The sequence below is a fragment of the Panicum virgatum genome, chromosome 8K (assembly GCF_016808335.1).
Source record: "Panicum virgatum strain AP13 chromosome 8K, P.virgatum_v5, whole genome shotgun sequence".
Classification (NCBI taxonomy): Eukaryota; Viridiplantae; Streptophyta; class Magnoliopsida; order Poales; family Poaceae; genus Panicum; species Panicum virgatum.
The window spans coordinates 46,639,501-46,711,589 of NC_053143.1; the positions used below are offsets into that span (position 1 = coordinate 46,639,501).

The 72,089-nt window shown below is 45.3% G+C and overlaps 2 protein-coding genes across 2 annotated transcripts; both read right to left on the bottom strand.

Moving 5' to 3' along the window:
- Window positions 1–2,443: 2,443 nt before the first annotated feature.
- Window positions 2,444–15,719, bottom strand: LOC120645829 (mannose/glucose-specific lectin-like). The gene is made up of 11 exons (XM_039922561.1): window positions 15,578–15,719; window positions 15,090–15,245; window positions 14,777–14,898; window positions 6,304–6,528; window positions 6,004–6,201; window positions 5,653–5,901; window positions 5,361–5,558; window positions 4,746–5,003; window positions 4,465–4,668; window positions 4,217–4,369; window positions 2,444–3,019 (listed from the first exon to the last, which is right to left on the bottom strand). The coding sequence occupies exons 1-11, from the start codon at window positions 15,717–15,719 to the stop codon at window positions 2,930–2,932; spliced, it is 1,995 nt and encodes a 664-aa protein (XP_039778495.1). The 3' UTR covers window positions 2,444–2,929.
- Window positions 15,720–27,883: 12,164 nt separating this feature from the next.
- On the bottom strand, window positions 27,884–31,827 carry LOC120644906 (amino acid permease 3-like). Its single transcript, XM_039921649.1, has 4 exons — window positions 30,932–31,827; window positions 30,668–30,810; window positions 30,361–30,581; window positions 27,884–28,529 (listed from the first exon to the last, which is right to left on the bottom strand). The coding sequence occupies exons 1-4, from the start codon at window positions 31,734–31,736 to the stop codon at window positions 28,115–28,117; spliced, it is 1,584 nt and encodes a 527-aa protein (XP_039777583.1). The 5' UTR covers window positions 31,737–31,827; the 3' UTR covers window positions 27,884–28,114.
- Between the last annotated feature and the right edge of the window lie 40,262 nt (window positions 31,828–72,089).

The following is a 72,089-nucleotide window of genomic DNA, read 5'->3' on the forward strand; positions in this document are numbered from 1 at the left end:
AATGATTTTTACTCAAATGACTCTTTAAATAATGAATTAGAGAGTTGATTTTAGAAAGCCCCTTGGAGATGCTCTAAGAATGGAAACTCTGCAATGCATAGCCTGGGGAATCAATAACAATCGATTGCGATGTAATAATGGGATATGCCAGCACAGGCTGAATATCTGGCTTAAGCAGCGAAGACAAGCAAGCACATATTCAGGCCCGAATTGGGGGAAAGGTTTGAAAACTGCAACATATAGACAAAGCTGGATAGCAAAAATCATATAGCAATTAGGAGCACACCGACTGAACTGTCATCGACACCTAATCCCCATATCATAAATGAAACGAGTTCAACGATAAGAGATAGGGTTCATCACAGAAACTCAGAAGCAGAATGAGAAAACTGAAACACCAAAGATATCAGACAGACACATGCAACCACTGTTCAGTATTCAGAAAAAAATGGATACCAGCCAAGCCAATTGCCATCAACGAGAAGCAGCAATGAACAAGGTGTGGTAAACAGCGAGATGCAACACTGAACAAGGTGCGGTAAATGCTAAAATAGACGCCAATCGCATTGACGTGTTCCTCTGCTTGCGCAATGCTGCCATTGCTCTGCACTGGGACGTGGAAAGCTGTTCCTTATTCTCATCCAGATGGTGCATACCAAATGTAGGAGAAGTTACAGCATTTGGTAATAAGCTCCCAAGTGCACCAATTGTTCCAGAAAGTCACCACAGCTTTGGATTGTGAACCATGTGATGTTTATAAACTCATCTCAAACACAGATTATGAAGCTTCCGGTTGTTTATTTGTACAAGGAAATAAGTACTTATCAATAAAGATTTTCAGTACGGTTCACGCTCACGTTTGATCACACCAGCTGTAGCTGTTCTGTCCTGGAAACGCACAGGATTCGGCTGTGTCTAGCGGTATTATTTGCTCTGATGCAGACAAAATAAGGAACACAAAAGGAATTGGTGGAAATGATAGTGGACTGGGAACAGTGAGTGGCCTGTTGCTCACACACAACTTGCGGCAATTGAAGCCATTATGACTAAAAAAGCACAACGCTAAGCCAGAACGCAAGAAAAAGTGGCTTTAAGAGAGTTTTCAGAAGCAGTTCTGCAAAGTGTTATTGCACGAGAATGTTGTCGCATGAAAACAATAACCAATTGAAAAATTGTCACGTAGTTGAGGGACCTTTTAGTCAACAGCCCAGGCGACACAGTGCGTGTGTCGTCGTTGTCGCCGCTAGCTTTTTCATGGCCATGCATGAACAAGGACGGTATCTAACCCAAAAAAATGGCGGCATCGGACTACAAGAACAAAAGCTGGAAAGTTTTCAAAGCATGGTTCGGAGTCTAATGGCGACTTGATGCTCTTCTGACGTCCACACAAATTGTTGTAACTGCAACTGACTTGTTCTGAATGCTACTGGATTCCTTCCGTATGCTCCACTTCATTTCTCTTCCCCTTTTGAAAATTCTTATTCCTCCTCTGATAGGTCAGCATGCACACATCACCATACAACGTCATTCAGGGTTGCGAAACCCATCCAACTTTTTCTTTACAGAGGCTCTCGGAGATACTCTAATCGGCTATTTGCATATTTGCAGGGGCTAACCTTCTTCTCATGATGCTGCTCCAGGGCTTATGATGCTGCTGGCGGACGACACTGACCTGACCTGGCCCGCTCCGTCCAATTTTCCAATTGTAAAAAAAAACCAAGGCCCAAAGCCCAAGGCCCACGAGAAGATGGACCACAACGGGCCCAGAAAAGAGCTGGTGGCCTGCATCTTCTTATTCCTGGAGCCCACCGTGGCCCGCATCAAGGCCGCTGGGCCCCTACCTCCTCTCAAAAAAAAAAACAATCCGTCCACCTTCCAGAAAAATCACCGCTGGTCTGTACGAGTGAGACAGTTTGTAGGTCCTTAGCTTTTCCATGACATGAAGATTATTATTCTAATGGGTCCAAGCTGATGTCTGAAACAAGTATAAAAACTGGGAAATTTACAGAAGCATCTAAGCTTCATTTGACATGAGTTTGTAGACTTTCTATTGTTCTGATGTCCACGTATTCATATTTATCATGTCAACATAATCTGTTGGAACTTAGTTAGGTTCTGTCTTCAAACCCCCCATATTCTTTTCCTCTTTTGAAAAATTCTCCCTCTGGTGGGTACTGTGTCATTTTGCATGTGTAGCATCAATGTCAACAGTTGCAAGTTGCTCTGATACTGACTGCTGGATTTTGTCAATTTCATGCTCTCCACTCTGTTTTCCCGATTTTATTTCACTCTGATAGATACTGCAAAAACCACATCATGCACAAATCATTGTGCAACGTCACCTAGTTTGGAAGTATATATGGTACCCAGGAGATGAGTGTGTAAAATCTGCAAGGAGAAATCAACAACAGTTCTGAACATGATTGAGATGATACAGTGGACATGCCGAATTGAACTGAAAATCTGGATTAACTAGCGACACAAGCAAGCGCACTTTCAGACTTGAGTCAAGGCATAGTTGGAATACTACGGCATACAGACCAAGCTGGATAACAAAATTCATCGAGCAAGTGGGGGCTCACGACTGAACTTTCATCAACAAATGGTCCCATATTATCACTGACTGAAACATGTTCATTGATAAAAGACAGGGTTCATCCTCATTCTTAAGAGGCACAGTGCAATGGTACAACAGAATCTTCAGCAAATCAGAAGCATAACGAGAAAATTGAAACACCAGTGATGGGCTGACACCTATCCAAGATATCAAACATAACCCGGCCACCAGTGCTCAATATTCAGAGAAAAGGATACGACGAAGCAAGGGTGCTGATGGCATCTGGCGGCAGCCAATTTCCGCATTTTTACTCTGTTTCATTTGCAACCAAGACATCACTGTTCAGGAAGAAGCAACCAAAACAAGCTGTGGTTACATAGCTCGAACATAGACGCCAATCGCTTGCATGTACTCTTCAAATTTCGCAAAGAAGCCAACAACGCTGCCATTGCTCTGCACGGGTAGGGTTGAAAACGGTCGGGAACGGTCGGGAAAACACCCTAACCATTCCTGTTCCTGTTTTTTTTTTTGCCGGGAACGGGAACGGGAACGGGAACAGAAACGGGATAGACGGATGGGAAAACGAAAGCGGTATTACGGGATATTGAGAACATAATATATCGGTCGGGAACATATCGGTTACGATCGGGAAGCGGTAACTCAAATCGGTAACAATACATGTAACCACTCAAAACGTTTAACTCGACACAATAGTTACAACCATACATCATTCACATGCAAAATATACTGAATAGATGATTTGATAAACAAATATCATTGCGGCTGCACCATTCAAGTCTCCAACAGGCAACAGCCAACAGGCTATCTCCATCACCCATTGGCCATTGACCCACACGTCACATGCATGCAACATAGTCATATTGTCTCTGTCCACTACACGGCATCATCCAGACACCGACACGGCCACAGCCCCACAGGCCACACGACAGAAGAGATGAACTTAGTTCAAATTTCAAAGGTGCAAATAAAAAAAGCTACATGCCACATTGGGCGGAGTGCGGACGCACCTGGCCTGGCCGCCTGGGGACACGCTCACGCCTGACGGGCTGACGGTGGTGGACGGCGTCACGGCGGGAGGTCAGAGGGCTGCGCGCCTGCGCCGCTGCGACCTGCGGGCGGGTGGAAGAGGCGTCAGGCGAGCATTGCGGCGGCCGCCCGGCTCCGGCGCACCGCGACCGCGGCAGCAAGGGGCGACGTCTGGGGTGAGGCGGCGACGGCTAGGTCGGGGTCGCAGGGGCAGGGACGCAGGGTCGGGTCGGATGGAATGGGGATGGGCGGATGGGTGTGCGCACCGATAGCGATAGGCAGTTAGGGTTTCGGGGGTTGCGGGTTGCCTGGGCTGGTTATGGGCCTTTTGGCCTTTGACTCCTGCGGGCTGCGGAGGGTATTCTGGGCTGTGGGCTCAATTGATGATTGTGCTACATAAATCCGGGAATTTCCCGCGGGAATTTCCTGTATGAAAACGGGAACCGCGAATACGGTCGGGAAAACACCCCAACCGAATTCGTTCCCGTTCCCGCCTGTTTTCCTGTTTTTTTTCCTGTTTTTCCAACTGGAACGGTTCACGGTCGGTTTAGCCGGGAAACGGTGCCGGTCGGGACGGGATTTTCCCGTACCGTTTTCAACCCTATGCACGGGGACGTGGAAAGCAGTTCCCTCTTCCCGTCCATACGGCCCATATCTACCCGCATTAGTCACAAGTGTCAGAGAAGTTACAACATTTGGTTTGCTCCCGAATGCACCAATTGTTCCGGAAAGTTTCACCACAAACTCTGAAGGTTCAAGCAGAATCTACATGGTAGAAAAAAGGTATATGAACTGGTTGGATTTTTCTTGGTAGGAGACAAGTGACTGAAAAACTCTATAACATTACTGTTCAATCTCACCTTATGATCAAAGCCTCCGCTACCGCCCCATGGACCTGCATAGTGCTTCTGACCATTGTCGTCGCTGAATGAAAATGTGATTGAATCAATGACAAGGCAACTGGAAATTGTCACGCTTTCGAGACGGCGCGGTGTCGCGTTGATGTCATGACACGTTCCTCCATCTCCACCCCATGGCCCAATCCTGGCAAGTTCATCCTGGAGCTGGATACAAGTTAAACCAATCGAGAAACACATTAGAAGAAAGAGGAAAATAATGAGTAAAAGCAATCTATCTCTACCTGTTGCTTAATTTCGAGCTTATGGTTCGTATAGACACCAATTGCATTTAGAAATTTGTCAGCACGCCCAAAGAATCCAACAATGCAGCCATTGCTCTGCAGTGGAATGTGGAAAGGTGTTCCATGTGTTCGTCCAAATGGCCCATAACTATGAGCATTGGTGACTAACGTAAGAGACGTTATAACATTTGGATGTTCTTCATATTGACCAATGGTTCCGGATATTCCTGTCAGGAACTCTGAAGGCCCCAGGGAAACCTGCAACAGGTGAAAAACAACATTTTACATTGGGGTTTTTTTTTGGAAAAGGGAAACTTCATTGATTTCAAGAAGTTACATCAAGATGATACAACGACTTGAATCTTTCCCGACCTATGCCAAACGACACACGACCTAAAAGAGTCCGAAATACAAACGGACATACTAATGACTGTCAATCCTAAGACTAGACCGCCATCCATGTGATTTAGTCATTTCACCGACAGGAGTCAAGTTTAATTATACATCTTCCAAGGATTTTGAGTCATAATTTGTTAGGACAGTCACAAAAACACAACTTTTATTTTAGTTGCAAGCAGTTTTTAGATGGGAAGAAATACTTCTTAAGACACGCACCGTGTTAGAGGCCCCACCACGGCCACCCCATTTGTCCGAAGTGCGGTATTGGCCATTGCGGTCAATGTAGGAGAATGCAAGTGAATCGATGACAAAACAACTGCAAATCGTCACACTTATTAGACGGTGTGGTGCCACATCGATGTCGTGATTCCTCCCTTCATCTCCACCCCATGGCCCAAACTTGGCAAGACCAGCCTGAGACGCAAGCCAGCCAAAAACTAGAAAAATTAATACACTAACAATAAATTCAGGAATGGGAAACATAAATTAATTAACAATAAATCCGAACCTCTTCTTCTCTCGGCTTCACGTAGACCCCAATGGCATCAACATACCACCCTGCATGTGCAAAGAAGCCAACAATGCAACCATTCATCTCTACCGGAATGTCGAAAGGGTGCCCTTTTTTGTGTCCAAAAGGTCCATGGCTACAAATATTGGTGGTAAATGTAAGAGATGTAACAACACTGGGTAATGAACCAAATGGACCGATTGTTCCTGAAATTTTACATAGAAACTCTCCTGAAGCGAGATGAATCTGCAAAAGACAAATAAAACGGGAGACAATCAATGTGATGGGCAAATCAAATGGTTTCAGCAGTAGAAATAAAGCTTGTCTTCAAGTAAGGTTTACAATCACCGTATACTCGTTTCCACCACAACCGCCCCATGGGCCTGCGGTCTTCTCCCTCCCGTTCTTGTCACAGTAGGTAAATGCAAGTGAATCAATGACAACGCAACAGCGAATTGTCACACTTCTTAGATGGTGCGGTGCCACGTTGATGCCATGAACTCTCCCAGCGCTTCGGCCCCACGGTCCGATCTTGGCAACCCCAGCCTGAATGCAGACCAATCAAGTAAGGCAAAAACTAGAATACTGAACATAAGAAAATAAGAGAAAGAGAGGAAACCAAGAATGAATAGTTACTCAAATCAGTACCAGTTCTTGCATTATTATTTCAGGCTCAGGCATCCCCCTCGGTATGTCCCATGGATTCTCTCTTTCAAAATGTCTGCGCAGATCAAGGCTGGGACGGCTGGCGTTCAAGCTGATTGAATCCCTTATCGCCGACTCTGCCTGTAGCACCTCCTGAGGTGTGGCACAGCGGCAGTCGATTCCAATGTCCACAGCCTTCAGAGAGGTGAGTGAGAGTGATCGGGTGCTCTAGCCTAAGAGGGGAGGGGTGAATTAGACACTAATAAAAATTTAGACCTATGGTTCCAACTAGTTTGCACAAAACTTAAACTAAAACATGCTATCTAGATGTGCAACTAGGTTGTTCTAGTGTGAAACCCCTATCCCAAAAGAGTTTAGCAACCTATAGTATTTCCTATCAAGAAACTATTCTATGAAAGTAAATGCACACAAATTGCTAGTAAGAAATGCGGAAGCTTAATGAGCGGAATAGGAGATAGCAAACTCTTGACGCGGGTGTTTATCCCGTGGTTCGGTTAGCCACAAAGGCACACCTACATCCACGTTGTTGTAGCACTCACTAAGATTATTGCTACTCGGCCACCAAATCTCTTCCGTGAACACAATCACGGTCACCTTGGCCCCGGGTTCCACTAAGGAGCTTCTCCACAAAGGATGGAGGTCTCCACGTCCCCCGCACAAAGATGTCGTCGCCGCTCCACACCAAGTCGGAGGGTCGATGACGTTGCCGGCGAGCTTCACGCTCCAAGGTGCCAGCACACCAAGCTCTTGTTTTGGTTCCCTAATGAACCACAGCACAAAGGCTCGAAGCCTTGCAATCTCACTCACTAAGAGCTAATCCTTTACACAACACTCTCAAAGTGTGCTAAGGACTAAGGATATGATCTTAATGCTCTTGTATGGCTTGGAGATGTTCTTGAGTATGTGTGGGAAGTCTAGCAACTCCAGCAAACTTCAAATGGCCGGGGTGAGGCGTATATATAGGCCACCAAGTCTTGTAGCCGTTGCTCCAACGGTCAGCTGAAAATATGCGTATCATCGGATGAACCGATGCCTCTGCATGGGGTAGCATTGGTTTATCCTGTCACTCTAATACCCGAAGTAGCCGTTGAACTCCTGACAGCTGACACAGTGACCACCGGTTGAACCGATACTTTCCCGTCGGCTAAACCGGTCACTCACAGCATCCTCCTCTTCTGCTGACGTCATTACACCAATGGTATGCACCGATGCTTCACCGGTTCAACCGGTGCTGAAGACTTGGCTCTTGCGCGACTTGCATCGTCTTTGGAACACAGTACGCCCAATGCACCGATGCCCCTTTTTGAACCATCGGTTCATCCGGTGCCTATAAGCTGGCTTAGCTTTGATTTCCTTCTGCACCAAAATACAATGGCATCGGTTCTTCCGACAACCATCGGATGCACCGATGCCCTTGCGTCGGTTCTTCCAGTGCTACAGCGGAACCCCCGTAGGGGCGGCCCTTCGGGCCTTGCTACGCCTATCTTCTCTTTTTCTTTGTCATCACTTGAACCTAAAAGCCTGAGAATGATCATCTTAATAATCATATTAGTCCAAGTGTTGTGTTGTCATTTGATCACCAAAATCACTCGAAATGGCATAAATGGTGCCATGTTCGTTTCAGTGAGTTTCTCTAAGCCCAAGTCAAAATCGCCATGAACATATCTTGTCTCGGCAACACTGAAACTAAGCGAGAGCACTTGAAGCCTCTTCATGGCTTGGTCTCTGAACACCAGCCCTGATGCACGACTGACTAACTTGAAGTTTGAAAGGCACCTGAATTGTTCTGCATCGTCAGCAGTTTTGTTGAAGATCTCCATCCGTTGTTTTGCACAGGCTTTTATTATGTGCAGAAGAAGAGAAGAGAGTGCAGGCAAGGCCCCAAGAACCTCAAGGTCCTTTCGTGGTAGTGTGTTGACCACGATGGATAGCTCAGAGAGATTGTTGAGTGAGGGTTTAATCCAATTTGGCAGTCTAGAGAATGTGCTGAATTCTGACCACACAGATGACGGGTTGAGACTGAATATATTTTCAGTCTGGCGACTAGTACCTGCTGTAAGCCTATAAAGATTTCCTAGCCACTTTATATCCTTTATATATACTTTTGGGTTGCATTTTGGTTAGTTGTGCTAGGTGCCGCGCTATAACACATAATGGTCCTTTTTAATTAATTTGATTAATGGTATATACAATTTAATTCTGAGAGTGACCCTCTGTGTGGCTTGAGTGGTTCACGTCTCGTTAAAATTGGTTTTGTTAGAAACTTGGTTTAGGGGGCCAGCACGGTGCTTACTGTCTGGTTGGCCACTCTCCATAAGGACCGGTTCATAGAGCGACAACCTGGGACAACAGCGCTACCACAAGACTGGAATGGGACGGTCTTGGCTTACTAATTAGGCCATTTTGGTTCGGGAGTAACTTACCTGCGGGGCAAGAGGGGAGTCGAGCTTCAATGGTCCCTACGCTACGAGGCTGGTCTGTGTTGTCTTGTACCCCCTCGAGGTGGGCCCCATCGTTGCATTGACTGAATCCTTAGCGGTTACACCTTACCAACGTGTCCTTTGTAACGGCCTCGTAGTGAGTTTGCTAGTCATCTCACCTAAGGAAGTGTGATGAACAACTAGCATAGCTCACGACTTGTGGGTAAAGATGTGCAACCTCTGCAGAGTGTAAAACTGGTATACTAGCCGTGCTCACGGTTATGAGCGGCCCAGATCCTCCTTTTGATTAGTGAGGTTAGCTCCTTCTGACGAGGGGGTGCCTCTCGGGGTTTTGGTATGGTTGTGGTTTGGTTCTCAGTAGTAACATGATTAATTCTGATTAATTACTATGTAACTGGGTTAATGGTAATTCATCAACTTGTAGTAAATAGCTTTAATAAAATTTTGCCAAGATTAAAAGCTAATGCAGTTCAGTCAGCCAACATAGAGCATCATAGTTTGTGTTATACTTGTTGAGTACAAGTTGTGTACTCACTCTTGCCTCTTCTCTACTTTTTCTTCTTGGCTACGCTACTGCTGCTCAGTTCCTGCCGACACGAGGGAGTTCGCTCAGCGCTTCCAGGACTACGAGGACTTCTAGGCGTTCGTCTCCCAGTCGACGTCCCTGTGGCGCCCTGCTCAGTTTCGGAGAGCTTTTATCGTGTTTGTCCTTCGCTTCCGCTGTATCAGACATTTTGTCATTAATGTAATAAATAACATTTGTATTTTGATTTATTATGTCTTTTTCGTGATATGTGCTGTGATATACTGTTCATTCTGTTGTATATACGTGTGACTTGATCATGGCACGTATATGATTACTCGGTTTATGTTCTTTTATAAACCGGGTGTTACAGAGTGGAGTGTTTCAAGTTCCTTCAGATTGTATAGACACTTGAGCAAAGATTCCCTTTGTCTCCTGTCCCATGAATCAAGTGACATCACGAGCACCCTCAGTTTATACAGTTTGCCAAGCTCTTCCACGAGGTTTGTTAGATAATTACCCATGCTCTAACTTGTCTAGGTTCTACGCTGGTAGGGGCTCTAGCTCCTCCTCAGTCAAGCCTGCCATTCAATATTGGGCGGCAGATGACTGTTGTCTATAGTAGTAGCTGCAAATTGCAGCAAGGTAACAGTAAAAGTAGTGGTAGTAGAGGCTGCACTACACTGTGGGAGCCATACCTTGTAAATGCATTCTTTGACTGATTGTCTATAAAAAGAAAGAGCAGCTGCAGCTCACTGATTAAGCAGCTCTACTCAGGGTTCACCTAACTGGTGGGAACCGGTTCGGTTTGACCGGTTACCGGTCAAACCGGTCCGGTCCGGTTCCGGTTTGGGCCGGTACCAAACCGGCCCAAATTCAAAATTCAAATTTGAATTCGAAAAAATGAAAAATTCCCAAAAAATTCCTTAAAATACTTCAAGGTACGACGAATTTAATGGTGTCAAATTTTCTCAAAAATTCATTCGTTTAACATACTTCTAGGGCATTTAAAGTTAAAACAAAAAAGAAAAGGAAAAAAAATGAGACGACCCATTAAGGCCCACTTGGTAAACTGGTCAAACCGGCCGGTAAACCGGTCTAACCGGCCGGTATACCGGTCCAAACCGGTTACACATGCGATTTTAAATTTGGATTTGAATTCAAACCGGCCGGTAAACCGGCCAAACCGACCGATAAACCGGTCTAACCGGTCGGTATACCGGTACGAACCGGTTGAACTGAGTTTTTTGAATTTAAATTTGAATTTGACCGGTTTCTACCGGTAACTGGTCAAACCGGTCCGGTAAACCGGAACTGGAGTGCTCCGGTTTGGGGTGCCCGGTTGGGAAAAAAAACTCTGGCTCTACTTCGTGTGCTCTTCCTGAGTCTTTCTTCTTCCTCTCATCTTCTTCCTCCACCTGCAAGCAAGAGGGTGTTGTGTGTGTGCGAGGGAGTGACAACAAGGTTTGGATACTTGCTGGTGTCGATTTCTGAAAGCTCTTCAAGAGACAGCATACTCCCAATACCTTCTGGCAGCTGCGTCTGCCTGTCAACACAGAGACGCACCAGTCGTCTTAGGTGAACCAAAGTTGATGGCAGTGCTTTTGTTTTTGCCCTCTTTAAGTCCAGTGTTTGCAAAAACTGCAGATTTCCTATTTGTTTTGGAACCTCAACACAGTATGTGCCACTTAGCCTCAAATACCTCAAGTGAACCAGATTACATATATCCCTTATGTTTTGACCACTGAAATCTTCCAAATCCAAGACACGTAGAACCTGAAAGATGTGAAAAGGCAGCTTCAAGTCAGCAGCATGGCAGAATATAGTAAGTGACCTCACAGCATGGAGCAAGCTCTTGGTTTCTTGAGATATGGAGTCCTCATTGCTGTTTCGGAGGGATAGCCGCCGGACCTTGTGTTGGGTAGTATGCTGAACATTTGTTGCAACAAAATTTTCTTCAAGTGACAAGGCAGTGATATACCCAAGCACTATATCATGTACGCGGCAAGCTTGTACCCTGCCATGAGCATCAACATCTACTGGTTGGACCAAACTTCTATTGATGAGTTCGTTGAAATAATCCTCTCCCACTTTATACAAGCTCCTGTCTTGTTCTGCTTGGACAAAACCTTCACCAATCCATCTCCATATCAAGTCATCTTTCTCAACCTTATGATCCTCCGGAAATAAACTCAAATATAACAAGCAAGGCTTTAGCTTCGAAGGTAGATCGTGGTAGCTAAGAGATAAAATCCACCACATGTCCTCCAAATGAGAATTGTCTTGAGCATTAATAGAATTGTACACACTGGACCATTCATCCAAAGAATGTTTATTTGTGAGTAGACTAGCTATGGTAATGATAGCTAATGGTAACCCAGCACATCTTCTTAAAAAATTGACCAGATATGTGCATAAACTTATATGGGCATCTTTCTTCACCAAATACTTTGTTATAAAAAAGATTTTGGGCATCAGTATCTGAAAGAGGGTGCAGTTCATGTATGATAGCATCAACACAGCCAGGAGAGCGACATAGATTAGCAATACCAAGATTCCGAGTTGTTGTTACTACTTTACTGCCATGGGTGTTCTGAACTAGGGCACAATTTATGCATCTCCATACTGATTCATCCCATATGTCATCGAGAACAATGAAGTACCTGTCGGCGAGGAAAAACATTACAGATGGGATAAATTATAATTTCACGAATAAGTAGTGGGCAAAGTGTTGGGAAAACGGAGTGGTCAAAAGACCAAAAATTAAAGGAAAACAGGAAAAAGAGATAACCCTTCTCCGTGCCTTGATCGGAGGCGCAACCAACTCGTGGTTGCAGCCCCAGATCGCCTAGCGCCACATTAAAAGGGATTGCCTCGGTTTTGTGTTTGTATCTAAAGTGAACTAGCCAAAATACCTCGCAACCCACACCGGCACCCGGTCTCTGGAAGCGCTAAAGCCATCTGAAGGCCATCGCCGTCTCGACCTCGCGATCCCTAGGCAAACTAGGTGGATGACAGAGGGACGTCATGTATATATATCTAAGGATGGCAGCGGATCAGATTCGGTGTGGATATCCACGGTTTTCGGATTTGCGGGGTTCGAGTTCTAATTTTCGCCCGCGGATTTGTGGGTTCGGATACCCGAAAAATTTTGGGTTTCGGGAGGATTCTAAATTTAACCCGCGGAGCTCCATCGGCCCCCCCCGAAACAATCAGCCCACTAGAAGCCCACTAAAAACCCTAGGTATATAATCTGAAAATCCCCTTCACCCACCCTCATTCCCTTTCGCCTCTCCCTCAGCCCCATTGAGTACTCAGCCGCTATCCCCTCCATGGCTCCTGGCTTCCTCATTCTCTCATCAATCACGCAATCCCGGCGGCTCCTAGGCAGGTCGCACCCGTGCAGGCGCCGCGCAGCCCACCCGGCGCCCGCTCCGCCCTGCCGCCGGCTCGCCTGGGCGCCGCCCGCCCCGCCGTGCTGCCAGCTTGCCTGGGCGCCGCCCGCCCCGCCCCGCCGCTGGTTCGCGCTGGCGCCGCCCGCCCCGCCCCACCGCCGGCTCGCACTGGCGCCGCCCGCCCTTTCTCGCTGGCTGCTCGCACGGGCTCCACCTGCCCTGCCCCCGCGTGCAGGCCGGCAGGCGCCGGGCGCGGCTTGCCCCGCATGGCAGAGGGCCAGAGGTCGCCCACACCCTGCCCTGTTATCCTTGTTGCTGGAACTTGTTTGTAAAAAAAATCAAGTTTTGGATTATCCGTCGGGTTTTGGGTATCCGCGGGTTTCAGTCTTGGGGATGAATTCTGACCCGAATTGGAGTTCGGGGCTGGTTCGGGTTTCAAGTTCGGTTTCGGTTTTGAGTGCCCAGGCACTCCACCCGAAACAAACCCGACCCGTTGCCATCCTTATGTATATCTATGACCTACACCGACGATGAGAACACCTTCACCAACCCGTGCTCCAACCAAGATGGCCGGATCGAGACCTGCAATCTCCATTGGTTGTTATCCTAATCCATTTTTAAATTGTCCTCATGTTAGTAGGTGTTAAGATCCTATTTTAAATTAAGTCTAAGTAATGTAGTTCCCTACATTTAGTATTAGTCACCTAAGAACCTAATCGTGAGCCCTAAGTACCTCTAGATCTGGTTTTAGTTCTTGGTTGGTAGGGATTAGCAAAACACTGACGCAAAAATTCAAGCCGTCGATGTTCTCCCCCTTGGTTTGAATCTTTTAGAAAGAAGAATGAGAATAGACATTAGATCCATGAGACCAAGAAATCCCCACCGGAAAAAAACTAACCCTAGATCTACTTACCTCGCCACTGGAATTGTATTCCCTTTGGGACAGAGATAGTAGTAGATAGTTCATTACTATAAAATTAACAACATATAAAGGTATTTTAAATATAAATCTAGCGGTACTCAAATTTTAATTAAATCCTATAAATCACAAATAATCTTACTATTACTAATTGGAGGTTCTTTTTGAAGCCTCACGTGAAGCCACCTTGCATATATCTCGCTCGTGCAAGGCTATGACTGCGAATGAAGCATAAATTCTACTGTGGTTGTTTGCCGAGTAGTATGTGCTATTCTAAGGTCCCAATCAATTTCGATTCATCCTCACCAACAAGGAAAAATATTCCCTCCGGTTGAATAAAATAAATGCACTTCATTTTAGAATTTAGAGGCCTCCATAAGGGTTAAGAAATAAAAAATCAAAATATTTTGTTGTCCTTCATTTATACTTTTGCATTGGAAAAATACATGTTATTTATATGTGAGGGTGATAGTACATATTTAGTAAGGGCAAGGAAATAAGAAAAAAAAGGAAAAAGGCTTGAGAGTGCCAAAATGATATGTATTCCGATCGGTGCCTTATACCACATTGAAGGCAGTGGTATAGAGAAAGGGTATTTTGTTGAGAACATTTAAACATTTTATTTTGTTTCCGAAACAAGACAAAATTTTGGCAAATGTTTCAGAAATTTGTCATGAAACTTGTCCTATTAAAAAGACAAGAAAAAAAAGAATACAACGCCACTTTGAGCTCCGCCTGCTGGTCGCGCGTGGCGGCGGAGTAAGACAGTGGGGAGACTAGAGGGAGGAGTAAGAGGCGGCGCACGGTTGGAAGAGGGACATAAAATCCCCTAAATTTGTCTGATCCAACATAGAAATGCAAAATTGGAGCCTCTCCTTCTTGTTGCTCTCAAAAGTGTTTTTAATGTATTAGAATGGCGTCTTAACATTCCTAATATGAATTTCCGATGAAATGTCGAAATACTGACATCCAAAGACTTAACAAGTGACCTTAAGGTGGATCTTCGGTTTAGTGGAACTGCAGTGATTCGGGAGAGATCAAGCTCAGCTGCCTTCCGACGGCATCGACCTGTTTTTCTATTGGAGACATCAACCTCTTGCCCCAGTGCGATCTGTTCCTTTGCACGCTTCCAAATCTTTTGAATAACTCGAACATGTGACTGAAAAAAAGCAGCAACCTCTTTTGTTGCATTCTTGGGTAGTTTTTCATTTTTGCTTTTTGCATGAAGTGCTGTGTAAGCATCATATCGCTGAGCATCTGTTACCCATTTGTTCAACCTCATTTCTGGTTGTTGCACACCTACAAAGGTAATGTGAGACAGGAAAATTAGAGTCAAATTAACTACTTGGAGTATTATCCACAGCAAATAGACTTTGCAAAGATTGTATGGAATTCTAAGTAGACTTGAATGATTGATCCATGATTTAAAATTTTATTACCCAGTGACACGTGGGAACATACTTTGTCTCTGTCTAAATTAAGAGTTGTACCTGCAGCTTGAGCAGGAGGGCTGCCTTCTTCATCTTGAGCCATAACATTGCTTTCCATGTCGAATACAGACTCACTTCCTCCAGGTATCATTTCATCGACTGATTCTGCTAGTGTAGTGTTGAGGTCCAGGAAAACACTCATTTCCATATCAACATCTACAAAGGGAAAATAATTTGTGGTGAATATGGCCATGTGAAAACAAATAATTTTGTGGGTAAAACAAATAATTTTGTTGGCAAAGTGTTAGCCAAATTTTGCCCAAGGCAAACTACTCCATAATCTACTGAACCCAGACAAACCGATACTAACAATGACAGGAAGCCCTGAACATCAATGTCTTATTTGAACATACCCTGATCAACAACATCAAACAAGTTTAATTTGTAGGTGCAGACAATTTGGAGAAGTGATTATGTATAGTGCGGCACACATTTACATGTTCATTTGAATGCAGAAAAGAAGAGGTAGGTAAATGCACAAGTTGTACCTGCAGATTCCTGAGCATCGCCTTCATTCTGAGCGAGAGCATCGGCTTCATCATCAGCTGCAGCCATGCCTCCAGGTATTATGCCACCATCCAGTTCTTCTGGAGGAGCAGCATTGAGGTCCAGTAGTAGAGTTGCTGCCATAGATGCGTCTCTGATTTGTCAAACTTTGTTGCAGATGTGTTGAGGACCAATGCAGAAAGCTGGCCACGAGGACTTGCTTGCCGGAGAGTACGCATGTGAGAGTTGCTGCTTGTGGGAGTGTACGGCCGGCCGGCGGCAGCAACGATCGGGCCAGCACTTGCTTGCTGGACGGGCCAGCACGAGCGTGAGTTGCTGCACGTCGGAGTTACTGCTTGATAGAGAGAATGGTTGGCCGGTCGGCGACAAGGTTGTCTGCTTGATCACACTTGCAAGCGGCGATCGCACGTCGGCAGCAGCGGATCGCACTTGCTTGCTTGCTGGACGCAAGCACGAGGGTGAGGGCGGTGGATCGCGGCGGCTGGAGGTCCGAACAGCAGAGCGTGGGAGTAATTTGAATTTCAAATTGCCTATACAGCTGGAGTGGAGAGACGTGCTCGGGTGGAACACGTGCTTCCACTTTTCAGATTAGAGGGGTTAGAAATGACATTTTGTTGGTTTTGTTAATCTGGTCTAAAATGGACAGAACGACGAATAAAATGGAACAGACGGAGTAACAAATTAGGCGATTCGCTCAGGCCCAACCAAACTGAACCAATCCATTTCTACTAGGAATTCCTTTCTACCCAGACAAAAAGCAGCCTACCTAGTAGCCTTATCAGCCCATTTTCTTCTACTAAATCAGGCCCATTCGGCTTTTCTTCTACTAAATCAGGCCCATTCGGCCCAAAAGCAACAACAAAACAGGTCTGTTTGATTGATCATAGATGCCGTGCGCAGCCGCAACCGCGACAGACGAACACATCTCAATGCATATGCATGGAAGTGGGTCGTGTCGCACTGAAGTAGTCGCAGGTCTTTGAGTACTTCTGAAGCCGTCGTCGAGTAGTCTCCATCTTCCCATAGATTGTGCTTCCCGAGTACTTCTTGAGCTGCACTGAAGCTGCGTGGTGCTCCTTCTCGAGTAGTCTTGGCGCCCTCGGATAGAAATCTTCATGCATGGTGTGCGATGGTCAATCGTACTCCATATGGAGTAGCCCTCGAGCCTTAGTTTGAATCAAAAAATTCAGGCTGAGGTTCCATTTTGAATTTTGAATTTAATCAGTTGTTTTTTAAATGTTTTTTGAAAAACAAAGTCCTTTTGCCACGTATCCAGTAGCCCCCGAGCCTTGTTCTCAAATCCCCTAATTTGGAGATAAGGGTCTAAAACATCGTGGCAAGATATTAAGTAGTGGTTTGGGAAGGTGATTTTGTGATTTAATCACTCATTTGATCTGAAATTAATATTATCACATGTTTGTGATTTGAGTAAAAATGCTTGTCTGCTTATTGTAAGCATACTTTAAGATCTATTCCTATGTCTTTTGCTCGAAAAACTGATCACCACCAGCCCCCGAGCGTGACAATAAGAAAAAGATCCATGTTGTATGTTTACCAAATTGCCATCGGCAAACTATATATCTAGATAGTAAAACTGAAGGGTTTTCTACCTTTCTGCTGCTGCCGTCTCTTCGCCTCCTTGCCTTCTCCTGTTCATATTCCCTGCGAGTCTCCCTGAAACCCTAGCCCCCAAGTGGAAACCATCGGATTTCGCAATGGAGAAGGCTGCAGATTCCGGATGCGGGGAAAAGCGAAAGCGCGAGGACAAAGCAATGGTGGAGGAGGAATCGCCTTTTCCTCAGAGTAAGTTTTCTGAGGAGGATTTAAAGATTTTAGTTGAAAAATCTCTTCTCCAACCAAGGAGTTGGTTCATTGGCGGAGTTCTATAGGGGAATCTTCTCCGTCCCCTAAAGATTCAGAGGTCGTTTTATTTTCCTCTTTTTTGAAGCATGGATTGGCTCTTCCCGCTTGCGACTTTCTCCGCGAGTTATTGTATTATTATGGGATTCAGATCCATCATCTGACCCTGGAGTTAATCCTGCATTTGAGCATCTTTGTCCATCTCTGTGAGGCATTTCTAGGGATAGAACCGCATTTCAAGTTGTTCCAGACACTGTACTCGTTGGTTCCTCATCCGTCTAAGAATGAGATGGGCAGTTTCGGATGTGCCCGTTTAGAGCTGCGCTCGGAAATCGCTGAGAAGTACCTTGAGTGGCCTAGGATTCATATTGATCCATTATGGAGTTCGCAATGGTTTTATATGGGGTAAAGTCTGTTTTTCAACCTTGAACTATCACGATAGTCCGATTTTGGCCCTTGAACTATGAAACCGGACATCCTACACCTCCCACTAATGAAACCGTTTGAAAAACAACCCTGGCTCAGCCAAAGACGTTTTGCTACATTAAAATGTCCGAATTTCTGGAATTTCACACCTCTCTCAATTAAATAATAAAGAAAGCATAGTTAATATTGTCTAAAAATCATGATATTTTTTTGGGAGGTAGATCAAAAGACAAGAAATTTATTTTGGCTAGATGTGATACATTAAACATAATGAAATTTGAATTATAAAATTTTAAAAATGGGTAGAATTCAAAATTTCTTGAATTTTTGGGTTAGCTAAACCTTTGATAAAAATGAAATAAAAATATGATAATTCATAATTTTTTATTTAGTTTAATAAAGTATTTTTTATTGGCCCAAGTTTTTATGAAAGTTTTTGAATTCCTTCGCAATGCTCAAATTTGAATCAAATTTGATTCCTCAAATTTTAATTTATGAATTTTCTATAGAACTTGGGCCAATAAAAAGTACCTAACTAAAATAAATAAAAAATTATGAATTATCATATTTTAAATGCATTTTTATCATAGGTTTAGCTGACCTAAAAATTCAAGGAATTTTAAATTATACCTATTTTTAAAATTTTATAATTCAAATTCCTTTATGTCTATTGTAGCACATCTAGCCAAAATAGATTCCTTGTCTTTTTATATACCTCCCAAAAAAATATCATGAGTTTTAGACAATATTAACTATGCTTTCTTTATTATTTAATTGAGAGAGGTGTGAAATTCTAGAAATTCAGAAATTTTACTGTAGCAAAACCGCCTTTGGCTGATCCAGGGTTGTTTTTCAAACGGTTTCGTTAGTTGGAGGTGTATGATGTCCGGTTTCGTAGTTCAAGGGCCAAAATCGGACTATCGTGATAGTTCAGGGTTGAAAAACAGACTTTTCCCTTTTATATGCACAACCAAGCTCCAAGTTTGGCCAAGTTTTCTGCTGAACCTCCAGTATATGTCTGGGAGTGGTTGTTGAAGAGTGCTGTTGGAAGTGAGTACAGACGAATTGATTGAATTAATTGCGTCATTGCGAGAAAAGCGAGTGACAGCAGCATCGGTTTTTAAGAATTGGATGCAGCGTGGAATTCAGCCTCTGCAGAAGAGGAAACATTTTGGTTTTCAATATGAGGGTACTCAGGATGAATCCCGCTTGTCTGCAGAAGCGACGGATTCTGCGACTACTTTGAGGGTCATTCAGAGCATATTTCCTGACCAATTGTCAGTGCCATATGTTCCGACAGTGTTTCGTGCAAGCAACCCTCCTTCTCAGGTATGATGCCCTAGTAATGTTTTACTGTTGGCATGTCCTGTTTTCTGGAGGTTCCAAGTGTTTAACACTAGGGGATTTTTGTTTTCTTTATTGAAGGTTAACGTGGCAGTATTCAAGAGTGATCCTCCCATTCCGAATTCTGCCACAGCAAAAAACCAGAAGAATTTCCACAAGCCTGTACGAGCAGTGCTTGCAAAGCCCAGAGTTGAAGATGATCCGTATTACTCATCATCATCAGATAGTGATGAAGCTTCTCCAAAAAGAAGGTATGATCTTCAGCTCATCATGCTCCAGCGAGTGGTTTTGATAATATTTTCCCCTCCCTTCTTTTAGAAATTTGGGGGAAGAATGTGACAATTCTGCAGCTGGTGAGGATGTGGAAATGAGTAGTGTTCCTACTCCTCCCCCATCTCAACCAGATCCTGCTTCAAGCTCAGGCCCAGAGCGTAGAGTGCTGCGAGTACCACGCCAGCGAGTAGATTCTGGATCTACCCCAGGTCCGGTTACACCCTCGACTGGTCTTAGGCCAGTCCTTGGGATTTTGCGGGCTTCTCAGAAACTTGTCGTCAAGCGCTCTAATATGTAAGTATTGCTTGTCTATAATATAGCAATGTCTGAGTGGCAATATCGAGTACTTATCTTATTGCTTGTATGTAGATCCGCGGCTGGGTTGAGGCGTCCATCTGCTGGTCCTACGACTACTCGGGAAGAGGTTGTGGCCCCCCGAGTCGTCGGAAAGACCTGAGGATACGCCCTCTTCTTCGGCGGATGTAGAGGTCCCGAAGACAACGGGTACTGCTGACCCGCTGGAACCATCGTCATGGCCTGCGGCTGCTCCTCCTGCCTCAGGGTCGGCAGGTCTATCTGGTCCGAGGGTTTCACCTTCTATTGACCCTAATGAGGTTCCAATCGGGTTGATAGAAGATGACCTTCTGTCAGCTGAGCTGTGCAATGAATCGATTGATTCGCTGCGTCGTGTCTATAAGCATTTTAAGGTAATGCTTTTATTTATGGTCCACATTATGCGTTGTGTGTATGTTGTACACTTTTCATCTTTGTGTTGTTTTTTGCAGAGGGTAGTCAAGCGATCTCAACTGAAGTCCTCTGTACTTGCCGTGAAGGCAGAAAATCTCCAAGATGTTCATTCTCTAAAGCAAGAGCTTTTGGAGAAAGATGCTGTGATTGCCGAGCTCAAGCGACAACTGGCAAATTCGCAAGTTGGAGGCTCTAGCGGAGGGCAAAATGAAGAATTGACAAGATGCCAACGTGAGTATCCCGAGTACTTTTGTGTTTAGTCTCGGTTGCCAATCGTATTCTGAGTCTTACAGAATACTATTGTTTACAGGTGAAAGGGATCGAGCTCTTCAAGAATGCGAGAAGCTGAAGCAAGCAAAAGCAGATCTTGAAGAGTATAAGGAAGGTATGGAGCAGGATTTGCAAAGAGCCGATAAAAAGCTTGCAGAAAATTTGGATACTATCCATAAGCTTAATAGCGCGGCTCGAGCGGTGACTGATATGGTTCAGCCCCCTCATCCAGGTTTTGTTGAAACACGCTCCATTGTAGAGCGGTTAAGGCTGGTGCCAGGATGGTTACGGGGGGCGTCGAAGAAACCATCTCCCAAGAAGTAGTGGGATAACATATATTGTAGTCTGTGATCCTTTTGTAGTGTAAATCACCAGTGTGATTCATAACTAAATATTAGATATGCTGTAATATATCCTTTAATTGAGATATGTTTTCTTGTTCCGAAAACAAAGTGGGCGTTCCTGTAGTTTCGATTGCTCGAGGTGAAACGATTGCCCTGATTGGATCATTGTCCAGGAGAGTTGTAGTGCAGCTCGAATACTTCCTTGGCAGGAAGTGTGTGATATGATGATGAGTGTTACTGCCAGTAACTATGACTCAATGGTGATATGATCCTTCCGTGATTTGTTTTGTGAGGTTAAGGTCTCAAAGTCATTAACCTCGTTCACGTGAAATCCGAAGAAAGGGGGAGAGCGCGGCTCAAGTATTCTTCTTATCAGGGAGCTTTTAGCCGGATGGCATGTACTAGCCTTTAAGAGAGTAACTGAGGATGCTTCCCGCTGAGTTCCATGACTTGAGGGTTCCATTAACTTCCCATGAACGTTGTAGAAACGGAATCATGGAGATGTTACCCGAGTGGGAGCGAGGTCCCAAGGGAGAGCAGTACAGCCCGAGTACTTTCTTGAGCAGGGAGCACTTAACCGAATAGGCGGGTACTAGCCTTCAAGAAAGCAGTCGAGGATGCTTCCCTTCGAGTTCAAAGGCTCGAGGATTCCATTAACTTCCCGTGAATGTTGTAGAAACAGAATCACGGAGATGTTACCCGAGTGGGAGCGAGGTCCCAAGGGAGAGCAGTACAACCCAAGTACTTTCTTGAGCAGGGAGCACTTAACTGAGTAGGCGAGTACTAGCCTTCAACCTCTGCAACAATCACTTGTTCTATCAAGGGAAAAATCATAGAAGCTCTTCATGACCCTGCTGCTGAGGTTTGCATCTTACCCGAGTGTCTTTTGGACACTCTCGTGGGTAACAAGCCTCTAACCCCAACCGACAAGTACTTTAAAAGTCCATCCGGACTATACTTTGAATGTCGGGGGATTGCAAGGGACGTGCCTATCACAATAGACAAAATCGAGGTGCATTTAGATTTTTACATCTACGATATCCTCGATTTTGATCTTCTCCTAGGCCTCCCCCTAGAAAAAACTTCTCATGGGAGCCTAGATGAAAAGCTTAGGGAAACTGGCTCGGCCACTGCTACTCCTCATCTAGAAAATCTTCTGGCAAAGCCCCTTCCCGAGAAAAACCCATTCAAGGAGATGATGCATACATCTTCGTTCGTATCATCCGAGCCCATTCTCTTAGGAGTTCTAGAATCCTTTGAAGAATACGACTCGGAAGATAGCCTTCACTCTCATGAAGATGAACGATCATCATCATCCTTGACCGAGTTTGAGCCTCTTCCCGATGGCCTAGAATCTGATGTTCTCGACCTTGATCGAGATACAACTATGATCTTTCACGATAAAACTCTTGAGATGGAGAAATCATGGGCCAAGGAATTTTGTGAGGCGCCGACTCTGGAGTCCAATGAAAAGGATTCCACAAATGAGCATGGGAGTTTCAATTTTGACATACCACGAAAGCCATGCTCATTCAATGCAACTTCAGAGTCATGCATGCTTAGTGCACCATGCACACACAAGGACTACAACCATCCTATAGTCCTCTTCTGCAAAATCTTCAGAAGGTTGGTTGTAGATGTATATGTTTATCGTAAACATTGTAGATTTCGTGAGTGCACCGTGGCACTAACCTTGTAGCTAGTTTCAACAATTGGTGGTGAAACAATGACCCATCACCAATGATGGCTACAAGAGTTATCATGGTCGAGCTTACGACCAGAAACAAAGCACTGCCGGGAGATAGCCCGGACTACTATCTTTTATTTACTTCTATATTTTCCTTTCAATAAAAAGCAAGAGCATGTTCTAGGATATAGTTTTCATTCGGGTATTTTTGGTCGCTAACCATTCCAGGGGAAGATCAAAGAGAACGATTGATAGACAACGCCTATGAACATGTGAGCTACACCGACTACAACACCTCGATATGCCTTGATGAAGGAACAACTACAGAAGGAGACTTGAACTCCATACACTTAAAGTTTTGCAAACTCCAAGTGTGGGGGAGGTATGTGAGTACCCCAAAGTAAGTTCTTTTTCTCAATTCATATCTTGTCTTGGAATTGGTGTATGTCCTCACATCTTGCTCAAAAAAAAAATGAAAAAAATGAGAGGAGTTGCCATGGTGACAACATTGTCTTCATCAACAAAATACCATGGTAAGTGCTCTCAATGTCCTCCTTTTGACATTAAACAAAGCTCTGCCGGTAGGTCGCCCGAGGATCACCAGGTTCGTACCCATGCCTATATCTTTTTGAATAATGCTCAATCATGTTTCACGCTTCCTTTATCTGTTCTCGTATGCTCTAGTTTGAATGTATGATTGCAACATACATTCATAGGCTTTTAAATCAAGCATGGTGTTTGGGTTAAAATGTCCTCTTCAGTCAACTAGACCTTGTGTCTAGATTGATTGACGTTCTTGGAGTTAATAGTTGTATAGATGTTGGTTGCATATATGGACTAACCCCTGCAGAAAAATCAAATCCAATTGGGTGAGTCAGTGAGCTGAATTCAAACGGGAAGGTAAGTAGAGGTTTTGGATTAATGTTGCACAACATACTCATGTTAATATAATCTTAGTTCAGCCTTGCTTGAGTAAGTATCTTGGTGATATTAAAATTTAGTTTCAAATAAATTTTAGAAGCTCCCTGGTTCTTAAAACTGGTAGAGCTATTAGTTTATCTCCATGTTTTTATTTTTGAATAAGCACCAGGTACAAGAACAAGTGTGGGGAAGATCTCTCAGAACTCTCATGCATATACACTTGAGATCTCCCACAACATGTGCACAACACCGAACGAACCAAAATGCAAAAAGCCAAGACGAATCAGAGCTAGTATTGGGCAGTGGAATCTCAGGTTTGGCTGACTAGCACTAGCTCCGATCATCTTCATTGCGACGGTTTGTGCACTCTAACCCTTACTCTCCCCAACCTATGAGTTTAAATGGAAGTCATTGCTTAATCATTAAAATTAAACTCAAAAGGCATCCTCTGGTTCTGTGCTTTTTTATGATTGGCTTGCATACCTTTTTATTCTTTGCTAAACCTGAGCTTGTGAGTCATATCATTAGGGAACCCATAATTATTAAGTTGTTGACTAGTGAGATATGGTTTGATGGAAGAATCCTTGCTTTATCTGCTTATGTGTCTGGGAATTTTTTATCAAAAGAAAACCTCCATAGCCTTACAACTCCACGTGTTTGTCCTACCAAAGCCATATGCTGACCTTCATGATACAAATCTTACACATATGTGCCTTGTTGTTGCATTGAGTTTTTTCAAATTTTGTGACCCTAGTGAGATGTCTTTCATACTTACTTGATCAAGATCATGTGCACTCCACAAGCTAAACTTCTACACTGGAAGTTAGCTACCATATTCCATCCATCCACAAAATAAAACTCCATGTTTAATGATCTCTCTCTCGTATCTTTCAATTGAGGCATGAGCTATAGAAAAAAAGAGAGAAAAGATGGCATGCCCAAGAAGCATGACCCAAAAAAAAGAAAAAAATGGACACATCAATGTCCATGAAAAAAAGAAAGAGAGAAAAAAAAGAGATATATATATAGCCATGCCCTCATGTTATCCAAATAAAGGAGAGAGAGAGAGATTCATAAAAGGAGTATTCCATTACCATCCACCTTCCACATTTGTGCACAATCTTGATCAACTTGTTTGATTTGTTATCTCCATGGACCTGTTGTTTCATTTTGCAATATATGTGACCCAAGTGCATGATTCCATTTTTCCTACCATGAGCTCCACATAAGCCATCTTTAGAAGTAGGGTGAAAAAAAGCAAAGCCTTGGTGAGGATATATACATAGTGAGCGACATGAGAGATCCTATGGAGAAGTAAATCTATGGGTGGTCTTTGCAAAAATATTTCCAAAACCCCAGTCATATAGCAGAAAAGTGGAGGAGACTGAAGTCAACACTGTTCCGCTCTTCAACTTCCCAAACAATTCATGGTAGACACATCAAAATTCAAAGGCAAAGGTAAGGCCTATAATAATTTGTATGCAGGTACCATATCATATGAAGTCGGGTCCGCCTTAGTTCTTGCCTTTACTCGAGAACGAGCAAAGAACTAAGTGTAGGGGATCTTGTTGACGGTCACTAACGACCTATTTTGACCATCAATTATCATGCAAAAGTCGAGCATCAGAAGGAATAAATGTTAGCATAGGATGATTATTTGACAAATTCCTTAATGCTGGTCTGAGAATGTGTGCAGGTGAATTTGGGCCAAAACTGCATGTAACAAGCATATTATCCAAGGCATAAATTCCTGGGCCAAGCACAAGCAAGCCCAAATGCCAAAAGGGCCCACTTGGTAGCTGCACATGAGAGAGAGACGCAGCCCATAAGCAAGGTGATACGTCATCAATCCGAGGCAACACCTTCTCGACAAATCAGATGCGTTCACAAGGATCCACGGGCCCACCAGAGCTACCAAACCGACTCAAGACAGGCCCTTACCCATATACATGACATGGGGGCCCACCTAGAAGTCTTCTGACCAAAGACCTGGGCGAACAGAGCCAGCCCATGGTCGGCCGACCAGCCTGGTCGGCCGGCCCAGTGGTGACGGCCCACGGGCCCCACCGCCTCTCAGATGACACGTGGCGAGGTGTGGTTGATCCCCAATGGCGGTTTGGCTCATTTCTCGGGCGAATGGCTGGTGGTTCCCTCCTATAAATACAAGGGGAGGGGGTCCAAATGAAGATACTCACACACACCACACACCACAACACACACAACACATCACTCACCTCCAAGTGTAGAGCCTCTCTACTTGTGTTTAGTAGGAGTTTATGAGTTGAGGTACTCAGGACCTTGGCACTATTTCGTGCAAACCACATGCCAAGAATTGGATGGTAAGCCGAGTACCATAAGACGCCCGGATTATTGGATGAGTTAGGGCTAGTTGGCTAGCGGGTGTAGGTGGGATGCCTTTGTGGGACCCCTGCACTCACCAACCTGGCCTCTCAGTCAATTCTCGGCCGGACGATTATGTGAATGGTCGAGCCATGAATCAATGCTTCCACTTGTCATGGAGAGTATGGTCGTTGCCCTTGGTCTCGTGTGGGAAAAGTTGCACACCCTTGCAAGGATTTGATCTATCATGATAGCCGCGCTATCAGTCATGAAGCACGCCTTGGTGCCTCTCAGCCATCGTAGAGTTACCATTGGTGCTCCTTTCGAGTTGAGCTCATTACATGTTACTCTTCACACTACTCATGATTGATGTGATGCTTATTATTATACATGCTTAGTCTTTTGCTTACTACAATTTGAGTTCATGCAAATGCTTAATTGTACCCTTCTACCATTTCCTTGCTACTGCCCTAGCATACTCCTTGTTTAATCAACGGGGTAAGCCCAGCGAGTACCTTGGTACTCATCGGCGCTGCCATTAAGTTGATAAAGGTGACTATCAGGTGCAGCACTACCCTCCGCCGGGTGGAGCCTCCTATTTTCCTTCCCACTACTACTACAGGCAACGATGGGGGACAATCGAGCTGGAACACATGGGCATAGGGGTGGTAATGGGCCATGGCTCTAATGATCTCTTCACGGCCCAACATGATCCTTAAATTTCACTACTACAAAACTAGATTAACTGAGGCATTTGGAAATGCCTCGGAAGCGAACATGAAAAAAATAACCACCTCAGTTAATGCCAGGCATTAACCGAGGCGGTCATTTTCTATTAACCGAGGCGGTTGCCAAAAACGCCTCGCAAAATATATTATCCAAGGCAGACATTTTATTTACCGAGCCGATTAAAATACCCGCCTCGGTTAATCATTTACGGAGATGGACATGTATAAAAACATCCGCCTCAAAAAATCAGGCCAAACCCAGATCCAGTCTGCAGCCCACTACCACGTTCAACTATAAAAGAAAAACCTAACCCTAACCCACTCTCTCTCTCCCCCATCCCGCACCGCCCCCTCCCTCACTCCCCCGTGCGCCCCCGCGCCCCTCCCTCAACTCTCTCTCTCTCTCTCTCTCTCTCTCTCTCTCTCTCTCTCTCTCTCTCTCTCTCTCTCTCTCTCTCTCTCCGGCAGCAGCGCCCTCCCCGGCGAGTGCAAGGAGGGCGGCGGCCCCCGGCAGCGGCGCAGCACGGCGTGGAGGGCGCGCGGCTCCCGGTGGCTGAGCCGCACGGCGGCCAGCGGCGGCGTAGCACGACGTGGAGGCCAGTGTCCATCGAGCGGCGGCGCGAGACGGCGTGGTGGCGGCTGATCCGGGTCCGGCGAGGCCGGATCCGGCGGCGGGGAAGCCGGATCCGGGGCTAGCAAGGCCGGATCCGGTGGCGGTGCGGCTTTGGAGCCTAGATCTGGCAGTGAGCGGATCGAGCGGACGTCCCCAAGCTGCGGCGGGCGGTGGCGGATCGGCTCGTGATGGGCTCACCGGGCTTTTTTTAGTTTTTTTATTAACCGAGGCGGGCAGCTTGTCTGCCTCGATAAATCATTGATTTACTGCGGTCTTGAGGGCGAGGCGGACGGGCTTGCCCGCCTCGAAAAACTGTTTTTGCCCGCCTCGTAAAAAAAAAATCTGTAGTAGTGTTTTTTAACTCAAAATTATATATGATTAGAGCCCGGTCCTTTTAAGGCCTAGCCTTTAAATTCTCTAGACCAAATTCTAAAGTCCTTTACCACCCTTAGGTGAGCAGCCTTTGGGATGCTTTTATCTACCTAGTTATGTGACTCACGCCGGAGAGCTAGTCTCATGTTGTGTGATGAACTAAGTTTACTTTCATGCAAGAATAACCTTTGTATCGCACTATGTTTATTGTGAAACCGTGTTAAGTTGTAATAACTTGAACTATGTGAACTTGTAAAACTTGTGGTGAATCGTGTTTATTATGCTCTTGTGAGTTGTTCCTGGATTGTGCTAGTGGAGTATGAAGTGGATGCATACTCCAAGGGCTACAGGATTTGAATCAATTTAATTTGAAATTGCCGGAAGGTCGTCGGTGTTTCACTTTAAGTTGGTTCAAATTGCGCGGCTCCCCTCCAACATTGATGGGGCTTTTGCAGATGTTGCCAGGAAGTACTCCTATAGAGGAGATAGATTAGGAATCATATCATAGCTGGGAAGTAAAAGCATGGATAGGCATTAATTAATTAGTTCACTAATGACGAGCTCGGCACTGCTCTTTTTTCCCCCAGTGATGATTAACCACTGAACGGCCGGTAGACCTTGAGTGCGTCGACCACGTCGGCGATGGAACCGGCAGCGGCGGCGATGGATACGAAGAGGCAGGTGACGCTGAGCATCTGGAGGCAGACCCACATGGTGCTGCCGCGGGGCACGCGACGCTGCTTGATGTACATCTCGACGGGGAAGTAGACAGTGAGCGGCCAGAAGGAGACGGCGCCGAGGAGGCCCGCCACGTCGCCGAAGAAGGGCAGCAGCATGGCGACGACGGTGGTGAAGCACACGAACGCCGACCGCCACGTGAGGCGGAAGAGGCTGAGCGCCAAGGGCCCCACGCGGAGCTCCCTGCCGATGAAGGCGCTGTCCGGCCAGGCCCCCGCGGCGCGGCGCTCCACGAAGGCGAAGATGGGCTGGCAGAACACCTGGTAGCAAGGTTTTCATTATCAGAAATAAAAATTTGTTGGAGGTCATGGATAAATAGGATAAACAAGATATATCGAAAATATCAGACCAAGTTCGAAAATGTAACTTGTTTCAAAAATTTCGTAGAATTTGACTTGAAACTATTTCTAAGCTATTAAAAATCACTTGTTCGCAGATAAAAAATAAGAATAAAATATTATTAGTGCGGGACCTTCGCGTGGGTGAATTTAGACCGTAAGCAAGATAAACAGAAAAAATTTGGCCGGTATTCAATTTTATCGGACCCTAGGGATAGAAGGAAAACGTTGGAAATTTCGGTGAATATCAGCGGGTAAAGGAAACCCTGCCTGGTAGGCGCCGACGAGGTTGTAACGAACATGGCACCATTTATGCCATTTCGAGTGATTTTGGTGATCGAATGACAACACAACACTTGGACTAATATGATTGTTAAGATGATCATTCTCAGGCTTTTAGGTTCAAGTGATGACAAAGAGAAAGAGAAAATAGGCGTAGCAAGGCCCGAAGGGCAGCCCCTACGGGGGTTCCGCTACCCGGTAGCGCCCTGAAAGCTCTTCGGTCAGTAGCACCGGAAGAACCGACGCCATGGGCATCGGAGCATCCGATGGTAGTCGGAAGAACCGACGCCATGGTACTTTGGTGCAGAAGGGAGTCGAAGCCAAGTCAGCCTATAGGCACCGGTTGAACCGACGGGTCAAAAAGGGGCATCGGTGCATTGGCCGTCCTTTGTACCAGAGACGATGTCAGGTGCCCAGGAGAAGTGTCTTCAGCACCGGTTCAACCGATGGGGCATCGGTGCATACCACCGGTGTAATGACGTCAGCGTCCAGGAGAAGATTCCTTCAGCACCGGTTGAACCGGTGAGGCATCGGTGCATTGCATCGGTTCAACCGGTGGTCTCTGCGTCAGCCATCAGGAGTCCAACGGCTACTTCGTGTTATGAGTGACCGGATGAACCGACGCTACCCTGCCAAGAGGCATCGGTTCTTCCGGTGGTACGCAGATTTTCAGCTAACCGTTGGAGCAACGGCTACAAGACTTGGTGGCCTATATATACGCCTCACCCCGGCCATTTGAAGATTGCTGGAGTTGCTGGACATCCCACACACACCCAAGAACATCTCCAAGCCATACAAAAGCATCAAGATCATATCCTTAGCCCTTAGCACACTTTGAGAGTGTTGTGTAAAGGATTAGCTCTTAGTGAGTGAGTTTGCAAGGCTTAGAGCCTTTGTGCTGTGGTTCATTAGTGAACCAAAACAAGAGCTTGGTGCGCCGGCACCTTGGAGCGTGGAGCTCGCCGGCAACGTCATCGACCCTCCGACTTGGTGTGGAGCGGCGACGACACCTTTGTGCGGGGGACGTGGAGACCCCCATCCTTTGTGGAGAAGCTCCTTAGTGGAACCCGGGGCCAAGGTGACCGTGATTGTGTTCACGGAAGAGACTTGGTGGCCGAGTAGCAATACTCTTAGTGAGTGCTACAACAACGTGGATGTAGGTGTGCCTTTGTGGCTAACCGAACCACGGGATAAACACCCGCGTCAAGAGTTTGCTATCTCCTATCCCGCTCTTTAAGCTTCCGCATTTCATTCTAGTAATTTGTATGCCTTTACTTTCATAGAATAGTTTCTTGATAGGAAAGGCTATAGGTTGCTAAACTCTTTTGGGATAGGGGTTTTACACTAGAACAACCTAGTTGCACATATTGATAGCATGTTTTAGTTTAAGTTTTGTGCAAACTAGTTGGAGCCATAGGTCTAAGTTTTTATTAGTGCCTAATTCACCCCCTCCCCCTCTTAGGCTAGAGCACCCGATCACTTTCAATTGGTGCACGATGATGGCGACGTTGGCGACGTCGAGCAGCCAGAAGGGCTCGTAGAAGCCGAAGCCCGTGAGGAGATTGTCGGGGGCGTCGTCGCCGAACGCCGCGTAGCCCATGCACCCGCACAGCATATAGAAGACGGTGGTGGTCGCCACGCTCAGCCGCGTCGCCCTCGCCATCACATTCGCCTCCGATGGCGGCGGCGCCTTGATCGTATCCTGCAGCAGAGCAACCGGCCGGCTTGATTAATTATATTCAGAAACAGAGCAGTGAATAAGCTGAAGAAAGAAAACGGATTGCTTACTTGGATTTCGATGAGGATGTTGGAGAAGGAGTAGGCGAAGGCGATGTCGCCCAAGGCCTGCAGGCTGTGCCAGATCTTCTGTGTCGAGGTGACGTCGGCGCCGATGCTGATGCCGGTGAGGCTGCCCTTGAATCCACCATTAGCTGCAATTGCATTAATTGTTGATCAGGAACTAAATCTTATGCTGATGCCGGTGTGCCAGATCAATTACTTGAACAATAATATCTTGTGCAAAAACCAAATCTTATTGAATCAAGAACTTACAAATGGACTGGGCGATGCCGAGGGAGAGTCCGATTGAAGAGTAGGTGAAGGACATGACGGCGGCGACGATGGAGAGCCACCAAATCTGATCAAAGTCGGGTATCTGCGAGAAGAGGATCTGCACGATGCCGAAGAGGATCATGTAAGGGTTGCTGGAGCTCCTGCAGGGGTTGCCATGTCCGTTCTTGTGGAAGCACCCGGCCCTCCGGATGGCCTTCATGCTGATGGAGGACGCGATGGTGTAGCCGATGGCGACGCCGACGAGGTTGGCGTACTGGATGACGCCGCAGAAGGCGACCTTGGCGCCGCCGAGGTTGGAGCGCACGGCGTCCATGTAGGTGTAGTTGCGCTTGCCGGTGTCCGGGTCGCCGGTGCGGTAGCACTCGGCGAGCAGCGTGGCGGTGTAGTAGGTGACCAGGGCGAAGAGCAGCATGGCGGCGGGGCCGGCGACCCAGCCGAGCTGCGCGATGGCCCAGGCCAGCGACAGCACGCCGGAGCCGATGACGGCGGTGACGATGTGGGCGCTGGCCGTCCAGAGCGTGCCCCTGCGGCGCGGGCGGCCGTCGTCGTCGAGCCAGGCGGCGGCGGCGGCGTTCCCGGCCTCCGCCGAGACGTCCATCGGCACCACGTGCTTCATGGACAGGGAGCTGGAGAGCTGCCGCTGGGTCAGCTTCTTCTGCCCGCCTCGGACCACGTAGCCGAGCTCGGCGGCTGCACCTGCACCGGGGGAGCTGGGCTTGGGGCTGTTCGGTTGTGAGTGTGCGGAGGCCATGGATGAGGAGATCGAGAGCTGCCTCTGCGTCATCTTGCTTCGCCCTCGTCGGAGCAAGTAACTGAGCGATCGAGTGAGGTGGGATGAGCGCGCGGTGGTGTGCCCAGAGCAGGAGGTAGGGGAAGGGCTATATATATACAGGAGAGGCCGGGGAGCTTTTTCGTTGGAGCAGAGGAGGCAGCAAATTAAATATCCTGCCCAGGGTGGCTCACCACGCACCGATGTTGGAAGATGACGACTGTGACCTGTAACCTTGCATTATATTGGTGTGAGACAGTGCTCTTGCATATTTCGCCTACGATTCAGCATATGAAGATTTTTATAGCATATTTATCTCACTTTTCAAAATATCATTTCAATGGATTTCGATTATTTTCGATATGTTCTCGACTGTATATTTTCGTTTCTGAAATTACCGCATTACCGATGCCGTTTTCATTCACTACCGGAAAACCGACATATGCCGAGTGCCCGGATATTTGCCGAGTGCATAATCTCGAGCACTCGGCAAAGATACTATTTGCCGAGTGCCAAAAACATGCACTCGGCGAACAAATAACACTCGGCGGACTATCTCTTTGCCGAGTGCCAGCCATATGGCACTCGGCAAAGACACACTTTGCCGAGTGCTAGTAAGTTGACACTCGGCAAAGAGCGTCACGTGCACCAACAGACGACCCGCAGACGACCGTTACGGTGGCGATGCTTTTGTTTGCCGAGTGCCTACATGGGGACACTCGGCAACAAGATCTTTGCCGAGTGCCTACATGGGGACACTCGGCAACAAGATCTTTGCCGAGTGCCCTACAGTCGACACTCGGCAAACGCTGTCACGTGCACCGCACCCGCCAGCTCCCCAAGGCCGTTACGCTGTTGCCACGAACGTTCCCATTTTTCCACGGCCGTTACCGTTATGCTTCGCCGAGTGCCAAATTGGGGCACTCGGCAAACATATTGTAATGCCGAGTGTAATGGAACAGGCACTCGGCATTTAATAAACTTTGCCGAGTGTCGTCTTTGGCACTCGGCAAACAAATACAAAAACTTTCTCCAACGACCTCCAAACTTTTTCCTCCGTTCTCATACTATGTGAAAGACATCATATTTAAATTTGGCAAATTATCCTTTATGTTTACTATATTTAGATTATTTATTTGATTACAAGAATATTTTGTGTATAATTCAAATTTGAACTGCCAAATGTTGTCAAAAGTGTTGATAATTAATGGAAAAATTATATTCATGTTATTGAGTCAAATTTGAGGGTTTGTACAAGAATTTAAAGAAAAAAAAATCAAATATCTTATTCAGGAAACATAGCAATGAATTTGTGGCCGAATAGATTTTAAATTCTATAAAACACAAATGAAGTCCGAAAATTATGAAATTTGTAGTGAAAGCATGATATCATAAGTAGAGGCTGTGGAAAAAATTTGAGAAGATTTCAAAAAAGTTATCACATACGTTGGTTACAGGATGAGGAATCCTGAAGAGGATCCAAAGACATTTGAATGAGTCAGTTAAGTTTTTGAGTCCAACGGACCATCCAATTGAGTTTTGACTTCAAAATTTTTTGTGTAGGCAATGGACATGATGGATAGGTTTATGGTAAATATTCATTATTTTTTGAGCCCATTTGGTAATATTAAAGTTTTTTTAGTACTATGTAAATTGAATTTGAACTTATACTGCATGAAATAATGGAATTTTTTGGCTAAAGTATGTTAAATTTTTTATATACGCAATAGACCTCATAAATTGGTTTATGTTAAAGTTTGGTTATTTTTCGAAATGTTTTCGTATTTTTTAATTTTTTTGAAAAATGTAGTGAATTAGTTCATACAAATTGAAATATAGCTAAAAGTGATTGAAATAATATAATTTTTATCATTGAAGCATGATATATTTGTCTGAAATATAAGTTTAGTAATGAAATGTTAAATTATAATCAAAGAAATATGTTTAAATAAATTTTGAATTGAAGGATTTTGAAATGAAATCCTGGCTTTGCCGAGTGTTGCCAGCGTGGCACTCGGCAAAGCGGTAGCGGCTTTGCCGAGTGCCAAATCAGGGCACTCGGCAAAGCGGTCGTGTCTTTGCCGAGTGCCGTGATCTGGCACTCGGCAAAGTTTCTGCCCCCGCCCCCAGCTAAGTGACCGACCCGCACACACGCGCACTCACTCACGCCGCACACACCCGTACTCACGCCGCCGCCTCCACTCCGCCGAGCCGCCGCCTCCACGCCCCGCCCCGGCGCGCCGCGCCCTGCCCCGCCGCCTCCACGCCCCGGCTCGCCGTCTCCGGAGCCTGGTCCGGATTGAAAACTGGCCCATCCGGACCTTTCCTCCCCCTTTCCGGCCCGGAACGAAACCCCACCTCATTAGGTCCGGAACGAATCCTTGTTCTCTCCTTCTCCTTCCAGAGTCTCGAGGGGAGGCGCCGGCGCGGCACACGCGAAGGCGGCGCGGCCGTCCAGCGGCGGCGGCGGCGGAGGCGGCCTGGCGGATTCGGCTCCCCGGCAGCGGCTGTCCACTCCGGTCATAGTGACAGATACTTGCTCTTGGTAAATACAGGTCCATGTCCAAGCTTTAGAATACTAATCTGGTAGAGTTTTAGTAGTTTGTATTGCATATTTGTTGGTGTCACATCAGTGTGGAGCCTGCAAATTCCTCGAATATATGGATTATTTTATACTTATTACTACTTTTCTGGAGTTCAGTTTAATTTGGTATACTTACTACTACTTACTACTTAGGGTCGTTGTCCTTGAATGTATTCAACACTAAGGTTAGGTGATGCTAACCTGCGATTCATCATACTCCAGTAGTCTAGTGTAGTTAGGAGACGAGGCCGGGCCTCAAGACGGTCTTCTGTCATGCATCACTAGGAACCATGTATCCTGAAAATTGTTGATTTACTATAAATTTGATGCACCTTTGTCATTTTCATGTTAATTTTGAAGAATAACTTGCCTTTCTTTTTTCAAGATGTAGATGACTGAAGTAACACCAATGGCATGTCCTAGCATGTGTTTGCTTATTAGCGCTGATGCACATGATTACACAAAGTCACAAAACACATTAGGAAGAGTAGACCATAGGTGCATGTATTATATGTTCTATGCTAAATAGCAGCCTTATACCTTGTAAGGAAACTTTTAAGTAACAGCCTGAGCCTATGGAAATTTGAATGTGTAGTCGAAAGTTGGGACTTTTGAACTTTGATGTCACCTCCTTCCTGGGACTTTCTTTAAACTCTAGCTCAATCAGTAGCATTTATCAGATTCTAACAACATCAGGTCTCAGGACATCATGTCTTAGTGACTAATACTGACCGAGCAATTAATGCAAAGGTACTGTTTTGTATGTATAAGCGCTGATTTGTATCATTGCTGTTTCATATGCATACGATAGTCGTGTTCAATTAATGCAAAGGTGGATATTATGTCAACAGAGAAAATCGTGTTCAATGTGCCCTCAATGCTTTAGTAGTTTCCGCTGATGATTTTGCTTTCTTGCTAGTCATGATGCTTAACCTTTTATTTGTTCTGACTGCACAAAATATAGGCTGGTAGCGGCGTCCGCCTGCGACGTGCTCGACGAGAAGCTTGAACTGCGAGTCCACACCAAGCCGGCCACGCCTACACCGCCGACCCGTTGTAAGCACCGCCACCGTCTTTGCATATCTAGCACCTCGTAGTTCATGTAACCTAGTTAGGCGTCTCCCATTCGGAAGAGATACAATTGAGATATGCGGATCTTTGCATATCTATAATTATATCTCTTTCGAATTGTCCACGTTATTTGGACAGCCCGAGGATGCGTAGATACGGATAGTTACCATGATCAACTCCCATCCGAGACAGAGTCTCGGCATCACCTCCCCGTTGTTCTCCGGATACACAATCTCCCTTTCGGGACGTGTATTTGGAGAACAGCGGGGAGGTGCTGCCGAAATTTTGTCTCGGATGGTAGTGGACCATGAAAACTGACTATATGTACGCATCCTCGGGTGGGATTAGGACCTACCTTCACCTATTAGAATGTAGGGACAACACGTAGATGCATTTGATTTTTATTCTCACTCCGGTTTAGAGGATGGATGACCGTCATTGGATGTACACGGGCCGTCCAAGTCAGGCTACCATGACCGATGAATGGATTCGAAAGACCAATGATTTTTTGGAAGCCGCGTGGAGTCAGGCTGAAGGATCGAGTTTCTTGTGGTGTCCGTGCAACATATGTGGAAATAAGAAACGGAAAACGAAGAAGGTTATGGGCCAACATCTTTGCAAGTATGGATTTACGCCGGACTATACCCGGTGGATCTTTCATGGTGAAGGCCACCGTATGAGGGACGAGGTCGTGAGGCAACGCATCGATGATTGTGATGCTGATGGTGGGGTTGGAGACATGTTACATGACTATCATGAAGCACATTTCGGTGAACGACTGCAGGAGGAGGAGCCAGAGGCATCCGCAAAGGCGTATTTCGAGATGTTGGAGGCTGCACAGAAACCACTTCACGGTCATACAAAGGTTTCTCAGCTGGATGGCATCGGACGACTAATGGCCTTGAAGTCTCAGTTTAGCCTGAGCCGAGACGCCTTCGACAGTCTGTTGACCGTGTTTGGAAGCATGCTTCCAGAAAATCACATTATGCCAAAGTCAATGTATCAGGCACAGAAAATTCTCGGTGCACTTAAGATGCCATATGAGCAGATACATTCTTGTCCAAATGGGTGTATCTTATTTAGGAAGGAGCATGAGAAAGCTGCTTACTGTCCGAAATGTAAAACCTCTAGGTTCCTCGAAGTGGACTCTAGTGATGGTCAGCCTAAGAAGCAGCTCACGATTCCCGTGAAAATCCTACGCTACCTTCCTTTCATTCCGAGGATCCAACGACTATTCATGACCGAGGAATCCGTGCAACAGATGACCTGGCACAAGAAAGGTGTTCGATACAACCCTGACAAGATGGTGCATCTATCCGATGGTGAGTCATGGAAGAATTTTGATAGGATTCATCGTGACAAGGCTAATGAAGCTCGTAATGTACGTATTGCGCTTGCAATAGATGGGTTCAATCCTTATGGGATGGTGGCCGCCTCGTACTCATGCTGGCCTGTGTTTGTTATCCCTCTGAATCTCCCTCCAGGGGTCCTATTTCAACGACAGTCCATATTCGTGTCGTTGATTATTCCAGAGCACCCAGGGAATAAAATGAGTGTTTACATGGAGCCTCTGATTGATGATTTGGTCAAGGCATGGGACGAAGGGGTGTGGACCTATGATCGAGCAACAAAGACAAATTTTAGAATGTATGTTTGGTACCAATTCTCCCTGCATGACTTACCCGCGTATGGCATATTCTGCGGCTGGTGTACTCACGGGAAGTTCCCATGTCCAACATGCAAGGCAGCTCTGCAGTTCATCTGGTTGAGGAAGGGGGGTAAGTATTCGTCGTTTGACAAACATCGACAATTCCTCCCCGCTGACCATCCTTTTAGACAAGACGTTAAGAACTTCACGAAAGGTGTAAAAATTACAGAATTTGCACCGCCGATCATGACGGGTGCTGCGATTCATGCTCAGATAGACGCTCTCCGAGTCAACGATGGCGGTGGTTTTGTTGGGTACGGTGAGGAACATGCTTGGACTCAGAAGTCTGGGCTGTGGAGGCTCCCTTATATTGATGATATTCTGCTTCCACACAACATTGATGTGATGCATACTGAAAAGAATTGGGGGGAGGCACTTTTTGGAACAGTCATGGATATTTCTGATAAGACAAAGGACAACGTAAAGGCAAGAGTGGATCTGGCAATGTTGTGCGATAGACCAAGATACGAAATGAGGACTCCTGGACCCGGGAGGAAATGGAAGAAGACACAGGCCGACTTCGTCCTCACGAGGGCCCAGAAGAAAGAAGCACTAGAGTGGATCCAAAAGTTACAATTTCCCGATGGATATGCAACGAATCTTAGGAGGGGTGTGAACTTGACTACTATGCGAATCAACGGGCTAAAGAGTCATGACTACCATATATGGATTGAGCGGCTTCTTCCGGTAATGGTTCGAGGCTACTTACCTGATAATGTATGGCTCGTGCTAGCAGAGTTGAGCAATTTTTTCCGTTAGCTTTGTGCTAAGGAGTTATCTCGGGCTGTTATTGCGGACATGGAAAAAATGGCTCCCGTGTTGCTCTGTAAGTTGGAGAAGATCTTTCCACCAGCCTTCTTCAATCCAATGCAACATTTGCTTCTGCATCTGCCTTATGTGGCAAGAATGGGAGGGCCTGTGCAGTTCCGTTGGTGCTATCCAGTTGAAAGATGCCATAAGGTTCTTCGAACGAAATGTAAGAATAAATGCAAAATTGAGGCTTCGATTGCTGAGGCATACATTTTGGAGGATGTGTCAAACTTCACGACTAAATACTATGGTGAGAAGCTTCCCAGCGTGCATAATCCACCTCCTCGTTACAATGCTGGCGATAATGAATCGAGTCTCAGTATTTTCCGAGGGCAACTTGGAAGTGCAAGTGATGCGAGGTACAAGACCCTGAACCATGAAGAGTGGCGTCGTATCATGCTTTATTTGTTGACCAACCTTTCTGAGGTGGAGCCGTACATAGGGTAAGTTCTCATTTAACGTGTTCATGATGTTCCACGATTTAGCATCTCATTTAACATCTTCTTGCGTTTGCACTAAGCAGCATCCAACCCCTTGATCATATTTCACACAGGCAATTTGTTCGTCTATTCTGGCGTCGCTCAAGGTCTCCGACCCAGAACGAATCGGAGTCTCTTCTAAAAAATGGCGCCGGAAATTCTCAGCCCGATTTCATTTATTGGTTGCAACAAAAGGTAAACTCCGGTTCACATGATCTTTGCTATAACTATAGGTTCAAGTGCATATGATGAACTTTGTCCCTTTCGCTTTCAGGGGCAAACCGATTCGTCCATGAGTGCCGAGTTGAGACAAGTGGCTGATGGATTTAGCTATAGGGTTAGGTCATTTAACGTTTATGACATGAATGGATATCGCTTTCACACAACAGGATACGAGCAAAGTCGGCCCAATCGAAAAACCACTAATACTGGAGTATTTACGCTAGGCCAAGATGGGGTCGAGTATTATGAAAGACTTGAAGAAATATACGAACTCAAGTTTCGAGGTTCCGTACCACTGACTCCCGTTATTTTCAAATGCCATTGGTTTGATCCTACATTAACCAGGCGGACCCCAAATGTTGGCCTAGTCGAAATTCGTCAGGATTCAAAGTTACCAGGCGACGATGTCTACATTGTGGCTCAACAGGCCACACAAGTTTATTATCTCTCATATCCGTGCCAAACTGACAAACGTCTTCAGGGTTGGGATGTTGTGTATAAGGTATCGCCACACGGCAAACTTCCTGTCCCAAACAATGAAGACTACAACAATGGCAGAGAGTTCTTTCAAGAAGAAGGACTAGAAGGGAGTTTCGAGATAGACTTAAGTGACGTGATGGGAATGGAAGTGGACAATCAAAGGATTGCTGACAAGGAAGCTGGAGACGAGGTTGAAAATGCTCATGATTTAGAATTACTCGAGCGGCTGCGTTTGGGCAGAGACAGTGAAGATGACATTCCTCCTTCGAATTATGCTGATTACGTCGAGGAGCCAAATAGTGATGATGAGGATTATGATCCAGCTAATCCCGATTATGATGACTATTTCTAGTACATGTATGAACTGAATTATTTAATTCTATGTATATATATTATTTTATTTTGCTTAATTTGCTATGAATCGAATTGTTTAATTCTATGAACTGATTTTGCATATTTGTAGATATATTTATTGTTTATTTTGCATAATTTGTTAAGTACATATTGTTCATTTTTGCTGATTCATTTACAATTATTGATTGCAGGTTATTGATTCGAAATGCCAGGCGGGGGCAAGATTGGTTTCCTGAGCGCCTTGTACAGGAGTAGTGGTGGAGAGCAAGAGGCTCCTGAGGGGTCTAGTGCAGCAGGGGGGTCCAATGTCTCAGAGGGGTCCAAGAGGCGTTGGGGACGAGGGCCAGGGAGAACGAGAGGAGGTAAGACAAGTGGTGGATACCAGGGGAGGACGAGAAGAAGCAGGAGGGAGAGGACACCTCCAGATTTGACGGCGGCGGCGGCGGCGGAGGAGGAGGAGGAGGAGGAGGAGGAGGTGCGGGAGCAGGAGGAGCCGAGACAGGAGGAGGAGGACCAGGAGGAGGAGGAGGAGGCAGCAGGAGATACGAGGGCGGTGTGGTTGCGAGGACTGTCGCAACTGCCGCAGCGGCCGATACCTCTTGCGAGACGCCCGATCATTCGACCGGTACCAGACAGGTAATACTTTATGTTATACACAATGGCATTTATTTTTCAATTCATATGTTCAAAATGACAAGATACTAATACTTTATGTTATACACTTTTACAGGTATTGGATGCTCGTGCAGGCGGGTGCCCACAAAAGGAAGCCCAACGGCATCCTGGGAACCCTATGCAGGGAGCTCTTCCCTGGGCTGGTGATGCATGCCGGGAACCTGGAGCCGGCATACACGTGGGACCACTACATCGCCGTCCCAGATGCAGAAGATCGGGAAGGGAGGTCCTTCGGCAACAAGGCGAGACGGGTGGTGGGAGAATTTTGGGTAAGTCGTCGCACTATATTGGTGAATAGTTACCATATATTTGAAACTCTTTGAATATTGACTGCAATTATCGAGTCTATGCAGGATTTCTTCAGGTGCGAGCCAGGATATGAGGCCATAGCGGCTCAGGTGGCTGACACAGCATGTCGCAAACTAGTGAAGGACTTGCACTACGAGGCGCGTGTTCAGGCCGTAATTACCTACTGCGCCGATGTGGAAAAAAGGAAGGTCGGCAAGGACGTAGCAAGAAATATGTTTCTCACGCGGGAACAATACTTGAGGGTAAATGACGAAATCACTACTCATTTCTTTTGAATTTCATTTTCGGAAATGTCATCCACTTTGCTTCCATTACATGTAAGTGCCTCCGAACTGGTGTGCTGGCAAGGGCGCGTGCTGGGAAATGATGGTGGACATGTGGCTTAGCGAGGAGTGGATTCAGCGGCACAACTTATGCCGGGAGCGCCGCTTGTTGATGCAAGGTGCGCCACACCATCAAGGCAGCCGAGGCCTTCCCGAGTACAGGGATGTTTGGGTAAGTCATTACACTTTTTGGTACTTTCAAACTCTAAATTCTACATTCTCACTAATCATTGTATTCTTTCGCTTTGCTTGCAGTCGGGGTCACATGAAGACCAGGAATGCAATGACTTCCAGGCATACTGTATGGCGCACAAGGGCAGGGCGACGTCCGACGTCTCCTACAACCCGGCGGATCCACCCGAGGCGTACAGCAACCCAAGCGTCGACACGCGCATCACTGAGTACACGGAGATGGGAAAGGCACTCCATGGGGACACATGGGATTCGGCCACCCAGCCCCTTTCTGGAGAAGCCATCATGAGGGCAGGAGGAGGGAAGAAGCACGTCCGTTACTGGATCGCCAACAGCCTTGTCGACACAGCCAGTACGCCGACTCTCTCTCAGCTTCGGGCAAGGACCACCGACTCGACTCCGCCAATACGCCCACGGCCTAAGACTTCAGTGGCCAGCGTGCGTGCAATCCAGGTTATTTCTGCTCCATTTGTCGTTCGTTGCTGTTAGTTATATTTTGTTCGCATTGTAACATTTGGGTGAAATCTTATAGGCCCGGATGGACGAAGAGACGAAGAGGCGGGAGGAGATCGAGGCGAGGCTAGAGGAGGAGCGGACGCTAAGGCAGGAGCAAGAGCGCAGGTGGCAGGAAGAGCGGATGCAGGAGCGGCAGAGGATGGAGCAGGCGCTTCTTGCTGAGCGACAGGCCGCGCAACAATAGATGCAGACCATGTTCTCATATCTCCAAGGCCTTGGCGCGACAATCAACTATCAACCGCCGCCAACGATGGCCTGGCCTCCACCACCGCTGCCACCGCTAGGCATTCCGTCTATCTTTCCTCCATCTGGCGCTACAGGCACTCCTGTGAGTATGATATATAGATTTACTTTGCTTGCACATATATATTCAAATTTTGAGATACTTTATGTCAATATATCATGTGCTATATCTGAAAGAACATCTAGACTCACTTAGTGGAGTGTTGAGATACTTAGTGGTTGGCTGATCGAACACGTGTGCTACATGATCCTTCCCAAGATCTCTCGTGCTATATACTAGAGATTAGCTAGGCTGCCAATGTAATTTCCCACAAATTAGACAGTAAATTCGTGACTATATATTGCTGTTTAATTACGTATGATTAGGAGGCACCAGGACTGATCTTTCAGCCACACTTGGAAAATTAGTGGAAGTTTAGAACGATCGTACATGATGGACAAGTAGTATAATCTCAGTACTCCTTTTATTTTTTCCTTCTTTTATCAAGCTAATACTGGTTCAGATGCATTGCAAATAATACTTGTGTTTGATGCAATATATACGGCCTGCATTTTTATTGTATTTTACCTTGTTCAGATAGTGGCTATATGCATCACCATGCCAAAAGTTAAAATATTTTTTTTTTGCAGAATCAATCGATTAGGGGGTCAAATGAGCCTCCGGACGAGCATTCACCGGCACGTGCAGCGTCGTAGTGGCCACCTAGCTAATTTAGAGTTGTTTATGATATTTGTTCTACGGGCTTGTTGTTGTTGGACTAGACTTGTTTAATTAGTTGGACTAGTGCTTGTTGAACGTTACACTTATACCATCGATGTTGGACTTATGCTATTTGTGATATTCATGCGACACAGCGTGAGATATTTGCGTTATTATGTGATGGATGTGCCATATATATACTGTAACGCTTGTCTGGAATGTATATATGTTTTTTTTTGTGATAATGAATGTGGTTAATACATAAAAACAGAAAAAATATAAAAAAATAGCAAGCTTTTGCCGAGTGTTTTTACCCTGACACTCGGCAAAGCAACCATTTTTCTATTTCCTGGAAAACGTATTTGCCAAGTGTAATTACCTTGGCACTCGGCGAAGTTTGAAACTTCGCCGAGTGCCAGACGACTGGCACTCGGCAAAGACCCAAACTTCGCCGAGTGCCAGACGCCTGACACTCGGCAAAAACCCAAACTTCGCCGAGTGCGGCCAGGTTGGCACTCGGCGAAGTTTGAATCTTTGCCGAGTGCCGAGCATATGGCACTCGGCAAAGTTTTCGACACGTCCCGTTCGGCCGTCCCGTTCGCCAGTTCGCCGTCCCGTTCGCCAGTTCACCTGTCCGTCCGTCCGTCCCGTTTCAACTTTTTTTTTGCCGAGTGCGACTTGGCACACGGCAAAGGTTTGCCGAGTGCCCGAGAAAAGGCACTCGGCAAAGCCGGCTTTGCCGGTAGAAGAAAGGCCGTGTGCGCTTTGCCGAGTGCCACACTCGGCCAACAATTTGCCGAGTGTTTTTCTGCCTTTGCGAGTGTCTGTGACACTCGGCAAAGTACCTGAGTCCGGTAGTGATTTTCGATAATATTGTATTGTTTTAGTTTCAGATAAAAAAATGCGAAAGTGAAAGTGGTGGAGCTTTCGTCGATCGTTTCCAACCATTTTCATCTCTTTTCGCAAGCTTTCCCCAGCAGATCAACGCCTGGATGATAGGAGAATGAGACTCTCAAGGAAGATAACGATCAAAGTGCGTGCGGGCGAAAAGTGCCGATAAATACGATGAGAGATAGTGATTCCATGATGAAGGGTGTCACTACTTTTGAATCGTCAAAAGTTTTCTCGCCCGATTTGCATTGGCACAAAGCGTACTGATATATGTATGTTAGGTATGTGCACCGAAAATTTGAGGTATGTTGGATGTCTCGCTCTATCGCTCTGTGCAGTGCTTGCCACTCGCCTCTCCTGTAGGCCCGTCGATTGACAGGGCCGGCCAAGGTGGGCACCTGGGCCCCCAAAAGAATTAGTACCCCCCAAATCATGTGATTAAGGTAACTAATTACTATATATAGTTAAGCATTAAAAAAAATGAAAAGGCCCACTGCTGTAAGCCTATTCCCCATACGGCAAGTGAAGTCAGCAAGGAACTCCAAAAGGCAAAGCCAATACTAGTTGAAGTAAGCACTGTGTTGGGCGCTGATCAGGTGAGATTTACTAGTTATTGCACGTCTAACTCGTTTCTGACTAATTATATATGTTTAGTTGAAATCGGAATCTGATCTTCGTCATGGGCTACACGAAAATGGTTTAGGCCCTGTTTGGAACATTAGCCTAGGCCTAATTTTGAGAACTGATGTTTAGCCTTGAATGAGTAGACTAAGAATTAGTTCAAGGTAGGTTGTTTGGATCCATGGGCTAATGCCCATCCTCTCTCTCATTCCCATGTCTAGGTGTGTGTGTGCATACTCAAATTTTTTTATAGAGACCATACAAAATTAGCCCCATTATCACTCCTTGGAGGGGCTAAGGATTTTGAGAGGGATAATCCACTTTAGTCCAAAATTATCCCACCCATTTGGATTACCATGGATTGGAACTTAGGATATGCCATGTCAAAATTTCAACATACAATTCGATATTCAGTACAATCTAAAAAAATTCGGCACACAACAAAAAGTTCCACGAGCAATTCGGTATACAAGCAATTAGGTTTAATACTTGCATAGATTACAATATAAATATAAATAGTAGAAGCATATTAAATCCTAAAAATGCATAAAATAAGTTTACACACCTACAATAGTTCAAATAGGTTACCTTATTCCTTCTTATCAGGCCTACGCTTCTTAAATATTGAGTTGCATGCACCAACCAATTATACATGAAAATCGATATGTTTTGCATCATCCAATGCATACGGTCTAAGTTGCAGGAGTACTATACATCATGTCCGCCATTTACTAAACATCTTAATTACCGGCTGCTTTACCAATGATTAGCGATACTTTGCCACGTATACTAATTTAATTTAGCACTAGACTGTGGTAATGCACGAGATAGTGGGAGACATAGTGGAAGGAGTAGTCGTTAACGACGCGGCTTTCGCTTCCGGCCACTTTTATTTATTTGCAAGCTCGCATCCTTGGGCCGGGACACGGAAACAAAATCGGCAGTGGAGTGGAGGATTATTGTGTTGCGCAGCAAATAATTAACAGCCTAGCTAGTCTTTCCCTTTTTTTCTCGGCTGCGGGCCGTTGTTCACTGATGTACACACTCTCGGAATATTTGCACATATGTAGGTGCGTCTCACTTTCATCCACAACTAGTAGCGCATACTCGGCTCTGCATTGGATAGGAAAAGGTATGTAGCAGCAAAGCACTAAACTGAAACCAGATAAGCTCGTGGTCAGCGCTAAACATCAGCTTTACGCTCTGTTCCTACGTCGAATGATGTCGCTCGCTCGTGTCTCACGTGTGGGTGATGAACTCTGTTGATCACTATATATAGGTGCTGCTGCTAACGGTAGTATGTGCAGGATAGGTTAGGTCAACTCTGGTCTTACGAGTTATAACGGTGACAATGACATGCATGTTGACATGGAGGAAGCTGGGAGCGACATCTTACTGTTACTAATTGGAGACTCCTTTTGAGGCGTCCACGTTGATCCTCACGAGACGTGCTAGAAAAATAAACAAAATTCTAGAAATTCTCGCAAAATTCAGAAACATCGGGCCATCAATTTAGTCTCATCAACAATAATAACCATTAGATCTATTTTACTCTAAGAAATAACCCACCATTACCATTACGAAGAATAATCTAAAATAACCCCCAAAATATAGATATAAATTACCCACCTATGCCATTATAAAAGAATTAAAGTTTACAATGCTTGAAAAAAATAGGAAACGTCCATATGATAAAATCACGGTGGTGAAGGTAGGAAGTACCTAGGGTAAAATACCTGATACTTTCAAAATGTGGGACTAAGTACCAAAAATGGTGGAACCAAGTACCGATTTAATTTAATTTTTATAGATCAATGGCCAAAAAAAATTTAAGGGAATAAGTACCTGAAAGTACCTTTTGGTAATTTACAATCATTTTAAAAGAGCTCTTATCTCTATTATTATTGAATTAACCTCTAGTTTGTTATTATTTCAAAACAAACACTCTAAGAGGCTTATACATATGTTTCTAAATTACCCACTTCACTTCAATGTTAAAAAATATAAATGTATAGATGCATGATGTGTGTCATCATGCAGGTCACAAAGTTTTACGCTTATATTTCAGTTAGGTATATTTAATATATATGGATGTGTGACTTGAAGATATCAAATTGAATATAGATGAAAAAACAAAAAGTAAGTGGTAAGTAGTATGTAGTAAGGGTAGTCCCAGTGCAGGTCTTGAAGTTGGGTCTTGGGCTCTTGGCACATTAGTATAGGTAAAATGCATATGTGGCAGTATATTGAGAGACCTAGGTTTTATTCAAGACCTGGTGTCTTCACAAGTATCGATACAGTAAGACCGGACTTTGTTTTCGTAACCCTTGGTCTTATGGTGGGTCTTATCTAATTAGAGTCCCCATACAAACTACTCAAGACCTAATGCATTGGGAAGGTTGGATCTTAGGTGGGTCTTCTCCCTCAAGACCCACCCTTAAGACCCAATGCATTAGGAGTGCCCTAATTAAAATATATGGCATCTAACTCCAATATACATACATACAACAATGAATGATCATATCGAGTTTCATGTTGAATAAATGTGTGATATAAAGGAGAAAATGTACAAATATAAATGCAACACATATATAGTATCGATAATTATAGTCTATCGTGACTGGCTAAATGTATACAATGAGAAAGAGCAAAGATAAATTATATTAATTAATTGCGTATGCACTAAATTTATCCTCTAACTTCTAACATTTAAAAATTGCTAGCCCGTGCAGAGCACGGGTTGATGGGCTAGTTCATCTAACAGGGGCGGACGTAGAACCAGAGCTGGCCGGGTGAAGCTACGGGCTAACCGAAAGTTATCAAAGGGTGGCTAAGGGTGGCTTAGCTGTTTTTCACAGCCAAGGTGGGTTATGGCCAAGGTTGGCTAGGCTATGGCCAGCAATGGCCACGGTTAGGCTAAAGTCGGCCAACGACACCGAAAGACCGGGATTTGTATATTGGAACTATAGTGCACTTCCCACATATCATCTATAACACCAAAATATGTTGTATTTTGACATGTTCTCTCATCTAAGACTGCAATACGAACACCACCATTCTAGAATACAGTCTTCCTGTCCTTGGCGGCAGTATAGAATAGATATCCATTAATATCATACCCTTGCCAGGATGTAACCTGGCTAGATGGACCAGCTACCAATCTTTTGATTGTTTGCTCCTCCACGGTCTCCCCATCTGGTAGATGCAGGTCCTTCAACCATGCAGTCAGTTGACGCTTGTTCTCTCTCATGATCCAATCATCCGAGCGGCCGTTACTTTCTGCATGAATCATGCTCAAGTGTTCGTTGACTAAAGGTGTCATTATCGTGAGGTACTGCAAGATGCTATAATGTGCTTGCAGCACACCTTTGAAAACTTTGTCGATGAATATTTTTCTCCCAACTGTTCCCACACCTTCCAACCTCCCCAAAATTGTGGAATTGGCAAACCAAGGGACACATTATCCTGTAGGTAACCAAGACAAGACTCGATGACTTCCTTGGTACTGTATCCCCCTATCATGGACCCCTCAGGATGAGCACGATTCAGTACGTACCAATTGTGGATGGATATAAAACACCCATATGTCCACATTTCGTGTAGGTAAAGTGGACTAAGTGCCCATATCTGATCGACCATGTGAATCATTAGGTGTTCAGTTATATTAAAAAACCCTGGAGGGAAGCACATCTCGAGCTGTGTCGTAGTCTCCCCAATGAATTCTTTGAGATCCTGCAACTCATATTCGTCGATCACCTTTTGTGAAATCCTATTGAAGAAGTAACACAACCGAGTGATTACCATCTTTACATATATATTGGCTTGATCGCTCTGATTGCAATCAGGGGGAACACCGTCAACAACACGCGACAATCATGACTGTTTCCTTATCTTGGACGTGAAACGACTTGGTACACTGATCCTTCTTAAGCTCTCGCACATTGCCTTCTTCTCATCACGTGTTAAGTTGTAGCTAGTTGGGGGGAGTTCATATCTGCCACTCCCTTTATCCACAGGGTGAAGATCTTATCTTATCCTCATAGCTACCAAGTCCTGACATGACTTCAAGGTATCCTTTGTTTCAATTGATGTCTCTAGGAGGAGCCCAATTGTGTTACCAAATACATTCTTCTTCAGGTGCATACCATCGATTGCATGGCGGATCTCAAGATCTGCCTAATACGGCAAGTACTTGTAGAAGATGGACTGTTTCTTGAATGGTACACGATTGATGGGTGCCTTATCTCTTTCTCTTCTTGCCATCTTCCGTCTTCTTCCCATAAACGACCTGGACGTTCCGGACTATATTGAAAACATAGTGCCCGTCTCGTCGTACTGAAGCAGAATAGAATTCAGGCTTGCCATCAAAATGATTATAGAACTTCTTACTTCGGTACCTATGTCCTTCCACCAAGAAGCGTCTGTACCCAATGTAAACTACCTTTCGAGAACCTCCAAGGAAGGACGATATGATGCCATCCACGCACACCGTGCATCCCTTCTTACCTTTCATCTGTCCTGACAGGACAAACAATGCCCGATAATCATGAACAGTGACTAATATAATGACTCTAAGCTTAAAGGACTGTTGTGCAAAACCATCAAAGATATTGATACCTGAAGCATCCCCTCATAAGAGAAGACTTAAATGTGATACCAACATCAGTCCCAGGAGGCTGATGACACATTTATTACATCAGATGGTTCATCACCGTACAACTCTATGCGGTAATGGGCAGTGAAGCGCCACTATCGCGAGGATTGCAACTAAAACCCACACAACTACATTCACTACGAAGAGGGGGTCATCAGAGTCTTGCACCATACAGAAACTCCTGCGGGTGACCCTAATCCACAGGCAAGGTTGGGTGCAGGACGGTACCCCTACTCAGTGTCGTCAGGAACGAAGTCTGGATCTTCCTCTGTAAAAATAAAGGATGGGGTGATTACAAATGTACTCAGCAAGTCCAACCACACCCCCGAAGGGGGAATAAACAGAATATAATGTACAGGGTAATTCAAGGATAAGGTTAAGGTTTACTTTTGCGGAAAGCTAGATTTTATGCAAGGGTTCATTTGAAAGAAAGCATTTCCAAAAACCAGTTTTCTTGTACCGAGTAACACGAAGGGTTGATCCACATAGGATCCAAGTTTTAAGCTGCTACCGGACTCCTCATCCGCCGTAGCACACGGCACAACTGCCGGACACTTTTCCAAAACAACTCACGCCAACCCATCCCTTCCCAGAATAAACACTAGTTGTGTGACCACACCGTAACTCGCCCAGTACCGTGGGCACCCGCGCGTCGAGGCGGCGAGTGGCACGGCGGCTCAGTGAGGCGAGGCGTGCGGCGTGGGCAGAGGTGGCAGCGGCGGTGTTGGCGTGAGTGTGTGTGTGCGGGCCGCGCGTGGGCAGGACGGGGCGGGACGCGCATGCAGGAGCGGCGAGCTGCTGCGGCCGCAAACGTCACGGCGGGCGGAGCATGCGCGCGCGCGTGCGCGTTCAGTAGTGCTCGCGCAGTGGGGTGGTGGCGGGTGCGCGGGCCCGGGAAGCATGGCGCGCGGTGCAAGCGAGGTCGGGTAGCCGGGCTGGGCGTGAGCGCGGGCCGAGCGGTGCTCGGAAGCGTGTGGGAGCGGGACAGAGGAGGGAGAAGGAGAAGGGAGGAGGGAGGAGAAAGAAAAAGAAAAGAAAAGAAAAAGGGAAAAGAAGGGAAAAGATGGGAAAAAGAAAAAAAGAGGGAGAGAAAGAGAGAGAGAGCGAGTGCGCGCCGGCGGCGATTGCGGCCCGGTCGGCCACCGGTGCTGCGACATCCGGTCGGGCGACGCACGCGGAGCGAGGAGAAACAGAGGGGATGGGACAGTGGTTGAGTTTGGGTGTCGGGTCAGTTTTTCGGGAGATCGGGAGATCTAGCGGAAAAATGATTTGAGCTCAACGACGAAAACTTTTGCAAAACAAATTTAGTGCGTGATTTAATTTGGAGAGTTTTTTTTTCAGGGTGTTACAAACCTACCCCACTTAAAATGAATCTCATCCTTGAGATTCGGCTGGCTCCTAAACAGATGGGGAAACTCCTTCTTTAGAGCGTCTTCGCGTTCCCACGTAGCTTCTTCTACTCCGTGTCTGCTCCACTGAACTCTGCAAATCCGTACTTCGGAGTTTCTTGTCCTCCTAGTGACTGTGTCCTGGATCTTGACCGGTATTTCCTAGTATCGCAGGTCTGGCTGCAGATCTATCACTTCTATTGGCACGTGTTCTGCCTCGGGTACTCTCAAACACCTTCTTAATTGCGAGACATGAAATACTGGGTGTATATCCGACATTTCTTCTGGTAGCTCGAGACGGTACGCTACTGCTCCGACTTTCTTCAAAACTCGGTATGGTCCAATGTACCGAGGGCCAACTTTCCTTGTACCTGAAACCTCTGGGTTCCTCGAATGGGTGAAACCTTGAGATAAACGAAATCTCCTGGGTTGAAACTTATTTCCCGTCTTTTCTTGTCTGCGTAGCTCTTCTGTCGAGACTGGGCTACTTTCAGCTCTTCTGTCGAGACTGGGCTACTTTCCGCTTTTCTCTAATCTCGGCAACTCTTTCTTCTGCTTCCTTAATGAGAGCGGGTCCGACTAGGGCACGTTCTCCAACTTCTGACCACATTAGGGGAGTTCTGCGTTTTCTCCCCTAGAGAGCTTCGAACGGTGACATGCCCAGGCTTGCTTGGTAACCGTTGTTGTATGAAAACTCAGCATAAGGTAAACTTTGCTCCCAATCCTTGCCATAGGTAAGGACACATGCTCTCAACATATCCTCCATGATCTGATCCACCTTTTCTGTCTGGCCATCCGTTTGCGGGTGATAAGCGGAGCTGAAATCCAACTTGGTGCCCATGGCTTTATGCAAACTTTTCCAAAACCTAGAGGTGAATTGGGTCCCTCTATCTGAAACAATTCTGCTAGGCACACCGTGAAACTTTACTATGTTTTCCACATAAAGTTTTGCTAGCTTTTGTCCACTGTAATTTGTCCGTACGGGTATTTGTCCGTACGGGTATGAAATGAGCCGATTTAGTGAGTCAGTCCACTATTACCCATATGGAGTCGTGTCCTTTCTGTGTTTTGGGCAAACACAATACAAAGTTCATTCCTATTTCATCCCATTTCCAAACCGGGATGGGTAGGGGTTGCAACAAACCTGCTGCCTTCTGATGTTCGGCCTTGATCCTTTGACAAGTATCGCAATGGGCGACAAATCGTGCAATATCCGCCTTCATTCCATTCCACCAATATTTTTGTCTGAAGTCCATATACATCTTGGTGGATCCTGGGTGGATGGAGTAGGCCGAGTTATGGGCTTCATCCATAATTATTTGCCGGATTTCTCCTTTCTGGGGCACACAAATTCTATTTTTATACCATAGAGTTCCCATGTCATCTACTCGAAAATCCGGTGCTTTGTTTTCTCCAGTATGTTTGCGGATCTTCATTAAGTCCTTATCCGAACATTGGGCCTTTCTGATTCTGTCCTCTAGTGTGGATTGAACGTTCAGTATGTGGCTAGAGCCTCGAGGGACAATGTGCACATTCAATTGTGCCATTTCCTCTCGCCGGTGTTCATCCTTGGGTCCATAGGATTTCCGGCTTAAGGCATCGGCTACCACGTTAGCCTTGCCAGGGTGGTAATGAATTTCCACATTATAATCCTTAATCAGTTCTAACCATCTTCTTTGCCTCAAATTCAAATCTGGTTGGGTGAAAATATACTTCAAACTCTTGTGGTCGGTGTAAATCTCACACTTATTTCCAATCAAATAATGTCTCGAAATCTTAAGGGCATGCACTATGGCTGCAAATTCTAAATCATGGGTTGGATAATTCTGCTCATGAGGCCTGAGTTGGCGGGAAGCGTATGCAACGACTTTCCCGTCTTGCATCAGTACACAACCCAATCCTTGTCGGGATGCATCACAATAGATGACAAAATCCCAATGAATATCTGGTAGGGTCAGCACTGGGGCGGTCGTCAACTTATTCTTCAATTCTTGAAAACTTCTCTCACATGACTCTGTCCAGGTGAATTTCTTCTCCTTCTTGAGCAGCTCTGTCATGGGCCGGGCTATCTTGGAAAATCCTTCAATGAATCTTCGATAATACCCAGCTAATCCGAGAAAATTTCTGATTTTACTAACATTGGTCAGTTGCTGCCAGTTGGAAACTGCTTCGACCTTCTCGGGGTCCACTGCTACTCCTTCCGCGGTCAGAATATGACCAAGGAAGGCTACTTTCTCTAGCCAGAATTCACATTTGCTGAATTTGGCATATAGCCTATGTACTCTCAATTTTTCCAAAACTACTCTCAGATGTTGCTCGTGCTCCTGAACACTCTTCGAGTAAATAAGTATGTCGTCGATGAAGACTACGACAAACTTATCTAACTCGTCCATAAACACCTTGTTCATGAGGTTCATGAAATACGCAGGTGCATTAGTTAGTCCAAAAGACATCACGGTGAACTCAAACTGCACGTATCGGGTGACAAACGCTGTCTTTGGAATGTCGCTCTCTCTAATCCTGAGCTGAAAATATCCTGATCTCAGATCAATCTTGGAGAAGTACTTGGCTCCTTTTAGTTGATCGAAAAGGTCATCAATCTTGGGGAGGGGGTACTTATTCTTGATGGTAACTTCGTTCAGCGCCCGGTAATCTACACACAACCTCATACTCCCATCCTTCTTCTTGACAAATAGGACTGGTGCTCCCCAAGGCGACGAGCTTGGTCTGATGAAGCCAATTCGTTGTAATTATTCCAGTTGTTTCTTTAATTCTGCCAATTCGGAGGCTGCCATCCTATAGGGTCTCTTGGCTATAGGGGCGGTTCCAGGGACAAGGTCGATAACAAACTCTATATCCCTAACTGGTGGCATCCCAGGAAGTTCTTCCGGAAAAATATCTGGGTACTCCTTTACTACTGGGACTTCAACCAAGGACTTGGCTTCCATGCTAAACACCTTGTCAGTACAACCTATGAGACCATTGTCTTGGCTTAACCAGTCCATTCCAAGGATCACGTCTATTCCCTTAGACTTAAGTAGTACTAAGTCTGCTAAAAATTTTATCCCACTTAAATTGATCCTTACCCGTAGACAGCCTAGTTGACACTTGATGTTACCTCCAGGTGTCCGGGTTAATAAGGGTGTTTTTAGTAGTACTGTAGGTATATTGTGCTTTTCCACAAAACTCGAGGATATGAACGAGTGTGATGCTCCAGAATCAAATAGTACTGTTGCAAGAGCTGAGCTGACTAGGTACTCACCGAGCACTACCCCCTGAGCTCCTTGAGCCTCCTGCGCGTTGATGTGGTTGACGCGGGCTCGTCCAAATGACTGCTGGGGCTGCCTCATCTGCTGACTGTTGTTGTTGGTGTTGTTGTTGTTGCGGATGGGCACTCGGTTGGCACCTGACAGAACTGGCCTTGGTCCATTCACCGTGTTGGAGAAGGCTGATGTAGCAGGCTTGTTCTTGGCATATGGGCAGTTGGTAATGAAATGTCCTGTCTCACGGCAGTTGAAACAGACCCTAGCATTGCTGTTGTTGGTGGTGACTTGGCTTGCATTGCTCTGCGGGGCCCTCATGGTGTTCTGGCTCCTGAACTATGTGTTAGGGGCCTGTGGGCCTATCACCTGAGATTGAGTCCTGTACTGCATTGGGGCCTAGGATCTTGATGCAGTGTAGCTGAAGCTACTTGGTTTCTGGAAGCGATCCTGTTGGCGGGACTTGCTTTCCAGGAACTTGCGCTTGTTATCCTTCCTCTCTTCAATTTTGGCCCTTTCTGTAAGAATGGCCTTGTTCATCAGAGTGTTGAAGTCCGGATAGATCTGCGGAGTAAGCAAGGTCCGGAGTTCTGGGTTTAATCCTTTCTTGAATATATCCTGCTTCTTCTCATCATCATTCACTTCTTCTGGTGCATATCGGGCCAACTCCATGAACTGATGGGTGTACTCTTCCACCGACATGCTTCCTTGCTGTAGTGCATGGAACTCATCCGCCTTGCGCTTCATGGTAGCTGAGGGAATATGATATCGGCGGAACTTTTTCACAAACTCTTCATAAACATGGAAGGTGTGAGGAGCCCTTTAATGGGTGCCATGAGTTCCCTTCTCAGGAAGCTTGATGAATTACTGCTCAAGCACCAATCTCTCACTATGGCTCGTCATCTCAGAGATGTTCTTGGCAGCATAAGCACCAATCTGGCAAAGCTATCGGAGTTGGACGACCCATCTCTCACTATGAACTACTGGATGAAGGATGTGCGCGAACTGTTCTATGACATGGAGGACTGTGTCGACCAATTCATCTACGGTGATGACACAGATGCCAAGATAGAATGGATCAATGACATCTTCTTAGGATTTAAGACTCGTGTGGACGAGCTGATAGAACGATGCGGCAGATACAAGTTTGCTGAATTTAGTTTCAATCATCCTACAACCACTGTTAGACATTGTGTTCGAATGGTGTACGGGGAGCCCAGGCCTGCTGTCTCTGTCGTCATGGAGAGCCGAACAAATGAGCTTCCCTGGATTATGGAGCTGAAAATCCATGAAGCAAGCGACCCGCAGCTCAAGGTTGTATCCATTCTTGGTGATGAAGGAGTTGGTAAGAGCACGCCTTCCCAAAAACTATGGTGTGAACTGGGTGGACAGTTTGAATGTCGAGTTTTTGTGCAGACGGCCAAAAAGCCTGACATGAGGAGGATTCTTAGAAGCATACTCTCACAAATCCACCAGCAGAAACCTCCCCAAGCTTACCAAGTGCCACATCTTATTCATGATATCAGGAAGCATCTCAAAGATAAGAGGTTTTACTTAGGCCTATACACTCTCTATATATTTCCTTCACATATAAGTGGACAAATTTTCATTCACATGTGCAAGTTATTCATGTGCAAGTTATTCTTTTTGTGCATTAGATTCATGAAGAGATTGAGGTGTTTCTTTTGCTCACATGTTAATCTAATTGATTGATCTTGGGACATGATTAATAAAGACATTCACACTACAACTAGACATACGTATTTATATTTTCAGAAATTGTTATCGCCATAAATTAACAGGGTTAATTAATGGGCCGTAAGCGAGTTGGCTTAAAGCAGAAGTTTAAGAAGGCTTGTAAATCGGCTCCTGCGCATGTATTTGGGCCATGTGGGCCATGTATCTTTAGATTCAGTTTAGATTAGAGATAGAGTCCGTTTTGGACGCGATTAGGTTTAGATTGTTTTTCAAGTCTCCGGACTATAAATATGTACCTTATGTTATTCGTAAGAAGAAGAACGTCATCACGTTTGCAAACAACAACTCTCGGCGCATCACCACCCCTAATTCTAGGGTTTCATCCAAGTAAGCGCCATGCTGTCCTGATCGCTTCTTGCGATCAGGGCAGCGTTGTTCTTGCTTTTACCTTGGTATTACTCGTGCTGAAGTGTTTTTGATGGCGAGTAATGCTAGTTATCCTGATTTTCATAGCATGAATTTAGTAGATTCATCGTGCTTTCATTGCTTATCATCTACGAATATCATGTTATTTCTGTGCAATCATATTTTAATCTTATACTAATTCTTGTTGCATGGAATTAGTCGCGTAGAGGTGACACCCTGCTTCTTTTCCATCTAGTAGATCTAATCTGTTATGGTTTGTTCTTATGCGTAAGAATTGGCATAGTATCTGCTAGGTTAGGCCTTGCAAACGGGTTGGATGATCCGGTGACGTATTAGATGCTTTGCCTTAGTCTTAACAGGGAATTGATCCGGGAATCGGCTTTCGCTTGTTCTTAGGCCTCTATTCTGGTTAAGGTTTATTTATTTATTATGTTTATTAGGCCTAATTACGTGTAGAATGTTCCGATCTAGCAGTGAAGCTTTTACCGTCGTGGATTAGATTAGCTAGATTTAATTTAAGCAGCTTTACCGTTATTTGCTTTATTCATCAATATCCGGATACATATAGATCCAATCTGACACCGGGACTCGATCGGCTCTTTAAAGCCGATGCAAGAGTCGTCCCGGGGAGCCGACCACGGCTCGGACTTATGTTTGCACGTGTTTGTGTATGCAGGCAAAATCGTCGCAAGCTTGTTCGCACCTTCCTGATCAGGTATAGGTCAGGTGGCACGCCCTTCGTCTTCCAAAGCCGCGGCGTGTGCCAGGATTGCGGGCCGTTGACGAGGGAGCAGTGCCTGCCAGTGCCTCAGCGACCTCCCGGCTCTTCGTGTTGCCTGTCGCTGCTCGCCGGTGGGTTTTGACCGACAACAGAAACATAATAATCTAAATGATTTATTAAATACATACACTTCTTACTCACAATTTTTTATTTCACCTGAATATATATATATATATATATATATATATATATATATATATATATATATATATTCTACACTTGCTTGTAGCTACTCCCACATGTGTATCTCATGATACATGACGTATTTGATCCAATGAAGAGTATGTATGTGGAGTATGTGTTCATACTAGAATATATATATGGTGATATATATGTTGGGTATGTGATCATACATAGAGTATATGGACATACTTATTTTATATACTAATACTAAGGTATAATCATAGTATATTGAAAAAATAGGTCTACTTTTGAAATTTTTCATGTATATACCTTTGAAGTATCTTAGAATAAGTATATAAACATACTCAAAGTGATAAATTAGTATGCGGACATACACACGATGGTATACTGATCATGAGAGTAGCTACACGCGAGTGTAGAAAAAACTCGTCATATATATATATATATATATATATATATATATATATATATATATATATATATATATATATATAGTTTCAATATAATTAATGACTTTGTTTTTGCGGGCCATCCGTCCACATGCAGTGCTTACCATAGTGAGCCAGTGGGAGTTGCTATTCCACATATAAGCAATTTCAAAACTTAAAAAGTTGTTTTTCTTAAACCATCTGTCAAATTCAAATTCCGATTGCACAACTGATCTTTTTCGAACAGACCTTCAAAACAAGACCCCACTTGTATATATTTCAACAATATTTTTTATTTACACATAAATTGCTTACGTAGATTAGAAAAATACCAACATAAATTAGTAACGATGCTCAATTAACTTGTTAAAGTTGCCTATCGCTAATCATGTAATAACCATCCACCTATCCACAACTTTTTACCCGCATTATCATCTAATCACAACATCAAATCTACCTTCTAAAAATCAACATCAATATCCACTTAATTAAACTCATGCGAGTCAAGCAACATCTTGTAAAGAAATAAGCAACTTTGCAAAATTCATAAGAAAATTAGAATACACTCTCACACGAAAAATACAACATTGAAACATAGTGGTGTGAGATCTTGTTTTGAAGCTCTTATTAAAATGAGCGCAATTGTGTCACTGAATTTTGACTTGGTGCTCCATTTTGAAACTACCTTTTTTTTGTTTGAAATCGTGTGCATGCACACATCTATTGTTCTCTTTCTTCTCCTCACAAATGCATGCATGTGCAGACATCATTCCTTCTTTTTCTTTTTCTCTTTCTACCCCTTGCATGCTGACAGTTGAGGCTTCAAGTTGATTCACTGCATACGAATAGTTTATAATACGGCCGGCCGTAAATTAGCTGCATCCTTCAATATAAGTCCTAAATATTCATCAAGTGAAAGTGAATTTTAGTTAACTTTTCCTGCATGTACGGCACAGGTCAATAGGTGGCCTTAGGATTGGATTTGAGAATGACAAAAGCAATGGATACCCAACTATGCAACAATGCAACTAGTGCTTCCTAGCATATGCTATGTCTTTAAGAGATTGAGCTTTCCTTCGTCTGAGAAGGTGCAATAAGCTAGCCAATATTGTCACTGCAATTCGTAACGTGAGCTAGATAGATAAAGAAAAAATATGCTACTTTCGTTGTGCCTGTAAAACTTGTGTCCTGTATTTGTTAGTGTTTGTGTCAATGTCCAAACTTGCATTCTTCTTTGACATGTGTGTGCGCTCTGATCCTTAACGAAGCAAACATCCTTAATTTTTTTGGTTATATGAGTCTGGCAAACCATATTTACCATTTAAAAAATTATTTTTGCAGGTACTTCCTTATAATTGATGACTTATGGGCTGTATCAGTATGGGATGTTATCAGCCGGGCTTTTCCGGAAGGCAACTGTTCCAGCAGAATAATAACCACAACGACAATTAAGGATGTTTCTGTAACAATCCAAAAATTAGAATTCAAATGAAAATACAAAAATTTTATTCAAAAATTGGAGCTTACACGTGGCCCCCACCTATCAATCTGTCACCCTCTCTTCTCCCTGTCGCGCACAGCGCGCGGTATGGCGCTCGGATTTCTCCCGAAGCCGTGCGTGGCCGTCGAGGGCATCGTCGCGTTGCTCGGCCGTCGAACATCGCCAAGTCGACCACGCCCTTCTTCCCGAGCTCGCCACCTGCCTCATTGTCTTCCGCGCCCTCGGTTCTTTCCCTTTCTTCTTCCTTGGTCGCCATGGACAGAGCGTGAGCAAGCTCACTGTCTCCAGCTGAATCCGCGAGTTCCGCTCCACGGATTTCAAATCCACCGCAACCATGGGTAAATCACCTAGCTAGTTACCCCTACAACCCCTCCAATCCCAGCCTTGACAACCACTTCGCCAGGAACCGAAGCTTTTCCGGCCGCCGGCCATTAGTGACGCCGAGATCCACTCCGCCGTCGAACTCCCACCTCCGGTCCTCGTTTTCTTCGCCCAGCACCTCAAATCGACTCTAGGTGAGGCACTGATGCTCGTGCTCTCCTTGTTTTCCCATGTTCACCAAGTTTCCACGCGCGTTTTCGACCACGCCGCCGCCAGCCGAGCTGCTCGCCGCCGCGGCACGGGGCGAGCCGCGCCCGCACCACCCCACGTCCCGCCACCGCGCGCACCAGCGCCGTCCAGCACCGCTGGTGCTCACTCCGCGCTGCTCCGCTGCCGCCTGGAACGGCGAGTGCCGCCGCCGCCGCGTCACCCCTGCGCCGCCGCTGCCGCGGGCTATTCCGCTGCCCGGGGCCGCGCGCGCCCTGCCCGGGCTACTGCGCGGGCCTCGCCCCCCCCCCCCCCCCCGCGCCGCGCGCCATGGCGTGCGCTCCTGGCCTGACCGCCCCCCTGTTTTGTTTCACTGGCCGATGGGGCCCATGGGTCAGGGGTTAGGGTTGAGTATTTTCTTTAGTTTGTTCTAAAACTTCAAAAATATGTTATAAATCAAAGAAAAATGTGAAAAATATGAAATAAATTTTGTTAGATTTGTTAGAGTAAGATCTATGGAGGAACAATATACATGCTGGTAAAATAAACCTTTTACCCCTGCAAAAATTTAAATTGTGTTTAGTCTTGCTTAATTAGTTTCTATAAATCTATTCATCCAGAAATTATGAAAATTTTACGGTAGTTTATTTTAGACATGAGTGTTTCCCTGAAAAATTTTCATGAGCATAATACATAGTTTATTACATGATTATAGTAGGTACTTAACTAGTGTGTTTAAATAGGAATAAGTAATGTTACATGTAAATTTTGTAAAGATTATGAGAAATACGTTAAAAGTGTATCCACTGTTTAGACTATGTTTTATATTTATTTATACTCTAATTCGATACTTAGGTCATTTAAATGTTCCTAGCACTTGGGATTTAAGTTAATTATCACCATACCTGTGTCATTTTATGTTAATTGTTAATTTGTTTAACGTTTATCTTTTAATTGCAAAGGCATGTTGGCATTTACTCATTGTCTCATATGCATACATGTAGAATCCGCGACCGAGGAACTAGTGTACGAGGTGATCGCAGAGCCGTAGGAGCAGACGGAGCAAGCCCCGTTGGAGTTTCGTGACGACTCGGCCCAAGGCCCAGTGGACAATAGCACTGAGCAGCAGCCCGCAGGCAAGCCCCGGAGCATAACCTATTATTTTAACTTATGAAATGTTATATATATATTTACTTGATTATGAATTAAGTTTCTAGGCATTGGATGAAACCCTAGTTGCATGATTCCTAGGTTCCATTGGTCGGAATACTAGTATGTGTTGTCGTTATCTTTGCCATGCTAAAAATAGGATTCGGTAGAAGTCGAGTAATTTCCTGTTACTCGTGAGATATAGGATGTCTTTGTAATTTGATTATGGAATATTGGAATATGGAGGAAAGAAAAGAAACTGGAGACCGGCGGGAATTGTCTAGCCCCGTCTGTGTCGGTTAAGGACCGTATCGTTGTCGGCCCTGCTGATCATGTTTGAATTGTACTAACCGCATACCGGGAGTAGGAGGTAGTCGAAAACGGTAAGCCGAGTACTGCCTTGTTTTCGAAAGTACAGAACTTCTACCCACCCCTTAGGGCAGTCGAGTGGCCGCGGAGAATTGGGATGCATATGTTTACTTTTGGTGGTCTCTCGTAGGGCTCGGTTGACTATATGCAGGTGGGGCAGTTCTATAGTTCTAGGCGGGGAGGGGAATGGTTGGTTCGTATTGTCCGACGGGGCAAATACGTGCCGTGTTGGTTAGGTTCACCTTGCAACGTTAAATCGGATCGATTCGCCGTCAATCGCTCTCGGACATGAGCACCTTGATCTCCGAGTCACATCGTAGTAAGAACATGGAAGGGAATGAAATGATCAGTATAGTTGTACCTAATCAATTGTTTTTCCACACTGATTGGTATAGAAATGCCAACCGTAGAAAATAGGTACCCATTCCTAATCTTGAGCTAAAATATTGAAAGTAAGGACTCACTCTTATTTGCTTTTCCACAAAATAACCACAGCCAAAAAGCCGTGCATGTCTAGATAATGGGCTATGTATACCCATAGTTGGGTAAGTCTTGCGGAGTATTAGTATACTCAGGGTTGTGGCTCAAACTATTTCAGGTCAGGATAAGATAGACTTCTGCCCTTGTTGTGCTAAGTTCATCCAGCTTGACGTGGATGGTTGGGAGGTGGCCAGACCAGATGCTTAGTCCTAGCTAGTTACCGAATCACACATCGTGGGCTGAGTGTGTGATTCGACTCTGCTCTTTATGTATTATAAACGTCAGGCTTCCTATATCGAACTTTGTTTTAAACTGAAGTTGCTCTTGTATATTATTTTATGTACTTAATTCAGGTTTGTAAAACTTAATGCACCCTACTCTGTATTGTTGTTGTATTTTTATGTACTCAACATATTTGTACTACCTGTGCTCATCTTCGTGTGAGACTACTGGTGTTTGTTTCGATCGGAAGGTCATTTCGAAAGGACTGTCAAATTAAACTGTTAAGCCAGATGTGCCTGATGTGTTCAAATGATGGCCATTTAGCTTAATTTTGAGTTTTAATTTGGCGGTTCTGTCACAGCTGGTATCAGAGCCGAAATACACCAGAGGTGGTACGGATGTGACTATTTTCTAGATTTTTAAGATTAAAAACGAATTTCTGGGGTATAAAGAAAATCGTTTCAGTCGCGCTTTACGATTAAATCCGTATTAAGCCCTATATAGTACTTGGTTATTTATAAATTGGTGGCAATATTCATATTCACTGACTTCCAGCACATTTCTTTCTTATAAACCTTAATTTCTTGCATAACCCTTATTTAATGTTGTAACGACGCACCTACGCTAAGGTAAGCAAGGTGAGCATTCTTGGTATTCCTTAGAATAGCCCACGTGTTTCATACGTGCGCGGATCCCGTATGATGAGCATACGAGGAGGTGATAAGGCTACATTCAAATGAGTCTGTCGCTATCTGCCGCCTGATATGGAGCGCGGACTTCCCACCGTGTGATTGTGAGCACGGCCATTTCATAAGGTAATGGTACGAGATGTAAATCTGTCATGCGATTGGTCATGATCGTGTACCTTGGGACACGTTTACCCTTGGGTGTCACGTAAGGCGATTTGTACGGGAAGTGAATACGTTGCCTCGGTAACGTATGCAGCGCTATCCATGCAGCATTAAACGCATGGGTGCCATCTCTATAGTGAATGGTGATGTATGTGTGAATCTGTGGGAAACTGCATATGCGTTACCCATGTGGCGTAGGACACATGGGGGCTGTTCGTGTGTGCTGGCACGAATGGTCCAGTTGTGGATATATGTATATATCTATATATCATGTGATTTTCTGCGGGTACACTAACAAACGAACGCGTAAGTTAAGGCGTGTAGAAATCGATTATATAATCGAGAGCGTATGTTGCCACCAAAAGACCACGTATATTGCCCTATATTTGTCGGCAATTTTTGTTGGAAGGATGACGTAGGACGATCATGCATAATACCATTCATTGCATTATAAGAGTGGGTTAGCGAGTTACTTGTGTTGTGAATTTTTGTTGGAAGTTTGAAATTAAGAGAATTTTTTTTAGAGAGTTGTAAATGTTTACAGTTTTATAAGTTATGAGTTCGTATTTTCTTTTAGGAACGTTCCTTACCGCTGTCGGCGTTTTTCGCAGATGGCGGCCTTGTCGGACTTCCACTTTGATGAGGACGGGTGGGTGCGTTCCACTTGTCTTCACTGTGAGGGCCTTCCCGTGCTGCTATGGGAGGTGCTCCAGGAGTTTGGCCACACTGAGCCTCCCCAGTACTACGGTCGCGTGTCCTTCGAGGGGGCATCTCTGGTTGGGAGGCCCGCCTGCGAGTTCTGGCTTGCCTCGGTGTCTTTCCGTCGGACCCTTGGGAGGTGCACACTGAGGGTACTGAGATTTTGAGCGTTTGGGATCGTGCAGCTGCGATGGCCATTACCCAGTTTTGTGAGCAGGAGCCCATCTTTGCAAGTTACTCTGCTTCGATGGTTGGTTTTCCTGTCAGAGTGACTTCTGAGTACTCGAGACAGCGGATTTCTCTTCTGTTGGACCCTACTCTTTCAGGTCAGGTCCCAGCTTTGGCCAGGATCGCCCGCTACGCCGCCGGTATGTTGGGTGTGTGCGACCAGTTTAGGAGTGAGAACACACTCTACCGGCAGTGACTCCGGACCGCTCACACCACAGCACAGGAGCAGACTCAGCAGATCTTAGGACAGAGCCAGCAGGCTCGCAGAGCAGAGTCAGCAGGTAGTGTGGCTGGCAGAGCAGTTCTTGGAGCAGGAGCAGAGGATAGTTGAGCAGGCTCAGCAGATTGCGGAGCAGTCACAACAGCTAGAGGAGCAGTCACAGCATCTAGCGGAGCAGACACAGTAGCTAGCGGAGCAGACACAGTAGCTCAGCAGATTGAGGAGTTGACTGAGCAGGTGGACAACCAGGAGGCTCTTGTTGACCACTTACAGGACGCGCTTCAGGTTGCACTAGGGAACGTGCACCAGTTGCAGCTTCAGCAGCAGCAGGCCGCAGCCCCACCTGAGCCACCACTTCAGGTGTCAGGTGTCGAGTCAGGAGTTGGGCCTCAGGAGATGTCTGATGCGGAGAGTTCAGTCGGTCAGAATGACGTCCCACCTCAGGCAGGGTCCACGGCCATTTTAGTGAACGAGCATAATGTGGCACGCCTGCAGGAGGAGCTACGCGCGCGTGGGATCGAGGTTGAGCGCGTCTTCGAGTACCAGCCGCCGCGTTGAGTAGCTAGACTTTGGATGTAGGAAGGACTAACAGAGTATTGTAGTTTGGTAAATGTCTTAGGGACAACTAGATCTCGTAGTATGACTAGAATAACTCTGATGTAAAATAGGGATGTAGTTTGTATATGTCTGGACTGAGCTTGTAGGTGTGTAATTCCATTGTAAAATATCATCTTAGTGTGAAATCTGGAAATTTTCGTATTATTGAAGTTTAGTACGTAAAAATTCGCGATGACGGTCCATGCGGTAAACGCGAGTTATACAAAAGTTGTAGAGTATTTTGATAGCCACTCACTTGCAAAAGTTATAAATTTTTGGACGTATAGTTTGGGAGATACTGTCAAATCTATACCGCAAAGATTTGTGATCTTGAGATTTAGTTGGGGCCTATTTTGTTTTTACTAGTTGATGCAAAAATGGTTGTACCTTCCTCATGCTTGATCCAGTTATTCTTGTTGCAATTATTGGGCATAAAAGTAGTGATACAAATGTTGAGTTATTTAATCAGTGTTCTAAATTCAGCATTTTTCATGAATTGAATATTAGTTGCTATCATGATTATTTAATTTAATCAAGATATTGGGACTAATCGATTCATGATCAATTGCAGAATGCCGAACACTGGTAGTGATTCCCCTGCGCCCAATGGTGATAATGTGCCGCCACCGGCTCCCAATTTGGTTGAGGCAATCGCGGCCATGTTGACTGGGCGTGATGAGCAGACAGCACTGCTCCGTGAATTTGTGCAGCAAGGTTCGGCGCCGCAGCACGGAAATCATAACAACCATCAGCCGCCTGTTCCTGGGTATCAGGCGTTCCTGGGTACTCAGCCACCGCTTTTCCATAAGGCGGATGAGCCACTGGAGGCTGACAGTTGGCTCCGGACCATCGAGTCCAAGTTCACTCTGTATCAGTATAATGACAATGACAAGGCGTCATTTGCAGCTCAGCAACTCAGAGGACCTGCACGTACGTGGTGGGATAATCACGTAGCTATGTTCCCTGTTGGCACTCGGTTTTCTTGGAATGAGTTCAAGGAAGCTTTCAGGGCACATCATATCCCTGCAGGGGTTATTCGAAGGAAGCTCAATGAGTTCTTGGCTCTGAAACATGGCAATAATACTGTGACGCAATATGCTCAAGCTTTCAACACCTTGTTTCAATATGCTGGATATCATGTGGAAACAGATGAAAAGAAACAAGCGTGCTTCAGGCAGGGGCTTAGCAGCAAGCTCCAGGAGCGCTTGGTTAGATTCAAATTCAACACTTTTAGTGAGCTGGTTAATGGGGCTATCACTCAACAGGACGCCCGTATAGCTCACCAAGCAGAGAAAAAGAGGAAGGCACCAATGGGTGGATCTTCTAGTCAGGCTAATCAGATGTTTCGTCAAATTCAGGCCGGACCCCCTCGTGCACCTTATCAGCATCGGCCGGTGTACCGACCAGTACAGTATCAGACCACATATCGGCCTCTGCAACAGTAGTCAAGTTATAGGCCAACACAGTACCAGTCGGGATATAGACCACCTCAGTACCCACAGCCTCAAGGGGTAGCCAGATCTCCGGTGCCTTCGCAGAATGTGCAAAAATTGTGGGTGCAGCCGCAGGTTGTACGCCCTAATTTTCCTCCCTGTTACAACTGTGGTCAAGTTGGTCATTTTGCACATGACTGCCGTATGCCACCTAAGCAAGCTCAGGGTTCTAATCAGCACAATCAGAAGCCGAAAGTGGCTCATTTCAAGCCAGGACGTGTGCACTATACTACACTAAAGGATGTTCCTGAGGGAGCTCAAGTGATGGCAGGTATGTTTTCAGTTAACAATCTCCCCGTTACTGTATTATTTGATTCTGGTGCCTCTCACACTTTCATTAGCCATGAATGTGCCAGTAGACTTGGGTTGGAAGTGGAAAATATATCAAGGCCGTACAATATTCATTCACCCGGGGGGCATTTAATTACCAATCAACTTGTTAGGCAAGTACCCTTGCAGTTACAGGGAAAGATTTTTGCCACACAGCTTATAGTGTTACCAACTCAGAAAATGGATATTATTCTTGGCATGAATTGGATGGGGGTTCATGGAGTCATTCTGGACACTCTTTCTCAGTCTGTGCACATTAATTCTCATCTGCATGGTTCTATGATTTTGAATCTGATGGACCATATACCTTCGACACCCACGGTGAATCAGGTTGAGGCCAAAAGTCTGGCTGAAATACATGTGGTGTGTGAATACCCGGATGTTTTTCCGGATAACTTACCAGGCATGCCACCTGATCGGAATGTGGAGTTTGCAATTGAATTGCAGCCGGGAACGGCACCTATTTCTCGAAGACCTTATCGTATGCCACCTAATGAGTTAGCAGAGCTAAAGAAGCAATTGCAGGAGTTGCTTGATAAGGGTAATATCCGTCCTAGCACTTCACCTTGGGGCTGTCCAGCGCTCTTTGTTAAAAAGAAAGATCAAAGCCTCAGGTTGTGTGTGGATTATCGGCCTTTGAATGCCGTCACAATCAAAAACAAATATCCACTTCCCCGAATTGATATTTTGTTTGATCAGTTAGTCGGGCCCAAGGTATTCTCCAAAATTGATCTTTGATCGAGCTATCATCAAATAAAAATTAGGCCCGAAGATATCCCAAAGACGGCTTTCTCCACACGATATGGGCTTTATGAATATCTCGTTATGTCATTTGGGTTGACGAATGCCCCGGCTCATTTCATGTATCTCATGAACTCGGTGTTTATGCCCGTGTTAGATAAATTTGTCGTGGTTTTCATTGACGACATTCTTATATATTCTAAGGATGAAGAAGAACATGCTGAGCACCTTCGCATTGTTCTCCAGCGTCTTCGGGAACACAAGTTGTATGCCAAATTCACTAAGTGTGAGTTTTGGCTAAAGAAGGTTCAATTCCTGGGTCATGTCATATCAGAGAATGGAATTTCTGTCGACCCTAGTAAAATCCCAGATGTTTTGAATTGGAAAGCTCCTACATCTGTTCCGGAAATTCGGAGTTTTCTTGGGCTAGCAGGATATTACCGGCGGTTTGTTCCGGATTTTTCAAAAATTGCTAAGCCTATGACTGAGTTGCTCAAGAAAGGGGTGAAATTTAATTGGAATGATAAATGTGAGCACGCTTTTCTGACCCTGAGGAAATTTTTGACATCTGCACCTATCTTAGCCCAACCTGATATTACTCGACCCTTTGAGGTATATTATGATGCATCAGGTACGGGTTTAGGTTGTGTCTTCATGCAAGACCGTCGAGTAATTGCTTATGCTTCCAGAGCACTCCGACGACATGAGGAAAATTATGCCACTCATGATTTAGAACTAGCAGCAGTGGTTCATGCTTTGAAGATCTGGCGTCATTATCTTTTGGGCAATCCTGTTCATATATATACGGACCATAAAAGTCTCAAGTATATTTTCACCCAGAATGAGCTAAATCTACACCAAAGGCGATGGTTGGAATTGATTAAGGATTATGATTTGGAGATTCATTATCACCCGGGTAAGGCCAATGTTGTTGCAGATGCTTTAAGCCGTAGGCCTCATTGCAACTGCCTGTCTGTTGTGACTTTCAATGAAACCCTTTGTTATGAACTGGAAAATTTAAATTTGGGGATCATCACACACGGCAGTCTTAATAATTTGGTCCTTTCATCTACTCTTCAAGATCGGATTATTTCTGCTAAAAAACATAATGTCGGGATGGAAAATATTCGCCGAAGACTTGCTGGAAATGACCCGGGGGGTGAAGTGTTTTCATTTAGATGAGGCTGGAATTCTATAGTTTAAGGATCGTTTGGTGTTACCTAAAGATTTATAGCTCCGAAAATAAATCCTTGATGAAGCTCATCTCTCTAGGTATTCTATCCACCCGGGCAGCAATAAAATGTATCAAGATTTGAAGCAGCGATTTTGGTGGACAAGGATGAAGCGGGAGATTGCTAAATATGTATCTGAATGTGACACCTGCAGAAGGGTCAAAGTGAGCCATTTGAAATCAGCAGGTCCTCTTCAGCCTTTGAGTATTCCATCTTGGATGTGGGAGGACATCAGTATGAATTTCATTGTCGGCTTACCCAAAACTTCAAAAGGATACGATTCCATTTGGCTTATTATTGACCGCCTCACCAAGTATGCACACTTTCTTCCTGTAAAAACTATTTATACGGCCAAGCAATATGCTCAACTATATATGGACTGTATTGTGAGCCTTCATGGGATTCCAAAAACTATCATTTTGGATGGTGGTGCACAATTTATTGCTCGGTTCTGGGAGCATTTCCACGCCACTCTTGGTACAGAACTGATCCGCAGTTCAGCTTATCATCCCCAAACCGATGGTCAAACTGAGAGGATCAATCAAATTTTGGAAGATATATTGCGGGCCTGTGTACTCTCTTATAGTAAAAAGTGGGATGAGTGTCTACCTTTAGCTGAATTCTCCTATAACAACAGCTATCAGGAAAGTATCAAAATGGCTCCTTTTGAGGCATTATATGGTCGAAGGTGTAGAACTCCATTGAACTGGTCAGAAGCCGGTGAAAGAAATGTATTCGGCCCTGATATGGTCAGTGAGGCGGAAGAACAAGTCCGGGTTATACAGGAGAATTTGAAAATAGCCCAATCCTGACAGAAAAGCTATGCGGACAAGAAACGTCAATCGATCTCGTTCCAAGTGGGAGATAATGTCTATTTACGCGTGTCTCCTATGAAAGGAGTCCAACGGTTCGGTGTGAAGGGAAAGCTCGCCCCTCGCTATGTTGGGTCTTTCCATATCATTGAGCGATGTGGGCCAGTAGCATATCGCCTGGAACTTCCTGCACAATTATCCGCAGTTCATAATATATTCCATGTCTCCCAGCTCAGGAAATGCCTCCGTGTTCCAAACAAAATAATTGACATAGAGAAGTTACAAGTGGAGCCCGATCTTATCTATCCAGAGCATCCAGTAAAAATTGTTGATCACAAGACTCGGGTCACTCGAAATCAAACCAGCAATTTCTATAAGGTATAGTGGAGTAATCACTCCGAGCGAGAAGCTACCTGGGAAACGGAGGAATTTGTTCAATCCAAATGTCCTGAGTTGCTCCAATTATATCAAGGTATATGATTTTTCGACTTCCTTTCAATTCGGCACTTTTCTCCTAAATCTCGGGACGAGATTTCTTTTAGGGGGAAGGATTGTAACAATCCAAAAATTAGAATTCAAATGAAAATACAAAAATTTTATTCAAAAATTGGAGCTTACACGTGGCCCCCACCTGTCAATCTCTCACCCTCTCTTCTCCCGGTCGCGCACAGCGCGCAGTATGGCGCTCGGATTTCTCCCGAAGTCGTGCGTGGCCGTCGAGGGCGTCGCCGCATTTCTCGGCCGTCGAACGTCGCCAAGTCAACCACACCCTTCTTCCCGAGCTCGCCACCTGCCTCACTGTCTTCCACGCCTTCGGTTCTTTCCCTTTCTTCTTCCTTGGTCGCCATGGACAGAGCGTGAGCAAGCTCACTGTCTCCAGCTGAATCCGCGAGTTCCGCTCCACGGATTTCAAATCCACCGCAACCATGGGTTAATCACCTAGCTAGTTACCCCTACAACCCCTCCAATCCCAGCCTTGACAACCACTTCGCCAGGAACCGAAGCTTTTCCGGCCGCTGGCCATTAGTGACGCCGAGATCCACTCCGCCGTCGAACTCCCACCTCCGGTCCTCGTTTTCTTCGCCCAGCAGCTCAAATCGACTCTAGGTGAGGCACTGATGCTCGTGCTCTCCTTGTTTTCCCATGTTCACCAAGTTTGCACGCGCGTTCTCGACCACGCCGCCGCCGGCCGAGCTGCTCGCCGCCGCGGCACGGGGCGAGCCACGCCCGCACCACCCCACGTCCCACCACCGCGCGCACCAGCGCCGTCCAGCCTCGCTGGTGCTCACCCCGCGCCGCTCCGCCGCCACCTGGCCCCCCACCGCCTGGAACGGAGAGCGCCGCCGCCGCCGCGTCACCCCTGCGCCGCCGCCGCCGCGGGCTATTCCGCTGCCCGGGGCCGCGCGCGCGCCCTGCCCGGGCTACTGCGCGGGCTACCGCGCAGGCCGCCGTCGGTCGCCGCCGCCGCGGGCCTCGCCCCCCCTGCGCTGCGAGCCGCGCTGCGCACCATGGCGTGCGTGCCTGGCCTGACCGCCCCCCTGTTTTGTTTCACTGGCCGATGGGGCCCACGGGTCAGGGGTTAGGGTTGAGTATTTTCTTTAGTTTGTGCTGAAGCTTCAAAAATATGTTATAAATCAAAGAAAAATGTGAAAAATATGAAATAAATTTTGTTAGATTTGCTAGAGTTAGATCTATGGAGGAAAAATATACATGCTGGTAAAATAAACTTTTTACCCCTACAAAAATTTAAATTGTGTTTAGTCTTGCTTAATTAGTTTCTATAAATCTATTCATCCAGAAATTATGAAAATTTTAAGGTAGTTTATTTTAGACATGAGTGTTTCCCTGAAAATTTTTCATGAGAATAATACATAGTTTAGAACATGATTATAGTCGGTACTTAACTAGTGTGTTTAAATAGGAATAAGTAATGTTACATGTAAATTCTGTAAAGATTATGAGAAATACATTAAAAGTGTATCCACTGTTTGGACTATGTTTTATATTTATTTATACTCTAATTCGATACTTAGGTCATTTAAATGTTCCTAGCACTTGGGATTTAAGTTAATTATCACCATACCTGTGTCATTTTATGTTAATTGTTAATTTGTTTAACGTTTATCTTTTAATTGCAAAGGCATGTTGGCATTTACTCATTGTCTCATATGCATACATGTAGAATCCGCGACCGAGGAACTAGTGTACGAGGTGATCGCAGAGCCGTAGGAGCAGACGGAGCAAGCCCCGTTGGAGTTTCGTGACGACTCGGCCCAAGGCCCAGTGGACAATAGCACTGAGCAGCAGCCCGCAGGCAAGCCCCGGAGCATAACCTATTCTTTTAACTTATGAAATGTTATATATATATTTACTTGATTATGAATTAAGTTTCTAGGCATTGGATGAAACCCTAGTTGCATGATTCCTAGGTTCCATTGGTCGGAATACTAGTATGTGTTGTCGTTATCTTTGCCATGCTAAAAATAGGATTCGGTAGAAGTCGAGTAATTTCCTGTTACTCGCGAGATATAGGATGTCTTTGTAATTTGATTATGGAATATTGGAATGTGGAGGAAAGGAAAGAAACTAGAGACTGGCGGGAATTGTCTAGCCCCGTCTGTGTCGGTTAAGGACCGTACCGTTGTCGGCCCTGCTGATCATGTTTGAATTGTACTAACCGCATACCGGGAATAGGAGGTAGTCGAAACCGGTAAGCCGAGTACTGCCTTGTTTCGAAAGTACAGAACTTTTACCCACCCCTTAGGGCAGTCGAGTGGCCGCGGAGAATTGGGATGCATATGTTTACTTTTGGTGGTCTCTCGTAGGGCTCGGTTGACTATATGCAGGTGGGGCGGTTCTGCAGTTCTAGGCGGGGAGGGGAATGGTTGGTTCGTATTGTCTGACGGGGCAAATACGTGCTGTGTTGGTTAGGTTCACCTTGCAAGGTTAAATCGGATCGATTCGCCGTCAGTCGCTCTCGGACATGAGCACCTTGATCTCCGAGTCACATCGTAGTAAGAACATGGAAGGGAATGAAATGATCAGTATAGTTGTACCTAATCAATTGTTTTTCCACACTGATTGGTATAGAAATGCCAACCGTAGAAAATAGGTACCCATTCCTAATCTTGAGCTAAAATATTGAAAGTAAGGACTCACTCTTATTTGCTTTTCCGCAAAATAACCACAGCCAGAAAGCCGTGTATGTCTAGATAGTGGGCTATGTATACCCATAGTCGGGTAAGTCTTGCGGAGTATTAGTATACTCAGGGTTGTGGCTCAAACTATTTCAGGTTAGGATGAGATAGACTTCTGCCCTTGTTGTTCTAAGTTCATCCAGCTTGACGCGGATGGTTGGGAGGTGGCCGGACCAGATGCTTAGTCCTAGCTAGTTAACGAATCACACACCGTGGGCTGAGTGTGTGATTCGACTTTGCTCTTTGTGTATTATAAACGTCAGGCTTCCTGTATCGAACTTTGTTTTAAACTGAAGTTGCTTTTGTATATTATTTTATGTACTTAATCCAGGTTTGTAAAACTTAATGCACCCTACTCTGTATTGTAGTTGTATTTTTATGTTCTCAACATGTTTGTACTGCCTGTGCTCATCTTCGTGTGAGACTACTGGTATTTGTTTCGATCGGAAGGTCAGTTCGAAAGGACTATCAAATTAAACCGTTAAGCCAGATGTGCCAGATGTGTTCAAATGATGGCCATTTAGCTTAATTTTGAGTTTTAATTTGACGGTTCTGTCACAGTTTCTCTGGCTTGTTGCAGTTATGACCCAGAGTGTATTTTAAAGATGAAACCTCTTAGTGAAAATCAATCTAAAACATTATTCGCCAATGTAGTTTTTGGTCCTGGAGAAGATGTCCTCCACAGTTCAATGACGTTGCAAGAAAATGTCGTGGTCTACCCCTAGCCATTATCTGTATCGGCACTCTTATAGCAAGTCAGCT

What these genes read in the sequence shown, in the direction of transcription:
- LOC120644906 (XM_039921649.1), bottom strand. Translation starts at nt 31,736, where the DNA reads ATGACGCAGAGGCAGCTCTCGATCTCCTCATCCATGGCCTCCGCACAC. An exon ending in ACATCCTCATCGAAATCCAA is followed by an intron (nt 30,582 to 30,667) that starts GTAAGCAATCCG and finishes GCTCTGCTGCAG; the next exon opens with GATACGATCAAGGCGCCGCC. An exon ending in ATCATCGTGCACCAATTGAA is followed by an intron (nt 28,530 to 30,360) that starts AGTGATCGGGTG and finishes ATAATGAAAACC; the next exon opens with TTGCTACCAGGTGTTCTGCC.
- LOC120645829 (XM_039922561.1), bottom strand. Translation starts at nt 15,719, where the DNA reads ATGGCAGCAACTCTACTACTGGACCTCAATGCTGCTCCTCCAGAAGAA. An exon ending in CCCTCCTGCTCAAGCTGCAG is followed by an intron (nt 14,899 to 15,089) that starts GTACAACTCTTA and finishes TTACCTTTGTAG; the next exon opens with GTGTGCAACAACCAGAAATG. An exon ending in AGCTCGAAATTAAGCAACAG is followed by an intron (nt 4,669 to 4,745) that starts GTAGAGATAGAT and finishes ACTTGTATCCAG; the next exon opens with CTCCAGGATGAACTTGCCAG.